Source organism: Metopolophium dirhodum, chromosome 3, assembly GCF_019925205.1.
Source record: "Metopolophium dirhodum isolate CAU chromosome 3, ASM1992520v1, whole genome shotgun sequence".
Classification (NCBI taxonomy): domain Eukaryota; kingdom Metazoa; phylum Arthropoda; class Insecta; order Hemiptera; family Aphididae; genus Metopolophium; species Metopolophium dirhodum.
This window is the reverse complement of record NC_083562.1, coordinates 13858393-13930481: the sequence shown is the minus strand read 5'-3', so window position 1 is coordinate 13930481 and position 72089 is coordinate 13858393. Positions and strand designations below refer to the sequence as shown.

General features: G+C 28.5%; 4 protein-coding genes and 1 long non-coding RNA gene across 6 annotated transcripts; 4 read left to right on the top strand and 1 right to left on the bottom strand.

The window, feature by feature from the left end:
- Positions 1 to 4085: 4085 nt before the first annotated feature.
- On the top strand, positions 4086 to 6601 carry LOC132941346 (uncharacterized). The gene is made up of 3 exons (XR_009664154.1): positions 4086 to 4642; positions 5556 to 5717; positions 6243 to 6601. It is a non-coding gene; the product is annotated as an uncharacterized LOC132941346 (long non-coding RNA).
- A 3708-nt stretch (positions 6602 to 10309) lies between these two features.
- LOC132940559 (uncharacterized protein K02A2.6-like) lies at positions 10310 to 14393 on the top strand. The gene has a single exon (XM_061008292.1). The coding sequence runs from the start codon at positions 10443 to 10445 to the stop codon at positions 14391 to 14393; it is 3951 nt and encodes a 1316-aa protein (XP_060864275.1). The 5' UTR covers positions 10310 to 10442.
- Positions 14394 to 29265: 14872 nt separating this feature from the next.
- LOC132940973 (23 kDa integral membrane protein-like) lies at positions 29266 to 31212 on the top strand. Its single transcript, XM_061008804.1, has 5 exons — positions 29266 to 29607; positions 29750 to 29938; positions 30016 to 30192; positions 30273 to 30485; positions 30565 to 31212. The coding sequence occupies exons 1-5, from the start codon at positions 29548 to 29550 to the stop codon at positions 30628 to 30630; spliced, it is 705 nt and encodes a 234-aa protein (XP_060864787.1). The 5' UTR covers positions 29266 to 29547; the 3' UTR covers positions 30631 to 31212.
- A 1489-nt stretch (positions 31213 to 32701) lies between these two features.
- Positions 32702 to 38611, top strand: LOC132940546 (ubiquitin-conjugating enzyme E2-24 kDa). Its single transcript, XM_061008265.1, has 6 exons — positions 32702 to 33211; positions 33283 to 33497; positions 35027 to 35077; positions 36311 to 36443; positions 36532 to 36679; positions 37033 to 38611. The coding sequence occupies exons 2-6, from the start codon at positions 33313 to 33315 to the stop codon at positions 37128 to 37130; spliced, it is 615 nt and encodes a 204-aa protein (XP_060864248.1). The 5' UTR covers positions 32702 to 33211; positions 33283 to 33312; the 3' UTR covers positions 37131 to 38611.
- A 49-nt stretch (positions 38612 to 38660) lies between these two features.
- Positions 38661 to 71483, bottom strand: LOC132940545 (cytoplasmic dynein 2 heavy chain 1). 2 transcript variants are annotated; one of them, XM_061008263.1, is made up of 68 exons: positions 71362 to 71483; positions 71151 to 71299; positions 70792 to 70959; positions 70527 to 70659; positions 70325 to 70451; positions 69864 to 70221; positions 69709 to 69808; positions 69443 to 69600; positions 69147 to 69365; positions 68865 to 69034; positions 67445 to 67637; positions 67135 to 67362; positions 66937 to 67035; positions 66725 to 66855; positions 66519 to 66662; positions 66236 to 66445; positions 65912 to 66149; positions 65498 to 65847; positions 65309 to 65424; positions 65086 to 65240; positions 64839 to 65006; positions 64621 to 64779; positions 64327 to 64466; positions 64022 to 64244; positions 63686 to 63913; positions 63194 to 63385; positions 62795 to 62973; positions 62579 to 62717; positions 62176 to 62478; positions 60617 to 60840; positions 60215 to 60533; positions 60038 to 60145; positions 59820 to 59973; positions 55652 to 55859; positions 55493 to 55590; positions 55238 to 55416; positions 54924 to 55168; positions 54753 to 54858; positions 54314 to 54454; positions 54026 to 54168; positions 53841 to 53949; positions 53623 to 53742; positions 53446 to 53569; positions 52884 to 52994; positions 52579 to 52808; positions 52292 to 52514; positions 52020 to 52185; positions 51778 to 51961; positions 51238 to 51452; positions 50523 to 50966; positions 50194 to 50407; positions 49036 to 49287; positions 48926 to 48946; positions 48714 to 48850; positions 48545 to 48630; positions 48304 to 48467; positions 48066 to 48224; positions 47744 to 47974; positions 47531 to 47674; positions 47333 to 47449; positions 46617 to 46809; positions 45908 to 46528; positions 44344 to 44531; positions 43650 to 43773; positions 42586 to 42893; positions 40787 to 40977; positions 39174 to 39375; positions 38661 to 39036 (listed from the first exon to the last, which is right to left on the bottom strand). In XM_061008263.1, exons 1-68 carry the CDS (start codon positions 71399 to 71401, stop codon positions 38878 to 38880), a joined length of 12579 nt encoding a protein of 4192 aa, XP_060864246.1. In that variant the 5' UTR covers positions 71402 to 71483; the 3' UTR covers positions 38661 to 38877. The 2 variants fall into 2 exon arrangements, with proteins under 2 accessions (XP_060864246.1, XP_060864247.1); XM_061008264.1 differs by having other exon boundaries at positions 69449 to 69600.
- Positions 71484 to 72089: the final 606 nt, after the last annotated feature.

Genomic DNA, 72089 nt, shown 5'->3' with positions numbered 1-72089 from the left:
AATTACGTAGGTAATTGTCCAATACTCGACTACCAGAATTCAATTTAAAGAATGTGATATACCTAGGTAACCTATCGATCGATTCTAAAACAGAAACTTAACCTAGGCACAAATAATATCACAATATAAAATAGTGAAATGTGAAAATTTGAAGAAAATTTCCCTTAGGTATATCCCGTAACCCCCCCCCCCCCAAAAAAAAAAAAAAAACGTACGTTTGAGGTGTTCTCTTAAAACCCAAATGTTTAATGCCCGTATCCCGTATGCATAGAAAATGCATGTTTCACATTTACGAAAACTAAAACTATCGTGACGGAACGGAATTACGAAGAACGTATAAGACAAAAATAATCGTCACCAAGTGGTAGGTATCTGCCAAGTGATCTGCTATGTACTTACAAATTATATTAAATAACATTAATCATTATGTATTTTCTTATTTTATTAGGTAGCTATAAAAACCTACCTTCCTACTTATAAAAGCATTGCCTAATCATTTATTTCAAATTTTAAAAATTATTCTACTATAACAATAAATTAACAGTTGTAGGCAAAGTATTATAATTTAAGGTATTTTTCATAATTTTTGCACACCTATAACAACTGGGTTTTAAAAATTACTCTACGTCTAGCGGTTATATAAGTTTGTCTGACAATAAATATTTACATTAGGTCTACTGCTTCAACAGAGTAGAAGGACAAAACTTACGTAATTATTTATTCTTCCAGCGAAACGCGTTCCCTTCGAGTGTATATAATATTGTCTAGTGTCAGAGCTGTGCATCTCCGCCAAGGAAAATGCAGCGCGCGTCTTCATATATCCGATCCAAAAGTTCAGTCTGGAAGTATTGAGATTAATGGCATTTATAAAAATAGCCAATAGGCGCCTAGTTCAAATAGTTCAATAACCAGAATGGAACGAAATATGTGAGTACGTATTGAAATCGCTGTTCGTCTCAGACGATTGTCATTTGCCATAGATTATTTATAATTATAACCTCACCGTCCTAATCATAGAAAATATATATAATATGGTCCTGACCGATGGATGATGGATATTTTTACATTGTCTTCAAAAAAACATTTATTTGTTTCTACTAGATGCAAATGCGGAAAATTGAATTCAAACTTATAATGTAGATAACGGTTTTTTTACTTGGTAACCATTCATTTATTACTTGGTTTATTAACAAATTCTAATTGATATAAAATAGTAATTGAATAAAAATAGTTTTATTGATCCCAATATTTAAAAATAATGTTTCGAATAAAATAATAAAAAAATTTTAAGAAATACCTATTAATTAATATGTATTACCTTAATAACAAAATAACTAAATAAATTCGTAGCTTAATAAAATGTCCAGAAAAATTAAAAGTCCAATTTAAACGAATATAAAATAGAATTTAGATAGGTGTATAGGTAGTGTATTCGTTATATTTTGAGTTTCATTATAGCACATCAGTCAATCAGATGCTATTTAATATTTTAAAATAAAAAACTTCGACAGTAATTCTATATTGGCAAGTGTTGTTTTCTATAACTGAAGACCGAAGTTATAGTATCGAGCATAATGGGTAAGTAAAAAAATAGAAATATAATTTAAAAATATCACCTTTATTTAATTCTATTTAATTTTTTTTTAATAAGTTTTTATAATATTGACTTCAACCCATATAAATGTTCTTATTTCATTTTTCAATTCGTTGATAATATATGAAACGAATTCTTTGCTTGGAAAGCAATGTTTAGAAAATTCAGAAAATGCAGTTTATATTTAAATCCGTGGCCTAATTATAAATAATAATTTCTGATGCATTGATGCTGAAGAGTGAGGGAGGTGCACAATCAGCCGAACCTGAAATCTAACGTCTTAAACACTTAATATAAACAATTTTTCACACACGCGTCATGGTATGAAAATAAAAAATATTTATAATTCATATTTATACCGATTTTCTACCGATTTATACCGATCTTCTATATTAATAATAATTATAAATATATAGCAATAACAAATCATTTTTGAGTAGCGGCCCACCGCGAAAGTTCCCAGTATCCCGCCGGCCCAGTCCGCCCCTGGTTCATATTGTAACCGAAAAATCTAAATAATAATAATCTATTATAAACACAGTTACTTTTTACAGATATTATAAGTTAAAATTTGGACGAAATTACATATTAAAACCAAAAATAACGATTTTAGTTATTTTGTTGTAATTTAAAAATAGTAAGTATTCGCGGATTTATGAAACTTTTAGAGTATATTATTATAATTTATAGACACGATGACACTTTCAAATGTTATTATTTGGGCAAAAATGACTTTAACCTACTATTGTAGGTGCTAATGTCTAATAGTAAAATAAATTACTTTAATCTCAATATTATTTATTAGTTAACGATGTCTTTGTTCAGAATCGTTTTTCCTTTGTTCGTTTTGTATTTTAATAATTTATACATAGATATATTATTATTACTAATAATTATAGTAGGTGTGTTTGTTTTATTTCATTAATTAATTTAATACTATACCAATAAATTATATATTAATTAATAATTTTTGAAACGATGTGTTCGAAAAAATAAAAATAAATGTGATTTTAAACAATGAAAAATGTATATGAAGTTTTTAAATTGAAATGCAACATTACAAACATGATTGTTTACTGGGACCGCTAGTTATATATATTTAGATATTTTACAGTATAATCTAGTACAGTTATTCTCAATTTTTTTTTGTCCAGAGGCTCCCTAAATTTAATGTAAAACTGTCAAGGCTTACTTAATCAAAATAATTAATGGTTTTTTCTAGATTAGATATATACTAAAATTACATGTACTTTTTCACACAGATAAATTATTATAATGTATAGTAAATTAATGTTTTAATATACTTTTGAAAAATATTAATAATAGTATTAAAATTTAAGCATTTAAACTTTTTCCATAAACGTCTAAAGAAAAAGAGCACTGATCTAGGATGACCATATAAATCTATCAACCATTTAGCATATAGATATGTTTCTATCCCCAGGATATCTGTTAATAATATATAATAATATATAGGTAATAGTAATACTATAAATACTATGAATATATTATAAAATCAATGGTGATAGGTACAACTGAGTCATAAATGCTTATAAAAAGGTATTCAAAATATATGCATTTTGGTAACACATAGGTAATATGAATACTAGTATTAACCTCAATATCAACATATTATGAATTGTATTTAAAATCCATATATTAATTAATAATCAATAATTATTATTTGTTAATTGTAACACTTTGAAAGCATTATGTATGATAATTTAGTGAATTAACTCTCACAGTTTTTATATATTTTTTTTTTTAATAGGAAATTTAAAAATGACAATATTTAATAATATTAATAATTGTTTTTCATTGCACCAAAACCAGGGATTTGCCGGCCAAGTGTGCCCTTTGCAAGGGAGACCATCCCGCGAATTACAAAGGTTGTCAAACATACAAAAGTCTCCAACAGCTTCGTAAACCCACCTAAAAAAAAAATAGTAACTATACAAATAATGTTAATTATGTTAATAACTCTAATATTGAAGCCACTCATCAGCATACTTCCAATACTAATACACCATCAAACTCTCCCAAATCATATGCACAGGCCGCCTCCCCAAATAATTCTTCCCAAACATCAAACAGCCTTATAAATGACAATACACTCCTCAACTTCCTCAACGAATTCAAATCGCTTATAAATCCATTACTCTCTCTCCTCACTACTGTTCTCGACGGTCTCTTAAAACCAAATGCAGTAAGTTTTTTTTTTCTGTTTAAATAAGAAATTATTTAGTAAAGGTAGCTGATATATAATTTTGGTTTATCTATTTAAAACAATAGAAAGTAACAACTTTTAAAATAATAAAAAAATAATAAGTCTTAAATATCTTAAATCGTGATAATATGCTTGTCTACTGTTATCAACAATGATAAACGGCAATACGGCGTAATGACGTCATGGACAGTGAGACATTTTTCCTGCTATGATCCATTCGTTGATCTGAAGTCTAAACCTAGGAAACGAGCTAGTAACCGACTTGATGTTATAACCTTGTTTACCCGTATTCGAAAACGGTACTGCCATATAGGCGGGGTACGAGACGCGAGGACGCGAGGTCGGCTACTCGGCTCGCTTACTTTAATAGTTTTCTGTCATGGCGTCATAGAACATTTTGTTGTTATAAACCTTAACGGCTTATTGCTCAACGTGTTTTCTTAACTCGCTTAGTTAATCGACGCTAGTGAATCACGGTTCAATATTATCACGTACCTACTCTATAAATTGTTATTCGTGTACTCACATTGTTAATTGTTTTAATAGTGCGTACTGATGTCGGTAATTTGGAATTCAATGCATCTAATTTTAATATAATCGTTTGATTGACATTTACTTTTGTTTACAATATTCAATATGACGTGGTCGGTTATTCACTTCTCTAAAGATAATGGAGTAGAGGTAGTACCTAGCACATGGTTTAAAGATGATACATGTGATTGGCCTAAGAAAAACACCACCGGGGCCATAGGGTTGAAGGGCAATGGGTTTTTTACATTAGACAATATAGAAGAAAAGATAAGAAATACCATGCATCATTGGTAAGTAATTTCATTTATAATTAGACTTCATAAAATATAGACAATTTTTTTCTTAAATTAATGGTTTTTGAAACAATGTTTCAAGTTCAATTATTTAGACTAAATCGATTACAAATGTATTTTAATGTTTACATAACGTATAACAACTATATACCTATTGTGAAACATATTTTCATTATGCATTCATGCCTAGTTTTAATTATGATAAATCATTTTTATGTAATTAAATACTCGTTAAATAAATCTGTACCACAGAAGTCATGTAACGCAAGTCACAAAAATGACATTTTTACTGGAGAGATAATACAAAAATGTTTGTATTGCAATGCACTTACAATTGTATATTTCAAAAATATTATTTCGCTTTACTTTTCTTATGTATCACTCTAGACATACGTTTCTATACTTCTATCATAGTTTAGGACTTAAGTTAGTATACTTCTTACTATCTATAAATTTATTGTTAATTGGACTTACGTTAAAATACAATTAAACAGATCACAGAAAGAATATTCCAACAATAGAACTGACTCAATATTTGAAAAAATGGACTTGCGTTAGTTGACTTCTGTGTTACAGAAATATGTATAGCTTTTATTTATTGAATGATTTTAAAGGTTAAAATTAAAAGTTTTTACTAAAGAATAAAATGATTTGACTTAGTAACATTAAATACATATTACATTAAATCTATATATTTTTTATCAAATTCAAATTATTAAATCGTTATTAATATCTTATTATTCCTATTCTACATTATTTTAGTAGGTCCTTAACTTAGGTAACATGTAAATATATTTTTACTATAGATATAATTACTGTATTATAATAATATACATACTTATAGTACTATATGGAAGGTTTAATATTTTATGACATTATACTTTATTTTATTTTGTTTATTACATTTTAGACTAAACAGTTAGCTGGACTTGGCGGAATAAGTATCAAAGTCATGGTCAAAAGAATCATGGGATATTTGTTCACTGACAACATCTTAGCCTTATATTCTTTTAATGGCAGAGCAAATAAAAAAAATGTTTTGCAAATCTATCCATTTCAAAAGTTATATTCAGTAAGTTATATATGTTGTAAATATATTATTTATTTTTACGTAATATGCAGTCATAAATTCTTCTATTACTTCTCTTTATCTATTATATTATAATATTATGAATAACTGGTAGTATATAATATAACTAAGAATTTGTTATACTCTTAAAGTCTTATATAACAGCTACCTTTTTAAATTAATAACTTTCATTATATATTTTAGTCAATAAGTTATTTATGGAAGTTAATAATTACTAATATTCACATACAAAATGTTTAATTCCAAAACAACTATTTTAATAATGCTATAACTATGATTTAATACTTTTTCTTTGATTCAAGCAATTTAATCCTATATATTTGATATATTATATTATCTAAAATAATAATTATACATATAAATGTAATATATGCCGGTCTATATGAGTTTAATGGATGGAATATGAATATGTGTTTAATATATTATAATAATATGCCTTCTACCATTAAAATGCAATTATTAATTTTTGTTTTTATAATTATTATTGTTATTTGTTTTATTGTCCAGGTGCTGTTATATCAATTAAACGATTGAATAATGAATCATCGACCGATGAAATTGAAAAATACATTAAGTATTATCTCATTCAAGCACCATTCTACATAAAAGAAGAAAAAAGAAATGTTTCATTGAATATGAATATCATTTAATTTTGTAATTATTATGTACAATATAATATAGCTAGGCTAGGTTTGCCTTTTAGTTATATCATGTTTCAACTATATATATACTATTATATTATATTCTAAATAAATGTATAGGTACATTATGTTTTTACTATTATTATATTGTTATAGGGCCTAACAATATATGTTGAATATGTAATACATTAATTATTTTGAATATTTTTGAAATAATAAAGATAAATTGTATGCAATTATTAAGTTTATATTTTAATTATTAAATATTCTATTAATTAATTGTATAAAAATTGCTGTAAATATACCTATATAATTATTTTTTAGAATATTTTAGTTAATAACCGACGATCTGCTCAATATTCGACAAACATTTATCAGAGGTTACAAAAGTTATATGAATGGTTGATTGGTGTTAAAAGAATATCTATTCAATATTAAACAATATTAAGGAATGTTTAAAGAGTACTTAACGAACCTTGACGATTAAAGGTTTTTTAAACCTTTAAGTATAATATATACTTATTTCATATTGAGTTCCATGTCATTTCATATTTATAGTGTGTTAAATTAACATTAATTTAGTTGATATCCAATTGGTTGGCAATACTTATTCAGGGTTAAACATTGACTTGCCTACTTTGATTTTATGTTAATTTAATATTTGCATGATATGTGGGAGCTATCTGTGATCATTTGACCTAAAGTTACACCAAAAACTAAAATCGATTTTGTTAAAACGTGATATTATTGGTAGGTTAAATTTCTATTTTATAATAGATCAATAGCCAATAGATTACCTATAAATCACATTTTTTTATTTAAATCCCGGTAGTCGAGTTTTGGACAAGTACCTACATAGGTAACTTATAATAATTCATATTGTAATTTAATTAGGTACCAAAAAAATATGACTTCTCAAACAGAGAAGTGTCTAGAGGAACTAGTGGGATAATGTATTTGAATAATACAATGTCTATAAACTTGCGGACCAGTTTCGCACAGTTAAATTTGGCATGCGAACTATAACTGAAATAGATAACCAGAATAGGTACATTGCTGATCACAAAGTACTTTCTGTAAAAGTACATACGATTTAATATTTATCAATAGACTGTATAGATAGGTACTTAGTATAATATAAAGTTCTATGGATTTATCATAGTAAATAATATATTTTATAATATCTATGGCAATCGTCAATTGTCGACATTCGTCGGCGACGATAAACAATTTTAATAATTTCAGTGAACAAATAAGTAATAAGCCATCGATATAGTCATATAGACCGACAGTTGTGAGCCGTATACATTATAATGTAAGTTTTAACACAAACTCACACATTTCGTTATGATCAGGTATTCAGGTTATTTTCATAACATATTTTGATACTTTCAAGTTTCAGTTCAGAGCGAGATGAAGATGGATAAAGATAGTTTCTTCGGCGACGGCAGCACTCTAGCTAGGTTTCACCGGAAGAGTCGATGCTTACGCGTAAGTTTGTTTTCATATTATTACTATTTTACATTTACTTTTTAGGCTTAAATTAAATATTTATTGCCACGGACAATCTGTTAACTGGGTTACGTAGAAGCATTTATAAGTTTAATCCCAAAAGCGCAATGTATAAAATACGCGAGACCGTCTTCGTTAGGTTAGTTAAGTTTAATACGCAACTTTTTGCATGTTATACTATACGCCGGGTATCAACTTAGGTTTGCGCGAAATATTTAAAACAATATAATGTTATTAATCTTTATATTTTATATTTTTATATTCATAAATACATTATACACCCCATATATTTTATTAGCATACTTACAGCTTTTTTAGTGTAGTTTATACCCTATAGATGGCTATAGATATAGGTATTAAATGTCTTGCAATTATATATTTACTATAATTATTAATTTCATTATAATATAATATAACAATACACTTTAAATTAAATTAGTTGTTATCAAGACAGACAGTCTTAAAACAAATTCTTTTCTGGACGTTTTCAAAACGAATTATGTTTAAAAAAAATTGCACAGTTATCGTAGCAGTAGTCAGTTGCTAGATCAACCCGTGTGGCCGCGTGACATAAAATAGGAATTATTCTTGTTTTTTTAAATAATTTTTTCGAAAAATATATGTACCATGTATAGCTCATGCAATTATGAATTTATAGTTAATAGAAATGCGGATGTTTATACTTCATAGATATTTTTTTAGTTAATAATCATGTAAATAATTTGATTAAACAATAAGGTACTTACCTACTCATCACTAGTATCAATTTTATTATATTACGTGTAAAATCACCAAATTTAAAAACATAAAATAAAATATAAAATAATGTTGTAGTAAAAGCTGGAAACTGTAGTTTATTCTAATTTATAATCCAATTAATGTAACCGAGAATGTAACTATTAAATTCATCATTGAATGATTATTCAGAGATCACTTTGGGATAAATGCCAAACGTATAAATGTAAATGTAAATTAAAAATAATTAAAAAACATTTTGTAAAAGGAACAAGATCACTGCTAATATTTAAGTTTTAATTATTATTAACAAATAAATACAAATAATAGATATTTTAATAGCTTTTTACTATTAACATGTTCAGTGTAAATATAGTTTCTGATCGACTTACCTATAAATAAGTACCTTCTATAAAATAATTGTTCATATCAAGTAATCAATGCAAGGATTCTCATAAATTGATCTGACAGCAGCCTTAAAACACCAAAAATATATTTACACAGACCACAAGAAAAAATAATTGAAAATATTAAAAAAATAAAGAACACATCATTATAAAATTAATACAGTCATCGATCCGCTCAGAATCTAAAATTATAGACTTAGAGTTTTAGAAATCTAGTTGGTATTATGGTATTTGATGAATTTACTGTATACGTTTATGGCTTTATGAACTCTAAAATCCAGGAATCACATTTTTATTTAATAATTCATAAAATACAATATACTCTTATAAAAAAATTCTTGTGCTTCTGATATCTATTCACCACCTTAATCAATAATTAAATTGATAAACTAAAATAATAATTTAAATAATACCTATATCATATTATTATAATTCAAATTCAAAATTATAAACTATTTTGGTTTTATTGTCATATCAAATTTCAATGAACAAATTGGTCCTTAACACGGAAGTCTTTGATATAAAAAGTTGCATTATATTATATCCGTGGATTCATCATATTGACGTACCTAGTATAATATCTATCGTCTATTTATTTAATCTATGGCAAATCTCAAAGTCGTTGCAGAAGACACAGTCGATTAAAAATTCTAAAATTTCAATAAGCAAAGAAAATATGAGCAAAAAACGTACTGCGTTTCGTATAATTTTATTTTTCATAAATTACAATATTCTAAGTTCTGATATCTGGAGCGTTTCTTCATGGGCGTCGCAGTTCACACACGTCACGGATTCCACCGAAAGAGTCGATAATTAAAGTAAGTTTGTTTTTATATTCTTTTGGGGCTTAAATTTACTTTTAAGACTTAAAATAAATATTTAATGTCACGAAAAATGTGCTATCCAAGTGTTGTATGCGCATATTTTAGTTCCGAACCAGAAATGTATAAAATACGCGAGAAATAAACGTCGTCGTCAGTTCAACAGTTATTATTAAATTTATTTATTTTAATTTTTGCGAACACAATGTTTCAAAAATTATTAATTAATATATAATTTATTGGTATAGTATTAAATAAATTAATGAAATAAAACAAACACAACTACTATAATTATTAGTAATAATAATATATCCACGTATAAATTATTAAAATACAAAACGAACAAATGAAAAACGATTCTGAGCAAAGACATCGTTAACTAATAAATAATATTGAGATTAAAGTAATTTATTTTACTATTAGGCATTAGTACCTACAATATAGTAGGTGTTATGTATGTACATTGTACGGTGTGTCCGATACTCCGATATGTTATCTGTAACGATAAATATATATATATACAACATTATGTGATTATTATGTGTGTCCGCCGTCGTGCGTAATGATAAATAAAGCAGTCGTACTTTGTCAATGCTCGTGTGTGTACCTTCGCCTATCTTATATATAAAATACGTAACATTTGGCGACGAAGATGAAAATTCGGTGAAAATATTATTTAATTTTCTTGTTGTGATTATAATGTCGAATATTTCGCAATACATACCGGGTTCGGAATCATTCAGTAATTATTTAGATCGATTAAACGCGCAGTTGACCGTTTTAAAAGTTAAAGAGGCTGATAAAAAGTCCTATTTAATCGCATACATTGGTTCGGAAGCATATAGTCAATTAAAAGATGCTTGTTTGCCGGAGGAACCACAATTAAAGTCATACGACGAGTTAGTGTCCAAATTGGAAGAAATATATTCACCACGTCGTCTTGTAGTGAGTGAAAGATTTATTTTTAACCAACGTACACAGAACCAGGGTGAGTCAACTCGGGAGTACATAACAGCATTAAAAAAATTATCAAGTTTTTGTGTATTTGGTTCGTTTTTAAACGATGCACTGCGAGATCGGCTTATTGTAGGGATAAGTGATGAATCGTGTCAACGAAAATTACTTGGTATAGAGTCCCTAACGTTTGAAGAAGCATGTAAAATTGCTTTGGATTCGGAGTTGGTTTGTAATCAAACACAACAAATGAACAATAAATCACAAGTAAATTTTATCAATAATGGGAAAAATGTGTCTCGTCAAACACATTCGTCATCGAAGTCGGAACTCAAGTGGAACGGAAATTCTGGTGGAAAACCGTGGTCTGGGAAGTCGTCAAAACCTGGTCAAAAAAATGGTCAGTCAATTCAGCACGGCAGTCAAAGTTCACGAAGTCTTAAGTTTGGTCAATGCTATAGATGTGGAAGGAAGCACGATGTCCGTACGTGTCCAGCCAGAGAGTGGGAATGTTTTTCATGTAAATTAAAAGGTCATACGTCGAAAATGTGTAAGACAAAAATTAAAAATAATTTAGAGTCTATTGATTTAGTAAATAATGTGTCTCAGAATAGTGGGGGAAATCCACTTGTGATTAAAATCAAAGTTAATAATAAGCTTATTCCGTTTGAAGTAGATAGTGGAGCGTCGGTTTCAGTTATGCCGATTAAATATTTTAATATGTATTTTAATAATTCATGTAAATTAGAAAAAAAACATATTCAATTAAGTTCTGTAAATTGTGAACCAGTCAAGGTTTTAGGTCAAACACTTGTAAATGTCGAGATGTCAAATCAAAAAAATATTAAACTATATTTAATTATAACGGAAAACTCTGTAAAAAAAGTTTTAGTAGGTCGATCTTGGTTAGATAAGTTATATTCAAACTGGAGATCGAATATGTGTCTAAATTGTATAAGTAGTAATGTAGATTGCAAAATCGGGAAAAATATTATGAATTCTGTAAATAATAATAATTGCGTTTTAAGTGAAATAGATGTAATTAACAATATTAAACTCAAGTTTCCCGGGGTGGTTAAATTAAATGATAAACCAGCTGATTATATAAAAGACCATGAGGTCAATTTATCTTTAAAAGAAAATAGCGTACCAGTTTTCCATAGAGCATATCAAGTACCATATGCACTAAAGTCTGCTGTAGAAATTGAGTTAAATAGATTAGAAGTTGAAGGAGTTATAAGTAAGGTTTCAATTAGTGACTGGGCATCGCCTATTGTAGTAGTACCAAAAAAAAATAATAAAATTAGAATATGTGTAGATTTAAAAACTACCTTAAATCCAAAATTACAAATTGAACAACACCCATTACCAAGAGTCGATGATGTGTTTAATGAGTTATCCGGGGGAAGTGTATTCACTGTTTTGGATTTAGCAGAAGCGTATTTACAATTACAGGTTGCACCTGAAAGTCGTAAGTTTCTTACAATTAATACTCATAAAGGGTTGTACTGTTTTAATCGTTTATGTTATGGGGTAGCGTCAGCGCCAAGTATATTTCAGTCAGTCATGGAAAATATTTTACGAGGTGTTTCTAAAGTACAAGTATATTTAGATGACATAATAATCTGCGGCTCGTCAAGGTCAGAGTGTGAAGAAAATGTTAATGCGGTGTTAGAACGTTTAAATGAGTATAGAGTTAAAGTAAATTTTGAGAAATGTCAGTTTTATTGTTCAAGTGTACAATTTCTAGGTCATAAAATAGATTGTCAAGGCGTACATCCCGATGGAAATAAAATGGATGCGATAAGAAACGCACCGTGCCCTAATGATGTAGTACAATTAAAATCATTTCTCGGTCTCATAAACTATTATCAACGTTTTATTCCAATGTCGTCATCTATATTAGCTCCCTTGTACAATTTAACAAAAAATAAAATACCTTGGAATTGGTCTGACGAATGTCGATCAGCGTTTGAAAATATAAAACAGGTATTAATAAAAAGTCAATTATTAGTCACGTATAATCCAGATTTACCTCTAGTAGTTACGTGTGACAGTTCTAGCTATGGTGTCGGTGCAGTTCTTAGTCATTTGATAGATGGGGAGGAGAAGCCAATTTTATTCGCGTCTAGCACCTTATCAGCGGCAGAAAAAAATTATGCACAAATTGAGCGTGAAGGGTTAGCAATAATCTTCGCAGTAAAAAAATTCCATAAATACTTGTTTGCACGCAAATTTATTTTAGTAACTGATCATTTGCCGTTAAAATCAATTTTTAATCCGTCAAAGAATATACCTGTTGTAGCTTCATCTAGATTACAAAGATGGGCAGTTATATTGTCTAGTTATCAGTACGAGATTCAACATAGGAAGGGGGTAGACATAAGTAACGCAGACGCGTTATCAAGATTACCTCAAAGTAGTAATACTGGGGAAAATGCTTGTTCAATTTTATTATTAGAAAATTTACCTTTAACGTATAAGGAAGTGAGCAAAAAAACGAGTACAGACGAAGTATTAAAAGAAATAAGTCAGTATACGAAAGAAGGTTGGCCGGGGGTAAAGTCGTTAAAATCAGATTGCCAACAATATTATAAAAGACGGGAAGAATTATCGTTAGTAAATGACTGTTTGATATTAGGTAATCGCGTAGTAATTCCAAAGTCATTAAGAGAAGACGTATTAATGTTATTACATAAAAACCATTCGGGTATTGTTCGTTCGAAAATGCTCGCAAGGTCGTATGTATGGTGGCCTAATATCGATATTGATATAGATAAGTTTATTAAGACGTGTACGGAATGCCAATGTAATCAAAACGATAAGAATGTTAGTGAGAAAGTGTATATTCCGTGGGAAAATCCATCAGATTCTTGGAAAAGAATACACATCGATTTTCTAGAAATAAATCAAGTTAAATTATTAATCATTGTTGACAGTTTTAGCAAATGGATTGAGTGTTTTGCAATGGGAAGTACAACGGCTTCAAAAGTAATCGAAGTTTTAGAAAATTGTTTTTGTCGTTTTGGTTCCCCAGAGATAATGGTAACCGATAATGGTCCACCTTTTGGCGCAAATGAATTTAAAGCATATTGTGAGAAAAATTGTATAAAACTAGTACATTCGCCGCCATACAATCCAGAGTCTAATGGGTTGGCAGAGCGAGGAGTGCAAACGATAAAAAAATTATTAATAAAGAGTTTGTGTGTAGAGAGAGATGTAAAAAGAATACAATCAAAAATTAATAATATTTTAGTATCATATCGTAACACACCAACAACAAGCACAGGTTGTAGTCCGTCAGATTTAATATATAATTTTAAACCAAAAAATCATTTGTCCATATTAAAACCACCAAATATTGTAGAAAAGAATAAAAATATTAATGTTACTAAGTACGAAATAAATGATAAAGTTCTTGTTCGAAATAATTCAAAAGGGCAGAAATGGTTAACTGGACGTATAATGAAAATGTTGGGAACGTGCAGTTATTTAGTCCGGGTTGGTGATAAAATCAGATTAATGCATGTAAACAAATTGAAAAAGAGTTATTTAAATGATGAGGTACATCCAAGGGAACTTGAATAATAATAAAAAAAAAAAAAAAAAAAAAAAAAATATATTGTTTATCTATTTAAATTTTTAAGTTATATTTATTATGTATTGTGTAAAATTGTAAATGTTAAATCATTATTATTATTTTCTAAATTGTATGAATTTTGTATAAGTTAATTTATTGTACTAAAATTATATAGAAGGGAAAGATGTTATGTATGTACATTGTACGGTGTGTCCGATACTCCGATATGTTATCTGTAACGATAAATATATATATATACAACATTATGTGATTATTATGTGTGTCCGCCGTCGTGCGTAATGATAAATAAAGCAGTCGTACTTTGTCAATGCTCGTGTGTGTACCTTCGCCTATCTTATATATAAAATACGTAACAGTAGGTTAAAGTCATTTTTGCCCAAAAAATTACATTTGAAATTGTCATCGTGTATATAAATTATAATAATATACTCTAAAAGTTTCATAAATCCGCGAATACCTACTATTTTTAAATTACAACAAAATAACTATAATCGTTCAGTTCGTTCTTCTTGGTTTTAATATGTAATTTCGTCCAAATTTTAACTTATAATATCGGTAAAAAGTAACTGTGTTTATAATAGATTTTTTGGTTACAATATGAACCAGGGGCGGATTGAGCCGGCGGGATACTGGGAACTTTCCCGGTGGGCCGCTATTCAAAAATGATTTGTTATTGCTATATATTTATAATTATTATTAATATAGAAGATCGGCATAAATCGGTAGAAAATCGGTATAAATATGAATTATAAATATTTTTTATTTTCATACCATGACGCGTGTGTGAAAAATTGTTTATATTAAGTGTTTAAGATGTTAGATTTCGGTTCGGCTGATTGTCCACCCCCTCACTCTTCAGCATCAATGCATCAGAAATTATTATTTATAATTAGGCCACGGATTTAAATATAAACTGCATTTTCTGAATTTTCTATGACATTGCTTTCCAAGCAAAGAATTCGTTTCATATATTATCAACGAATTGAAAAATGAAATTAGAACATTTATATGGGTTGAAGTCAAATATTTTAAGGCATTTTTCTTGTTTTTAATGCATTTAAATCCATGTCTTATTTATAACTTAACGTTATATTGTATTTACCAATCGATTAGTGTACACAATAAAAAATATAATATTATTGATGGGTTAATAGGTTGATAACTATTATGTAGGTAGGTACAGTTTTGTATGTTCAATGTAACGTTCTTAATTCAAAAAGTAGCTAAATGAGTCAAATGATTTTGTCAAGGGGGGGGGGGGGGAGGAGGATATGGCTGATTTTTTAACATGCACAATTTCAAGTGTTCTTAACCTGCTATGCTACTCTAAGGAAAAGTGACACAATTTCGTAAGAGAGGAGGCGTGAAAATGTTTAAAAAAAAACACGAATTTATTTAGTTATTTTGTTATTTAGGTAATACATATTAATTAATAGGTATTTCTTAAATTTTTTTTATTATTTTATTTGAAACATTATTTTTAAATATTGGGATACTATTTTTATATAATTACTATTTTATATCAATTAGAATTTGTTAATAAACCAAGTAATAAATAAATGGTTACCAAGTAAAAAAACCGTTATCTATATTGTAAATTTGAATTCAATTTACCGCATAGAAACAAATAAATGTTTTTTTGATGATAATGTAAAAATATCCATCATCCATCGGTTAGGACCATATATATATATTCTATGATTAGGACGGTAGACTTAATGTAAATATTTATTGTCAGACAAACTTATACTCGCTAGGCGTAGAGTAGTTTTTAAAATCCAGTTGTTATAGGTGTACACAAATTAAGATATTATGAAAAATACCTTAAATTATAATACTTTACCTACAACTGTTAATTTATTGTTATAGTAGAATAATTTTTAAAATTTGAAATCAATGATTAGGTAATGCTTTTATAAGTAGGAATAAGGTAGGTTTTTATACCTACCTAATAAAATAAGAAAATAGGTACATAATGTTTAATGTTATTTAATATGATTTGTAAGTACATAGCACATTATACCTACCACTTGGTGACGATTATTTTTGTCTTATACGTTCTTCGTAATTCCGTTCCGTCACGATAGTTTTAGTTTTCGTTAAATGTGAAACACATATTTTCTACGCATACGGGATACGGGTATTAAACATTTGGGTTTTAAGAGAACACCTCAAACGTACGTTTTATTTTGGGGGTTTTACGGGATATACCTATAGAAAATTTTCTTCAAATGTTCACATTTCACTATTTGATATTATGATATTATTTGTACCTAGGTTAAGTTTCTGTTTTAGTATCGATCGATAGGTTACCTATGTATATCACATTCTTTAATTTTAATTCTGGTATTCGAGTATTGGACAAGTACCTAGTCCGAACAATCCAAACGCTGTCTTACTCGTAGTCGAGTTCTAGTTGATAACTGACTTGTGAATAAATGTAATTTTTGTTAGGTATAAAAATAAAACTAATAAATCCTTGAATACAACATTTAAAAATACAAACTCTGTGTAATAAAAATTAATATTAGGTATTTATTGGTAGGTTTATATAATATCTGTAGACTGTAACGCATAGGTCATTAGAATATTGTAGAACATTTTACTGCATAAGATGCGTGTTATTTCAGAAATGGTATTCGTCCGTGAACATTTTCAAACTGGGAATCATATTATATCATAAGCAGATTGAAATGTGTGAACGTTTCAGTGCTTCGAAGACTAAGTTTCGTAGCAGATTTTGATTCCGTCACGGGGTATGTATTTTCTTATTTCTCAGTAGGTTTTTTTTTTATTATTGTTAATTGATCAAAGGATGTATTGCCCGAAATTGTTCAATATTTGTATTGTAATTTTACTGGTATAACACTATTCCGGCTATCAATAAAGTCGTGTTAAAAATTAGAAAATTGGGAGGTATGATATTTTTTTAAGTAATTCTTTCGAGTAAGGAATTCGCTCAATGATATTTAAATATTTTCACCGATAATCAAGTACGATGACTTGTAGGTAACTAGAGACTGGGTGAATAGGAATTAGGTAGTGTGTAATATGGCAAAGATAAGGAAATGGGTCAACAGGATTTCAGAATGTTTGGTGTATGAAAGGGAAAGATGAAAAAGAAATGTAAGGTTAGGGTAGGTAAGTGGAGTGAGGGTAGCAGATATGAGAATAATAAGTTAGGTGTTAAGGTACAAAAGAGGATAGAATAAGAAATTAAATAATTAAGGGTAGTGTAGGTTAGTGTACATATTGTAGTGAAAACAAAAGAGAATGGTGGGAAACGAGGGACGAGAAGACTGAAGAAGAGATGGATAGACAGAATACCGATCATATGGAGGTGTGGAATGAGAGTGGCTGAACCTGTATATAGCTGTGAGAGACGGGGGCAGAAAAAGTGTAAAGGTAGAATAGTTATGTTAACAATGCCGAATACGTAGGAAAAGATCTTGAATTGCAAAGGCCACTAGCTTCAACTAACTATAGGTTTACCTAACTAACCTTCTTATGACTCTTTAGGACACTTTGAATAATAAGATCCTGAGTTGCTGCAGGTTTCTGAACTTAAGTGTTTGATTATCAAGTTGATCCTCTCATTGTTGACACCATGGATAGTCCACGCCTATGTTAAATACATTTGAGGCCGCGTTCCCGGAGGGGAAGGCAATTGAGGCTCCTTTATATTGATAGTCGATACTCGATATGAGTATACTTTATTTGGCCTCAATTGTTCCCCTCGAAGGACGAAGACCGCTGATAAGACCATTATGTCCTATCCATATCTTTATTATCTATGATGGAGCCATACCCAGCTCACTCGTGTAAACTTGTTGCTGGTTGGGATGTCAGCGCACTATTTGTTTTCCATCTTTGACCCACGCGTAGCATACCAAATGTACGATTAAGAAAACACTAAAATGATTGTGCGTGGGTCGGAGAGAGAAATAAATGGTGCGCTAAAAATCTGACATCCTCTTAAGTGTTAAATATTTGCCTGCATGTATGCACTAAAAACAGGCAAATATATGCACTGAAATATTCAAAAATATTAAAAATAATAAAATATTCAAAAAAATACTGAATAAAAACGTTTTTATTAAAATTTTTTTAAATTAATAAATAATAATTCAAATTGGTTTACAAAAAAAATTCTTTATTTACACACTTGGTAGGTAGGTATGTAGGTAGGTAACGGATGAACCGAAAATATAAAAACATTTTAAGAAAATAAGCATAAATACGAAGAAATCATGAAAACATGCAATTATATTAACTAACTAGAAAAAAATGCATATTGGTAACGGTGTTGTAATAATAGGGATCTCCCCAAAAAAATACGTACTAATAGTTCAAACAAATCATAAAAGCCAACTGTAATAAATATTAATTTATGAAAAAGTATATTAAAAAGCATTATTATTATAAATGAAACAAAACTATCAACTATGGACCGTGACATAATATAGGTATTTCTATATTTTTAGCTCCACAATTTCTGTTAAAATATTAGGAAAATGTATTAAGTACCGTAAAAGTGCTAAATTTGAGTTATTACTTAAAATATTATATTCATAACAAATTATAATAGAAGGTTAGGTACTGTTATTCCACATACCTATATTATAGTTTAATTTAACTACAACATTCTAGTAGAGTCTGATAAAATTTGGTTCCACGACTTTGATCATACAAACTTTAAATACTAAACTATGGGTCTGAAATTTAGTTTATATAGATTTAAATAATCCAAAACATATACTATTGCTTCAAAATATAAAAATAAAGTGTCTTGTATTGTAGTAGGTAGGTAACTATCAAAAGAAAAACTAAAAAAAATCATACTTGAAATCTATGTATAATATACGTATATTGTAATAAACGTTCAAATGTTTACATTATAAAAAATTAACTTAAGTTCAATATAATACATTATAACAGGTGTTCAAATAAACATTTCATACCACAAATTTTGTTAATTCACACAGTCTCTCTTCAATTTTAAATTTTTCTTCAAATTATCTACAAAACATAAATGTTTGGTAAATTGGAAGACTTGATAAGGTATTTAATCATTTATATAAAAGAGATGTGCCGGGTCGCCACATTACTATATCGAGGGGCCATGGTGCAAGTGTCGTCCATAAATATCATAACATATATTATATTAGTTACAAACTCTTGAATTAAGAGTTATGTTTGAGAATTTAATTAATTTCCTAAAAGGAAATGCCTCAAGGTTGCCTTAGTAGATCGAGGGACCGTTGTTAAAGTGCCGTCCACCAATAAAGTACCGGGAAAAAAAACGAATAATTCAAATATAGAAGGTACTTATATCATATACTTTTATCAAAGTATGATTGTGTTAGTCACAGTCTTGTAAATGATATTGTCTTATGTTTTCCCAATCTAATTATACAAAATACTGAAAATTAATGAAATCAAAAATATTAGTACAATAGAGAGACTGTGCATTGATTTACAAATTTGTCTTAAATTTACTTTTTGCATAGAGAATATGAAGGTGGGCTGGGCTCTTAATATCAGGAATATGGGGGACAAGTCTGGGATTTCATATTATTATTAATAGAGACTCGTTAATCGCTTTTATGTGCTTCAAATTGTTTACACGAGTGAGCTGGGTATGGCTCCATCATAGATAATATAGATATAACATAATGGATAGGACATAATAGTCTTACCAGCGGTCTTCGAAGGGAACTAAGGTGTCAACAATCAAAGGATCAACTTGATAATCAATCACTTATAAGTTCGGCAACCTGCAACTCAGGAACTTTTTATTCAAAGTGTCCTAATGTAGTTAGTCATAAGAAGCTAGTTTGGTAAACCAAAGGTTAGTGGAAGCTATAGTAATGATAGACGACTACAATCACTGGTCGTGAACTTTGCGATGATCTTTTCCTACTAACTATAAAGGTATTCGATATTGTAAACATAACAATGAAAGAAAATATTTAAATATTATTAATTTGGTTATGTTAGGTTAGGTTAGGATAGGACAGTAAATTAGACGTTAACTAATTATTATAGTTTTTAACACGGTCTTAAAGACTGTCAGCTAGAGTTGTACCAGTAAAGTTATTAAAAACTTAAATACAGCCAACATTAAATAACACAACAAATTATAAAATGTATTTTAAAATATAACAAAATATAATTTTTTTAGGATTTTATAAGGTTTTCAATACATATGAGTTTGTTATTTAATATTGACTGTAGACCCAGCCAAACACAATATTATTTTAAATTAAACATTATTTTATGTCCTTCATAAATTACAATCACATAATAGAGTCCGTGCAGGACCTTTTTCTGATTTAATTTTTTTGCATCCTTTATAAATAAATTACATTCGTTTTTATACAGTTTCTAATACATATATTACGGTGTATCACCTCTGATCATAATAACTGTTCGTATTATCATAATGTAAACAATACCTAGTTATTGGATTGTAGTTAATATGTATTGCAGTATTTAGCTTCCAGCGTATTCTTTTGTTTAGTGTTATTTAGGAACCTAAAGTCAAATTTTTTCCAAATTTTTTTTTTGTTTTTTAAAATCTATTTGCCTGCGGGCGCCAACACCTCTATTCAATTTTTTTTTTGTTATGTGACTAGTTGAATTTTTTGTATAGACTTTGTAATGTGTATTCCTACAATAATATTTTTTTTTAAATGGTGCCCCATGAATCATTTATTATTGAACTAAATATTTTAAATAGTTTTTTCTGTTTAAGATTCTGGGCATTTTAGTTTGTACTATGTAATGTGTATTCTTACGTAAAATTTTTTGTATTGACTTGAAAATTGATAACTTGGTGCCCCATGAATAATAATTCTTTAATGAACTTAATATTTTGAATAGTTATTTTCTAAATTTTTTTCCAAATTTTTTTTTGTTTTCTAAAATCGATTTGCCTGCGGGCGCCAACACCTCCCTTCAATTTTTTTTTTTATTACTGTAACTCTAGTTGAATATTTTGTATTGACTTGAAAATTGATAACTTGGTGCCCCATGAATAATCATTCTTAAATGAACTAAATATTTTGATTAGTTTTTTCTGTTTAACATTTGGTTAGGACATTTTAGTTTGAACTTCGTAATGTGTGTTTCTAATGTAAATTTTTTTCAAATTTTTTTTTTTGTTTTCTAAAATCTATTTGCCTGCGGGCGCCAACCCCTCCCTTCAATTTTTTTTTTAGTACTGTAACTCTAGTTGAATATTTTGTATTGACTTGAAAATTGTTAACATGGTGCCCCATGAATAATCATTCTTTAATGAACTAAATATTTTGAATAGTTTTTTCTAAATTTTTTTGAAAATTTTTTTTTTGTTTTCTAAAATCGATTTGCCTGCGGGCGCTAACACCTCCCTTCATTTTTTTTTTTATGATTTTAACTCTAGCCAAATTTTTTAAACATGGACAATCTGTTACCCTTTGAATAATTCTTTAAGGAACTAAATATTTTGAATAGTTTTTTCTGTTCAAGATTTGGTAAGGACATTTTAGTTTGAACTTCGTAATGTGTGTTTCTAATGTAAATTTTTTTCCAAATTTTTTTTTGTTTTCTAAAATCGATTTGCCTGCGGGCGCCAACACCTCCCTTCAATTTTTTTTTTTAGTACTGTAACTCTAGTTGAAAGTTTTGTATTGACTTGAAAATTGATAACTTGGTGCCCCATGAATAATCATTCTTAAATGAACTAAATATTTTGATTAGTTTTTTCTGTTTAAGATTTGGTAAGGACATTTTAGTTTGAACTTCGTAATGTGTGTTTCTAATGTAAATTTTTTTCCATATTTTTTTTTGTTTTCTAAAATCTATTTGCCTGCGGGCGCCAACCCCTCCCTTCAATTTTTTTTTTTTAATACTGTAACTCTAGTTGAATATTTTGTATTGACTAGAAAATTGTAAACTTGGTGCCCCATGAATAATCATTCTTCAATGAACTAAATATTTTGAATAGTTTTTTCTAATTTTTTTTCCAAATTTAATTTTGTTTTCTAAAATCGATTTGCCTGCGGGCGCCAACACCTCCTTTCAATTTTTTTTTTGTTATGTGACTAGTTGAATTTTTTGTATAGACTTTGTAATGTGTATTCCTACAATAATATTTTTTTTTAAATGGTGCCCCATGAATCATTTATTATTGAACTAAATATTTTAAATAGTTTTTTCTGTTTAAGATTCTGGGCATTTTAGTTTGTACTATGTAATGTGTATTCTTACGTAAAATTTTTTGTATTGACTTGAAAATTGATAACTTGGTGCCCCATGAATAATAATTCTTTAATGAACTTAATATTTTGAATAGTTTTTTTCTAAATTTTTTTCCAAATTTTTTTTTGTTTTCTAAAATCGATTTGCCTGCGGGCGCCAACACCTCCCTTCAATTTTTTTTTTATTACTGTAACTCTAGTTGAATATTTTGTATTGACTTGAAAATTGATAACTTGGTGCCCCATGAATAATCATTCTTAAATGAACTAAATATTTTGATTAGTTTTTTCTGTTTAAGATTTGGTAAGGACATTTTAGTTTAAACTTCGTAATGTGTGTTTCTAATGTAAATTTTTTTCCATATTTTTTTTTGTTTTCTAAAATCTATTTGCCTGCGGGCGCCAACCCCTCCCTTCAATTTTTTTTTTTTTTAGTACTGTAACTCAAATTGAATATTTTGTATTGACTTGAAAATTGATAACTTGGTGCCCCATGAATAATAATTCTTTAATGAACTTAATATTTTGAATAGTTTTTTTCTAAATTTTTTTCCAAATTTTTTTTTGTTTTCTAAAATCGATTTGCCTGCGGGCGCCAACACCTCCCTTCATTTTTTTTATTATGATTTTAACTCTAGCCAAATTTTTTAAACATTGACAATCTGTTACCCTTTGAATAATTCTTTAATGAACTAAATATTTTGAATAGTTTTTTCTGTTTAAGATTTGGTTAGGACATTTTAGTTTGAACTTCGTAATGTGTGTTTCTGATGTAAATTTTTTTCCATATTTTTTTTTGTTTTCTAAAATCTATTTGCCTGCGGGCGTCAACCCCTCCCTTCAATTTTTTTTTTTTAGTACTGTAACTCTAATTGAATATTTTGTATTGACTTGAAAATTGATAACTTGGTGCCCCATGAATAATCATTTTTTAATGAACTAAATATTTTTTAGAATTCAAATTTAACACCATCCATTACAGTGACCCACTTGTAACCTACTGTACAGCAGAGCGACATCCACTTATCCACCTTTTTTGTATTGACTTGAAAATTGATAACTTGGTGCCCCATGAATAATCATTCTTCAATGAACTACATATTTTGAATAGTTTTTTCTAAATTTTTTTCCAAATTTTTTTTTTGTTTTCTAAAATCGATTTGCCTGCGGGCGCCAACCCCTCCCTTCAATTTTTTTTTTATTACTGTAACTCTAATTGAATATTTTGTATTGACTTGAAAATTGATAACTTGGTGCCCCATGAATAATAATTCTTTAATGAACTTAATATTTTGAATAGTTTTTTTCTAAATTTTTTTCTAAATTTTTTTTTTGTTTTCTAAAATCGATTTGCCTGCGGGCGCCAACACCTCCCTTCAATTTTTTTTTTTATTACTGTAACTCTAGTTGAATATTTTGTATTGACTTGAAAATTGATAACTTGGTGCCCCATGAATAATCATTCTTCAATGAACTACATATTTTGATTAGTTTTTTCTGTTTAAGATTTGGTAAGGACATTTTAGTTTGAACTTCGTAATGTGTGTTTCTAATGTAAATTTTTTTCCATATTTTTTTTTGTTTTCTAAAATCTATTTGCCTGCGGGCGCCAACCCCTCCCTTCAATTTTTTTTTTTTAGTACTGTAACTCAAATTGAATATTTTGTATTGACTTGAAAATTGATAACTTGGTGCCCCATGAATAATAATTCTTTAATAAACTTAATATTTTGAATAGTTTTTTTCTAAATTTTATTCCAAATTTTTTTTTGTTTTCTAAAATCGATTTGCCTGCGGGCGCCAACACCTCCCTTCATTTTTTTTATTATGATTTTAACTGTAGCCAAATTTTTTAAACATTGACAATCTGTTACCCTTTGAATAATTCTTTAATGAACTAAATATTTTGAATAGTTTTTTCTGTTTAAGATTTGGTTAGGACATTTTAGTTTGAACTTCGTAATGTGTGTTTCTGATGTAAATTTTTTTCCATATTTTTTTTTGTTTTCTAAAATCTATTTGCCTGCGGGCGTCAACCCCTCCCTTCAATTTTTTTTTTTTAGTACTGTAACTCTAGTTGAATATTTTGTATTGACTTGAAAATTGATAACTTGGTGCCCCATGAATAATCATTTTTTAATGAACTAAATATTTTTTAGAATTCAAATTTAACACCATCCATTACAGTGACCCACTTGTAACCTACTGTACAGCAGAGCGACATCCACTTATCCACCTTTTTTGTATTGACTTGAAAATTGATAACTTGGTGCCCCATGAATAATCATTCTTCAATGAACTACATATTTTGAATAGTTTTTTCTAAATTTTTTTCCAAATTTTTTTTTTGTTTTCTAAAATCGATTTGCCTGCGGGCGCCAACCCCTCCCTTCAATTTTTTTTTTATAACTGTAACTCTAATTGAATATTTTGTATTGACTTGAAAATTGATAACTTGGTGCCCCATGAATAATAATTCTTTAATGAACTTAATATTTTGAATAGTTTTTTTCTAAATTTTTTTCTAAATTTTTTTTTTGTTTTCTAAAATCGATTTGCCTGCGGGCGCCAACACCTCCCTTCAATTTTTTTTTTTATTACTGTAACTCTAGTTGAATATTTTGTATTGACTTGAAAATTGATAACTTAGTGCCCCATGAATAATCATTCTTCAATGAACTACATATTCTGAATAGTTTTTTCTAAATTTTTTTTTTGTTTTCTAAAATCGATTTGCCTGTTGGCGCCAACACCTTCCTTCAATTTTTTTTTTTTAGTACTGTAACTCTAATTGAATATTTTGTATTGACTTGAAAATTGATAACTTGGTGCCCCATGAATAATAATTCTTTAATGAACTTAATATTTTGAATAGTTTTTTTCTAAATTTTTTTCCAAATTTTTTTTTGTTTTCTAAAATCGATTTGCCTGCGGGCGCCAACACCTCCCTTCAATTTTTTTTTTTATTACTGTAACTCTAGTTGAATATTTTGTATTGACTTGAAAATTGATAACTTGGTGCCCCATGAATAATCATTTTTTAATGAACTAAATATTTTTTAGAATTCAAATTTAACACCATCCATTACAGTGACCCACTTGTAACCTACTGTACAGCAGATCGACATCCACTTATCCACCTTTTTTGTATTGACTTGAAAATTGATAACTTGGTGCCCCATGAATAATCATTCTTCAATGAACTACATATTTTCAATAGTTTTTTCTAAATTTTTTTCTAAATTTTTTTTTTGTTTTCTAAAATCGATTTGCCTGCGGGCGCCAACACCTCCCTTCAATTTTTTTTTTTATTACTGTAACTCTAGTTGAATATTTTGTATTGACTTGAAAATTGATAACTTGGTGCCCCATGAATAATCATTCTTCAATGAACTACATATTCTGAATAGTTTTTTCTAAATTTTTTTTTTTGTTTTCTAAAATCGATTTGCCTGCGGGCGCCAACACCTCCCTTCAATTTTTTTTTTTTAGTACTGTAACTCTAATTGAATATTTTGTATTGACTTGAAAATTGATAACTTGGTGCCCCATGAATAATAATTCTTTAATGAACTTAATATTTTGAATAGTTTTTTTCTAAATTTTTTTCCAAATTTTTTTTTGTTTTCTAAAATCGATTTGCCTGCGGGCGCCAACACCTCCCTTCAATTTTTTTTTTTATTACTGTAACTCTAGTTGAATATTTTGTATTGACTTGAAAATTGATAACTTGGTGCCCCATGAATAATCATTTTTTAATGAACTAAATATTTTTTAGAATTCAAATTTAACACCATCCATTACAGTGACCCACTTGTAACCTACTGTACAGCAGATCGACATCCACTTATCCACCTTTTTTGTATTGACTTGAAAATTGATAACTTGGTGCCCCATGAATAATCATTCTTCAATGAACTACATATTTTCAATAGTTTTTTCTAAATTTTTTTCTAAATTTTTTTTTTGTTTTCTAAAATCGATTTGCCTGCGGGCGCCAACACCTCCCTTCATTTTTTTTTTTAGTACTGTAACTCTAGTTGAATATTTTGTATTGACTTGAAAATTGATAACTTGGTGCCCCATGAATAATCATTTTTTAATGAACTAAATATTTTTTAGAATTCAAATTTAACACCATCCATTACAGTGACCCACTTGTAACCTACTGTACAGCAGATCGACATCCACTTATCCACCTTTTTTGTATTGACTTGAAAATTGATAACTTGGTGCCCCATGAATAATCATTCTTCAATGAACTACATATTTTCAATAGTTTTTTCTAAATTTTTTTCTAAATTTTTTTTTTGTTTTCTAAAATCGATTTGCCTGCGGGCGCCAACACCTCCCTTCATTTTTTTTTTTAGTACTGTAACTCTTGTTGAATATTTTGTATTGACTTGGAAATTGATAACTTGGTGCCCCATGAATAATCATTCTTCAATGAACTAAATATTTTGAATAGTTTTTGCTGTTTTAGATTCTGGGCATTTTAGTATGTACTTTGTAATGAGTATTCAATATTCATACAGTAAAATCTATTTTCCTGCGGGCGCCAAAACCTCCCTATAATTTTTTTTTTTTTTTTAACTCTAACCAAATTATTTAAACATTGTCAATCTGGTACCCTTTGAAGAATTCTTTAAGGAACTAAATATTTTGAATAGTTTTTTCTGTTTAAGATTTTGGGATTTTAGTTTGTACTATGTAATGTGTATTCATACGTTAAATATTTTGTATTGACTTGAAAATTGATAACTTGGTGCCCCATGAATAATCATTCTTAAATGAACTAAATATTTTGATTAGTTTTTTCTGTTTAAGATTTGGTAAGGACATTTTAGTTTGAACTTCGTAATGTGTGTTTCTAATGTAAATTTTTTTCCATATTTTTTTTGTTTTCTAAAATCTATTTGCCTGCGGGCGCCAACCCCTCCCTTCAATTTTTTTTTTTAGTACTGTAACTCTAATTGAATATTTTGTATTGACTTGAAAATTGATAACTTGGTGCCCCATGAATAATAATTCTTTAATGAACTTAATATTTTGAATAGTTTTTTTCTAAATTTTTTTCTAAATTTTTTTTTTGTTTTCTAAAATCGATTTGCCTGCGGGCGCCAACACCTCCCTTCAATTTTTTTTTTTATTACTGTAACTCTAGTTGAATATTTTGTATTGACTTTAAAATTGATAACTTGGTGCCCCATGAATAATCATTCTTCAATGAACTAAATATTTTGAATAGTTTTTTCTAAACTTTGAATTTCATACGTGTATGAACTGTTATTAAATAAGTTATATATTTTTATTGTCATTGATTAAACGTTTATCATCGGTGGGAGGAAAGTCAATAAAAATTATGGCAAAAAGAATAATGGCTATATTATTTATACCAGAAATATTATGTGAATATTCATAATATAGTGGTCGTGGTAACAAAAAACGACCATTTGAGAAATTGCTTCTAAATAAAATTATTTTTGGTAAGTTAAACTTAAATAACAATATAGTAATTTTGATTTTGTATTAATTAATTAATTTTTAGAATTTTAATCTTTTAGATTCTGTCCTTACAATCAAAAAATTTGACAATGCTGATAACGCAGCCAATGAAATTGAACAGGTTATTAAGTACGTTCTTGTTCAAACTCCATTTAAAATTAAAGATAAAGCGGGAAAATAATTTTCATAATAATCCTAAATATATTATTACAGTGTACAGAATTTCTTAATAATAATTTCTGTATACTTATTAATACTTATATTATAATTTTAAATGAAATTTTAAAAACAATAGGTATTAGGTAAACGTTATAAATAACAATCATAATATACACTATACCTATTTGAAAGATTAATTACTTAACAAATGTATAACATAAACGTTAAATTCTTTTTTATATTAATAACTACGCTAAGTATAAAATCATGTACATAACCAGTTATTTACATTCTATTTAATTTTTACACTAATAATTTGTTTAAATATAATGTGGTTTCATACATGATTTTTTTATGGTTATGAAGTTATATGATACACATTTATTTTGTTAATTTTATATTTTAATATTTTGAAATTTTTTTTAATATTGTATAATCACAAGATTTGTATTTCTTGCAATTTTTTTATTATTTACTTTGCTATTGTTTTAATCAATTGTAGATGTTATTCACTTTTCTATTTGTTACATTATGATAATTTAATAGTATTAATAATCATTTACATAACCAGTGAATTACATTCTATTTAATTTTTACACTTATAATATTTGTTTAAATATAATGTGGTTTCATATATTTTTTTATGGTTATGAAGTTATATGATACACATTTATTTTGTTTATTTTACATTTTAATATTTTGCAAGTTTTTTTTAATGAATTTGCTTCAAAAAGTATATTTTATAAGTCTTAACCACAGAATAGTCAGAATAACCGGTGAGTGGTGGCTATCTTAATTCGTGATTAAATATATTATGCTAATCAAGAAGTTCTTCTTAGTTTATGATGCTAATATTATAATATTATGCTACCAATTACCATTTCACAGATATGAGATAATAACTGATAACGTGAGTCGGAGTTATCAGCTGTGGGAGTGCGAAACAATGGTGCTATGGTACCTATCATGGTAGTTACTGGTTAGAATATTATGTTGGAACTTTGGAAGTTGGTCTATCGATCAGTGTGCTTCGCTTTGAGTTGATCGTTGTGCGCACTCTCAAGTTGTCACTACTCATCGTCTTTGTTATAATATCGTTGTGGTCACGATTCACGACGATATTCGCATCTCGCAATATAGACAAACGGTAATCGTGGAATAATATTGATATATTGTCATTTGCTCATCGCACTTCTGTCGTTGTTCCGTTTCTATCGACGTTACCGCCAAAATTATGTCCATCTGCACGTTTTTGGGCAAGTACATATTGTACTTGTTCAACCTGTTGTGTCTCGTAAGTATATTGATACAATCATTATGATTATGGGGATGTTGGTTAGGGAACTTGTGATTACTCACTTTTTTCTTATATGAATCATATTATATGATGTGAATCGTATTAATGTATTATCAAAAATATTCCACATGAATTTCAGATCTCCAGCGTTGGCATTCTGTCCATTGCGTTCATCATCAATCACAAACTGTACAAATGGTCGAATTTCATAAGCACGGAACTCATCACCACACCTCAAATACTTTTGGCCATTGGAATCGGACTTTTAATTATCTCCATCATCGGTCTGTGCGGTGTCCTTAGAGACGTTGGATGGCTTTTGACACTGGTATGCGTGTTCTTAAAACTGTATTGTTTAATATATTATTTTCTGCTCTAAAATAACATGCATTTCAATTCTTGTAGTTTTCCATACTGCTAACAATTGTCTTGATTGGCGAACTCATTTTATCCGGTTTCGTTTATTACATGGGCGGTGAAATCAAAGGGTATGCGTTGAATCAGATGAACAATACAATTTCTTCATACAATAAAACTGGTTATGAAGCCTCCACACAAACTTGGAATTTGATACAGTCAGACGTAAATGTTTTTTACCTATTAAACTCTGTCTAATCTTACCCAGCTTAATCAATATTTTATTGTATAATTCTCGTTTTCAGATTGAATGTTGTGGAATTTATGGACCAAAAGATTGGGAACCAGTTACACATAGCAATAAACTACCTACATCTTGTTGCTATGCCATACCGTTAGATGGATTTTGTACAGACATTGAATCATATAAAGACGGCTGCTTCAATAAGTTTGAAAGTATTCTAGAGGAAAACAGTGAAATAATAATATGGACAGCAATTGGATTTGCTTTAATTCAGGTATGTTGAAACAAAACCGTAATTTGATATTATATTAAAATAAACTCATGCAATTTGAATGTTTTTTTTTTTGTTTTAGCTTTTTGCTGTATTTTTAGCATGTTGTCGCAAGTGTTCTTTACACAAAGAATATGAAACAGTTTAAACATAATTATCATTAAAGTTTTTAGTTGTTAATAGAGCTACATAAAGAACATGTACTATTAATACCAGTTTATATAATTTCTCCCAATATTTTTATTTCTTTCATTTGTAAATGATCATGTATTTAGATAATCTGATATAGGCACTAGATATTATATTTAATAATTATTATTAATGTTTGGTGGTGTTTACAGTGATCTAGTGATCTATAATTTTCAGTTTCTACATTGATTTATTGACTAATTTTAATACAATTTGTTAAACATACTTGTTTATTTAAAACTTAAACTTTCATTTATTATTAATTGCAATTGTTCTTTACACATAAAGCAAACACTTTAAAACCAATTATTCAAATAATATCAGAGCATGTATGGTATATACAATTTTAACTAATATTTTGAATTTAATAATGAATCAAATTGTAATATTGTATACAAATAAACAATATTAAGTATTCATGGAATAATTTATTATTTCATATATTATTTGGTATAATTTTTACACTTTTTTTACGATTTTTTAAAAAATATTTTAAACTTAGCCTTACTACTTATACTTCTATATTGTATTATGTTAAGTTATTATCCATTTGTATTGAAATCTTGTTCTCATATAGTAATATATTATACTCTTATGATTTTAATATGACAGTTTTTTTTATATTATTTTAAAGATACTAAATATATTGTTGAAAAATATTTGTTCGTTGTATTACATCCTCTTATTTTTCTTATAACGTTTTAATAATATGTATAGATTATTGTAACTAATGTAACAAGTTCATAGTATAACAATATTGATAATACCTATAAAAATATTTTAATTATTCTACTCTTCTAAATTTGTTGTTATGAAAAATCAATTCTATAACTGTCATCTGTTGTATCACCAATTAATTTAGAAGTAGGCCATTATTCTGTGAAATAAATTATAGGAAGAAAAAGGTTTAGATTTGGAATAAAATATTCAAGTAACTTACTATATTTTTGAAAGTACTGGATACATGTGTTACGCAATAATATTCACAATATTTTTTTAAAATAGCCTTTTTCTTTATAAAAAATCATTGAAAGTAAATTGCTTTGAACAAACTAATGAATTATGATTTAGGTACTATAATATCCACTATAAATAATATGAAAGTCATAACCACATATTATATTAATATATTTTAGTTCTACCATGTTAATAGTCAAGTAAGAAACAAAAGTTACCTATTACTTATTAGGTAGGTATAAGGAACTATTCACCGGTTAGGTTAGGACGGTTAGGTGGATTAGTATCTCTGATTCATTTATCCCCAGGGTAATACAGCTAGGTAGTATAAAATATATTGAAATCTTCTATACATTATAAAAAAGCGAATGTATGTCCAATTGCGAAACGATTTGGGAAGTCGTTGAGTACACTCCCGCGAAGGTTTCTAGCGTATTATAATCTGAACTGGGTTACATCCACAGAACAAACTAATATACATCAATATAACGCCGTATTTTGCATTGATAATTTTTTCTAAGGTGAAATTAGGTTATACTGGCGTATAGCTATATCAAAAACCACTGGATGGCACATTGTATTCAATCCACCGTAAGTTGGATTAAGTAAAAACGACAAACTTGGTGTAACTTTGAAACTTTAGAGTTAGAAATTATACACTTACTTTTGTGTGGAACTACAGATTACAGAATATATTATAGTCTAATTTTTTTCTTGTGACATGTCTTATTCTTATGTGTCGTGATATAACCACTGACAAGGACAGTAAACTTTAAAGTAATAACACTAATAATTAATAAGTAGTTTGTAGGTATAGGTGTATAACTATTAACTGCTTAATGTTTTTTTAATGTAGTGGAATGAATGGCGGATAGCATTGATATTTGGTGTTGAGCGTAGAGCGCCTGAGGTATTAGTCGTGTTGTTGTTATTATTTTCGGTGTGGCACGACGACGGCGCGCGCATGCTCGATTCAGTTTATTTTAGTGATAACGACGACATGTTATTAAAAAAAAAAAATAAGCACTCACGCACGCACACGAACCGTCAATGAGTTTATGAGTCTGACAACCGTAATATTCGCCGGTACGCAGACACCATTTTTGGAACCACTATCGTTTTCGAAAACTCGATGCATGATTGTTATTTCGGTGTTTTCCTTTGTTCGCCCGTCGTGCCGCCACCGCTGTCGTGCATTTTTAACGCCGTGCGCTAACGTCTCACGGCCTTTTTGAGCGTTTTACGCGCCGCACCCGGGTAAAAAAGACCGCATTTCGCACCATAGCCGTGCGCCGTCAATCCCGGTACGTTTCGTAGGTGTTTGCCCGACCGCTGTTATTCTACGACGTTCAGTTTCCGCTTGCCGAAGACGCCGCCACCGCATGCAAAGGCTCTTTTTCATCCATTGCTCGCACGTCACTCACGTCCGTCCGTCGTTGTCTGCTAGCCGCCAACGCTGACGCCGCTTGCTGGCTGCTCCGACAGAGCCCCGCCATTGTCAGTTGTACCCAATGCCTTAAGACTGAACGAATTTACATCATTCCCTCCCCGAGTTTAGAGGTTGGCCCCCACAAGTATTCGAGGTATGCGACCGCCACAACTATTGACCGTTGAAATTACTGATTTCATGTTCAACTTTTTCTTGTTTCCGCAGGTTGCCAGTGGCCACTAGCCCTTGTTGATAATGTCTACTACCCCTACCCCCCGTAGTCCTAATAATTCTGGCCGCCGAGGTGTGACTGCGACGTTACCTGCAGTTGCAGCCGTTCAAGCGACTCCACCGTCATCGCCATCCATAGGTGGTGAAACTACCAAGGAAGTGAAACCAAATCCAAAGATGTCTAAATCTCTTAGCACTTCGACTAAGAGGTGAGTTTTTATTCTCTTAATATTGTTACACATGTACTTATCTGTCTCAGTGGCGTAACCAGTGCACCACTTGAGCTGTACCTATTGAGTAATTTATTAATGTAAAGTGTTACATTTTATCGATATTATTGTAAGTTATAATAGGTAACGTCATACAATTTAGGTATCAAACAATTTAAGTGGGAACAAGACAAGAATATGCCTATTATAAATATATACCCTGGTCTTAAACGACACCATGTCTCGAAATAGTAATTTTACATGAGATAAGTCCTCATGGTGTTCTTTACCACTAAAAAAGTGGACATGGTTTTATTTTTCAATGTTTTATTTCTGTTTCTAATGATAACTGGCCATATACCTTTACATAAAGCAAAAAATGTACAACAAGGACATAGAGATAACTCAATTTCATAAAAAATGGACATTGTGTCCTTTAACTTCGGTGTACAGAAATATATCTATATTATAGACCTTCCCTCAAGAAATATCTTGCTGTGCTGCTATTGTGTTTTGTTAAAAAAAATTTGCTCATTTATGTGTACCAGCTTACCATTTCTGTCTTATGTTCGTATGCATAGCCAATGTATGTGTCACATAAATTGTCTACGCATACGGGCATTATATTATTCATTTAAAACATTAGTATAGAATGTTATAAAGTATCATTTAAGTAGGTTATATTTAATTATTTTCTACCTACCAATCTGGTAAAAAAACTGTCATACCTAACAATTTAAAAAATATTATTGTTATTATTATTGTTTGTGTAATATTTATTCTTAAAAATAATCAACAACACTCAATAACCCATAGATAAATATTAAGTAAGCAAAACAGTTAAGTACTTTAATAATTAATGTTTAATACAAATAAAATAAATGAATAACACGTGAATGTATAATTTTACAAGCATAAAATATTAGGATTGGACAAAAAAACCTACCTACCTATTTATTTTTAGTTAATTTTAAATTTTTAAATCTCAATTTTTTTATATTAATAGGTATATAATAAATAAATGCACCATCAAATATTTTAATTATTATTGTTATTTGTTAATCTCCTTATTAGAACTTTTGTCTTAAATACATAGATAAAAAGTTGTCTACTACCCTTAAGAATAAGTATATAAATATGAACTTATTCAGACACTTGTGTTTCCTAGTATATTAGTCAATTTTATCTTGAAATATTTTTCTAGTTTCTTTTAGTTAGCTATTACTATGAATTAAAAATGTATGTATAAGTATTACATTTATATAATTGGATATCATAATATTACACACATTTAAGGATGGTGTTGTTGATATTTTATTTTAGAATAATGATTTTTTGGAGTGGTATAGAGTATTGAGTTGTACCTAATTTCATAATTTTTGGTTTGTATGTCTTCCGGAAGAATAATGTATATTTATGAGAGATTTGGATTGTGATATTACCTACATTGTTATTTACAGATTTTAAATATAATATAATTCAATTTGTACTTGATAAAATAATACATAGTACCTATTCATATTTTCTAGGATTCAAAAAGAACTAGCTGAAATTACATTGGATCCTCCACCCAATTGCAGGTAAAGTTAAAAAATTATTTTTATAAGTTCTTATGATAAAAATTAATGTTCCTAATGAAAAATAATACTATTTTTTATTAATATAATTGAACCTTTCATATAATTTACTTATATTTCATTTGTGTCAGGTATGGCTTACTTGAATTGGTAAATTTACTAATCCAATATAAATATATTGGTAAAAGCAAAAAATTTACTTTAGATTTTGTGCGGAGTGATGAATGCATTTATTTTACTTTACAATTACCTATGTATGATTTTTATTTTTTTTTGTGTCATCCATCGCCTCTTCGACCATTAAAAATGCTTAAATATTCAATTTCAAATGTAGTTTTCGGTAGCAAATAGGATTTTATTGATACTTTGGTATGTTCTAAAGCAAAATAAACAGGGAAACAAAGAAATAAATTATGGCAAATTGGGAATATTTATACAAAATGAGTTTTGCTATTTTATTGTTTTACTAATTACTATAGACATTTGAAATTTTTAACAAATACCTATAGCATTTTTCAGAAATATATTCTAGCCTTTTTAAACTGTTTAAAGACTAGTGTTTTTATATGAATGTTAAAAAAAATTTCAAACTAGATAAAAAAAATTATAAAATTGTAATAAAAAATTTAGTATTTGTGACAAGTTGTACTTACAGCAATTAAAAAATGTTGAAAATACATTATACAATTTACCAAAATTATGAGACTGACACTTCGTTTCTGCTCAGAATTGTGGTTTGGGTATTATACATAATTTAACACATACATTTGAATTCTGCTATATACTAGAACAACTTGCCTGTTTTTTATATACATAAATTATTTAATGTACCTTATTGGGTTTTTGATTATAGTTATTTTAAACAGGGAAATTTTACAAAAAAAATTAAAATTAACACTTACAATTTACACTAATTAATTCCAGCTATTAAAGTTAATTAAATATTTTTTTTCTAAACCACAGCTGTTTGTCGTTATGTTTGAAATGTTTAAAATTCTATGTTTCGATAATTTTATGAAAGTGGAGTGGCTTAGAATTCAATTATAGAAGAAAAAAATTAATTCTAAAAGACAGCAATATGGACAAAAAAATATGACTTCCACAAATTAGCTATCCTTGATCTGTATTCATAATTTACTCAACTTTATAAAAATTAAATTTATTCTTTATGTTAAATTATATTTATTTGTTCCTTTGATAGATTAATTAGAGTATAGTATTTCATTAATTTTTCAGTGCTGGACCAAAAGGAGATAATGTATTTGAATGGGTCAGCACAATTTTAGGTCCTCCAGGCTCTGTGTATGAAGGAGGAGTTTTCTTCTTAGACATTCATTTCACACCTGAGTATCCATTTAAGCCTCCTAAAGTATGCAACAAACAATTTTTATTTTTTTTACTTAGAATAATGATTTTAATTTTTGAGAAACTAATTATAACTGTTATGAATTTTTTAGGTAACATTTAGGACTCGCATATATCATTGCAATATTAACTCTCAGGGTGTAATTTGCTTGGATATACTTAAAGACAATTGGTCTCCTGCATTAACCATCTCTAAGGTGCTGTTATCAATTTGTTCCTTATTGACTGATTGTAATCCAGGTAAAGACATAATATATTTATACATCATTCTTTATTATATTTTAGAACTAACAAAGTAATATATCATTAAAATTAACAATGAATACCTATACTATAAAAGATACCTACTTATAGTATTGTAAAAATAAATTTGAAAACCAAATTTAATATAGTTGGATAACTAATAGATAGATTAAGATAGACATATTTTCAAAGGTCAATATTGAATGTCTTACCATATTGATTAATTATTTAAAGAATAATTTAATGTAAAAAATAAAAATAATATATTAACACTGTAATCTAGTTGCTATAAATAATTTGTGCAATATTTAATTCATAATAATTGAGATCATTTTTTATTTATTATATAGCGGACCCTCTAGTCGGTAGTATTGCTACACAGTATCTACAAAACCGTGAAGAACATGACAGAATTGCTAGGCTGTGGACAAAACGATATGCTACATGATTGATCCTCGGAGAAACTTAAAAATACATATATATATATAAATATACATGCAAAAAATCCTAATTCCGTATTTTATTAATGGGTGTTAGCATGATAAAATTTTAATCATTATTATTTTATAGTTGGCATATTTAAGACCTGAATATGAGTCAGTTCCTACATTTTTCATTTTTTCTTTTTTTTTTCTTGAAACAGTACTATTTTAAACATCAACAAGATTAAAAATGTTAAATTAATTTTATATATATGACTTAACTGCGCAACATGTTAGGCTACAATCCATAACACAATCTCAAATTAATATGTTTTATTTATTTAAGTTTTATAATAGAAAATGTATGCTTTTTTTACATGATTTTATTCTATAATTAATGAATTTGCTTCAATCATGTTTTAAATATTTGTTATTTACAAACAAGTTAAGGTTACATTTTTAAATTGGAATTTTTACTTTATTTTATAAATAACAATGTTACAAGTTGTGTACTATTTATACACAACTAAGTATTTAAAGTCTAGACTGCTAATTATATTTAATTAACGAAATTATGAACATTTTGTAAACGAATTTCATCTTAATGACTTAATGTAAATGTGTATTGACATAGTATACATATTTTTGTATGTAAAATATTATTTAACTAAATTAAAAATATGGATCAATTTGTTTTGTATAACTTAATTTGTATCTCAAATATATTTAATAACATTAAATAAAGCCTATGGGTATTATAGTGAAAATATTTGTTTAAATTAATGATTTATAATATATCGAATATTAGGCAATACAAAATTATGTTTTCCATATTGAATTACATGTTACTACATTCTAAGGTTTTTATTGAATACCCTTAGGCTATTTAACTTCTATTATTAAAATGTTGATATAGAAATATAGTATTATAGCTTATTCTTGTCTGTCATGCATATTACCAATGTATAATTTTTATAATTTATATCAAATATTTATGAATGGTTTAGTGTAAGTTTAAAGTCAGACTGATTGATCAGTACTATCTATTTATACTCTTTATTTTCATTCTCAATGCATACGTTATAATTCTGGTTTACAATGGTGTTGCGCAGTAACGTTTTGTATAAACATTGAACTTTAATTGTACACTACTTTAAACTGTTTTAGAGAAAAAAGTAAAAAAATAAAAAATGGGTGAGAATTTTTATCTTTTTTTTAAAAATGCTTTGAATACAAATTGAATGTATATTTTTTTAGCCAACTTATTGGAATTCAAAGTCATCTTATTTAAGTTGATGTGTAATTTATCTCATTCTTGTTGGTCTGAATATGAGGATATTTTGAATTTACTATTTACTGTGTAATGTATTACACATTTACAAACATTTTAGCATATCTATATATTTATAAGTTATATATTATATATTAATAATTAAATTAATATTAATATTGTAATATTTAGAGTAAATAATGAATAAAAAATATTGTTGTGAAATATTAAATTGAATATTTTGTGTGTATTTGTGTTGTGTACCCTACTTGTACAACAAATAATTGATAAAGAATATATTTTACATTTTCTTCAAGTTGATGCTTATACAATATTAAAGTATATTATAACAATTTGAACGGCAGTATCAACTAACAGTTGCATAGTCTTATTGTAGGTTGTTATCTATGTTACCAATATATTTATACAAATAAATACTTTGATCTAATTAACTCATAAATTTGTTTCAAAATATAAGTATTAAATTAGTAGACTTCTTAAAATTAATGTGTTCTCAGAAATAACGTCACTCCAGCTAAAATCCACTTTTTTTGTTCATTTAATGGTATTCCCATTGGTAGCAACGATATTAAATTATCTCTGAATTGTGTCTCATATAACGCTATTGGTAAATCAGAATTCTTCGTATACTTTGTATGTTCCTATAAAACGAAAAATGTATAATTCTATCAACCAAACAGCTATAGTTTGTTAAATTTGGTTGAATACACATGGTGTTAAAACTATAAATGATTGCACAAATATTTTTGGAATCTTATTTATATACTTCTTCACAAACCTGTGGAATCCATGCAAGTTTAATGTCGTCAATGATAGTGACTGATGGTGAATCAGCTGTATTTTCAACGAGTGTGTTGTGATTAAGCCTAGCCCCTTCTATAACCAAATTTGATATTGTTGTGTGGATTTTGGAACCTTTCAATCCATTAGTTGACAGAGAACAATCAAGTATGAGACTATCCATTGGGATTTCATATTGTCTACATTAAAAATAGAAGATTTTCATTAAAGTTTTGTTACTGAAGTTAGCCGCCTCAAGAAATATACGAGAAATGTATTATATATTTATATATAATCAAACGTATCCTGAGTGACTGATCAACGCAGAGCCTAAACCATGATAACTACTTAGATAACTGTTATAACTAGGTACTAGATACTTTAAATTTGCATGGTGCCTTCGTACCAATATGTAGGGGTACGCTATCGAAGATTATCCAAAATTCTCATTTTAATGTAGTGCCCACATTCTCACATGGAAATCAAAATTGTCTTTTGTTTATAAATGGTTGCCACTGGCTACAAATTATCATTGGAATAATAGACATAAGCAGAATATTTTTGTTTTTGTATATAGGTAAATGGTTGCCATTGCACATTGGTTGATTAGGTAGATGAAGTAAAAGCATCCATCGCATCGTAAATATTAGTTGTCAACAAAAATGAAACTGATAGGAATTAAGTTTTAATTTATGATATTTATAAATCATAATAATTTTTCAACAAAATCGATTTTGTTTTACTTTTTTAGTTGTACCTAATTCTGAAAGAAATAACCGGTAAGACTTGAAATTTTCGCCAAGTTTTTGAGCTATTTATTGACTTAAATTTTAAATTTTTCAGCATAGTTTAGTTTAATGTTTGTCTCTTGGTAAAAAAGCTTGACAATTTCATACTAACGTAAGTTTTACAATTTTAAATGGTTAATTATACATATTTTTTAAAATTATGTATAGTCATGTACTCGTGTGACGTGCATTGTACACAAGTCACAAGTAACAATTCATTTTTATAAACTCGCCAACTTTATCTTATTGTTATCGCTTATGGATTAATAGGTATCAATTTATTGATTCATTCTTAATTTTTCGTATTATGAACAATTTTTAGTTTTTACTTAATTTTTGAAATTTCTTTGGAGGAATGTGCGTAAAGAAATATTTTTCAGAAAGTGCTGAGCTCCGGTGCCCCCCCCCCCCTAATCCGATCTTGCGCGAGGTTTTGAATAATCGCATTACACTTTATAGTAAAAATATCTAAAATTGAAATTCGGAATATTAACAGTTAATCGCAAAATCGAAGTCAGGAATATTTCGATAGATCTTCAGAGCAACTTTAAACACATCTTTACGATACGTTGCATTTTATAATATACCTAGGTACTTTGTAGTTTGAAGTTTGTACTATTGTAATTATCATTGGTGCAGATAGGGGGGGAGGACTTAGTCACCCAAAATGCCGGTCAAGTCCCCCCAGTTCAAAATCTAGTAATTAGTACTAATTTTTATATTCTGTGGTAATAAGCAATATGGCCTATGGTGGTGGGGGGGAGCTTGATTCCCCCAAAAAATTTAGTCAATTTCCGCCTATATGGTAATTATATATACATACTTGGCTGTTTGTTGTTTTAGCGCGATCAGGAACGTTCTGGGGTGAAATAACTCGTCAAGGTCGATTTTCTGAGACAATTTGTCAGATGAAACGCCAATTTTTTTCACGCACATTGTTCTGGCCACGACCGTTCTGACGTACGCTACCGAAACATTCGGACCATTCCATTGGTCCATCCACGTTTTGGGCGTCTAAAAAAATAATTCAGTAGCATATATTATAATATAAAGTATCACCATAATTATTACTTATTAGTATTATTATTGTCTTTATTACGAATCGTAACGGTAGGTATTACAAGTTATAACCGGCGAGGTTGACAAGCCACGGATCCAGTGTTACTTATTTTTTTTTTTGTAGGTAGTTCAAAAATAAATAGCCATAAAATACTTAAAATGTTCCCCAAATATAATTTTCTAAACATCTTATGATTTTGCATATGATACAATATTTGTTTATAAGTAAAAAGTTTAGAATTTTAATACCTAGATGCAACGTTCCTAATTATTTTTTCTTACAGCAGATAATAAGTATCCGAAATACATATTTAAATTTTTTTTTTAAGCGTTTAAAGTTTAAATTTTCAATAAATTCTTTCATAAATATTTTAATTTTAACTTAAAGCTTGAAAATGTAATACAAGATTCCTTATAAGTATATTTATCAGTTAATGTTCTCATATGCATTGAAAAAACCTATAAAAACACTATAAATCCTGAAAATGCACTAAAATCTAAAAAAATCAGTATAAAGTGCACTGTAAATATAAATAACGTTGATAATTTGAAAAATATATAATCTCAATTTTCAAGTGTAAAAAAATTTACATTTAATGTGATATTATAAATTAAACACGACATGCGTACAGATAATAACGTAAAATAATTATAAGACGAAAATGAAAACATAATTCATACAAATATACAATGTGCGGCAAATCTTAACAATTTACTCAATTATTTACCTATAAATTATACGAAATATACCCGGGCCGCAATTTACATCAAATATTTAAAATGGGACACAATTTTGAATTTACGGAGATATCCCGAGTGCGTCCCGTTTTCAAATATTATTTGCGGTGTAAGCTAGTTTATCTCCTCGTGCACAATAGTTAACTCTAAATTAACTCGGGCTAAGTAAAAAATATGACTGTTTTCCTTGGAACGTACTCGGGTGATACATTATTCCGGACGCAATTGGGAAATTAAATAAGGGTTATTTTGGATAGAAATCGGGAAACTCCTTAATTTCCAGTGACCCAATTTATGTACCTCATGTAGTCATGTGCCTCTCCTAGATCGTCAAGTCTTCCTTGGTTATTGTTTTAAATTTATAGCCTATTTTATTTATTGATATTTTCAGGGTGATTTCCAGTTTATTAAATTACAAAACCATGCCTTGTTTAAAAGTTTTATATTTACAAAGCTATCACCCAATTGTAGTTTTAATTATTAAGTCAATCATTTTTCAATATATGTTTGTGGATTTCCTCGTTCGTCTATCAAAGACAAATTTTTGTCGTCCAAGTCTATAAAAACGAATAACTGTGCCTGCCGACTGGGAGGTTATAAGCGATCTATACATAGGCGCAAATGGCGTTTGAGATTGGGGGGGGGGAAGGGTTAAAGCCTTTCTTTAATAATATTGAATAAGCTTGAAACAACATTTAGGAATGGTTTGGTGGGGGGGGGGGCTATGTACATTCCCCCTATTGGCTATTTGCACCTATGGATCTATCCAACTATTTTCCTACCCTTTAGATCCGACCCTTTGGGCAAGACGATATTATATCATACTTGTAGTCTGATAAGATGTAACACTGTGTCTGACACTGTGGTCGAGGGCCTCGTGTTGCTGCGAATCGTCTGGTTTACAGCGGCTAAGGTCTTGTGCACGTTTCTAATCAGCCGGACCGCGAAGTTAAGTTCTTGGCTGAAAAACGCGTCCACCGGCCGCGGGTTACTGTCGCCACTTTTGCTCGTCGGCAACTCAGATAGGTTGACGCCCCTGTTCAAAGCCTTCCACAGGTCCAGAATGGGTTGGACATCCAAATGCCAGTCGCCCCTTATGTGCAGTTTCGTTCCGATGCGGCCAATGCTGACGCCTTTATACAGTACATACGTCATTATATTATTGTATTTGTAGACTGTAGTACTAACCAAGTAGGTATTATACAGACAGGGTGTTTTATAAGCATTATAATCACTACCCCGTTTTTATGCTTAGACTAATATTATACATTATTATATGAATACTCGTTTGTTTGAATTCGTTTTTATGGAATTTATGCAAATAATAAATAAACCTACTTGTATTTTATTTTATTTTTTTGATTTTGATATCTGATCGAAAATTTAAAACGAGTAGGTAGTTTTTAAGTTAATATTTGATTTAATTAGAGGAAAAAGCGAAGTATTATACAACTATTGAACTATGGTCTTTAAAGTTTAAGCACAGTTCATTATTCCGTAAGACAGAATTTAAAAAAGTTGCATAATGTAGGCTTCCTTAAAAAAACAAAGTAGGTACCTATATCAATTATTGGATTCATGTGAACGACGGTAAATTTTAAATTATTATAATAATATGTATCTGTATAGTTTTTTTATAGGTGCCAATGTGTCATAGTCATTATTGTGCCAATCACATAAGTACATCGGGGTTCACTACTTAATCTTAAAGTAGGTAGTAAATAATAATAATAATTAAAAAAAAAATGTATTCCTCCTCGTGAGCCTGAGATAAAGCCATTATAGCCATTATAGTACATCGCTATTGAATTGTTTATGTGAATATTAATTTAAACATCATATAATAATTATTTATTTCCACTCTTATAGTTTTAAAAATGTTTGCTTACGTCGCAACTGTGATATTGTTTCGGTACTCTGTTTCTTTTGCCATGACCTGTCTACGTTCTCCGGCAAATCTAACAGTTTTGGAGTATCTTGCTCCGGGATGCTTCTCAATGCATTCTCGACATCCTATTCGTGGAAACAAACAATAATAATTATTAATTTACCATCACATTTACCAGTATACATGTTTCACATTTTAATATTATAAATTAATTCTAAAATATTATTTACACAATATGTGTGCTTTTATTACTCGAAAGAATATTATTTCAGTTTTTATGATATGGTATGAAAAAATCTAAAATTACAGAAGATAAATATTTTTGTGTATACATATTATACAATATTTTTGTATATACATTCGTATATGACATGTAATAATGTATGGGTATAAAGTAAATATTTTTGTGTGAATGACAAATAATTATTAACGGCCAGCCTGTATGATATCCTTGTAATGTGCATACGGTAAAATTGGTGTGGACATTTCCACTTGAAAGTTGAAAGTGTAATTACAGTGGTGAAAATGAAAATGGGCTGTGAAGAAACAAATATATTATAATGCTAATTCACTACTAAGGATCATTTAATTTTTTTAAATATCAATAAATACATGCAACTTTTGATTAAATCAATTAATTTTTTGTTTTAACTGCTGCAGGTACCAGCATCGCCTCACATATACTATTTATATACCTTTGCGTCACCAGAATTTAAATCAACGATTCCAGGTATACCATCCTTCCAATTGACATTGTCCGATGTGAACACACTTCGCAAATATGTTGTGAGAATAGCTATGTCTTGTACATTCGTGATCCGGCCGCCGTAAATAGCCTTTTCACATAGTCCGTGAATATATGCCCATCTTGTCGAGCTGTGCTCTATCAATTTAAAACAAAAGTAACACGTAGGTTTAAAAAATAAAAATAAATTCAATATTGTAGGTACACCTTGTACGTTATTTATATCTACAGTGGCTAGTGAAAGACGCTTCTGGTTCGTAAAAAGGATAATATAGTGGGGGGAGGGTACTTAAAATTGAATTTCATTTTATTGTTGCCATTTTAAAATAATTGTAATTTTACGTTATTAGAATAAAATAATAATTCTAATATAACGTCTATTTTGTGTATACAAAGAGGAGTAAAGGGGGGTTCACACGACATGGTGTATTTTAAGGATGTAAATAAAAACATTTAATTAAAATATATTTTGTTTTAATCATTAATTATACATAGGATTAATTACTGTATACCTAAACGCAAAAAATATTATAATGTTGCACCAGTTATTTCGTAATATACCCAAGTTATAACTGAGCTAATTTTAATCGAAATTCTTATTAAAAAAGGAGTATTTTCAAAATTTACTATTTTATATAATTTAGAACAAGACATATTTTATATGATACTACTGCATGTACAGTTTAGTCTATGTATATAGGTACTATATATAATATATATTATATATACAGTAAAACTTCCGTTAACGGTCCTTTTCGGTCACCTCTATGTAACGGTCAATTTTTTTGGTCCCCTCGAGTGTTATCCTACCTCTGCAGTAGGACGGGCACCTCTAAATAGTGGTCATTATTTACAATCCCTTCGGTGACCGTTATATGGAAGTTCTACTGTATTATATTTATTTATTCATTAGGATTAAACTCGCTGAGCCTTTTGTTACAATTACACTACACATTTACATAATATTATATAACAAATAGATTTACAAGATAGTGCCTTACATTACACTTTTATAATATACAGAATTTAATTTAAAACGTGAAGGAGGAGTCCACATTGGCAATGGACATAAAACGCTTTATGAGTTCATTTGATAATTTGATATATTATAGTTTGTGGTTGATAGTAAAATGGTAAAAGGGTATAATGTCGAACAGTTGTTGAGGAACTTTAAAATTAACTAAGAACAAGAGTGTGAATAATGAGTTGATTTTTCCAGATAGGATGTTCATTAGGTACACTGGAGATTGAGTGCATGTCTGCGATTAGCCAAGAATGTAAATTCTAGTCTGGTAGCTATTATCATTTAATGCTGTGAATAAATATGTCACGCTTACGAGTTAAAAGTTGTGCAATGGTGCGCATGCGTTTGAATATTCTATACAACTCAATTACCTATTATTGGTGCATACAATTATAAAAGTACACAATGCCATTCATGAAGTACATCAAAGTAATCAATATATAAAGTAATCAATGGGGATACGTGATTAGTCAAATGTGTTAGTATTTACCGCGATGTATCGATTTCTGTAAGACTTTCAGGGTCGCTGTTAAATCCGAATCGTTGAACTCGTAATATTGCGACCACCCCTGAGGTATGTATGTCCTGCGTTCCAACACTATGGAATGGAACCAGGCCAAAGCATAAACAGATCGCATTTCGTCCGAAGATTTCCACACCACGTGCTCGTGCTTCCAGATGTCGTAGGCCCGTCTCATGTTCCTCTTGACGCCGTGAGGAGCTTCGTACGCGACTTTAACGCACGACACAACTAACGAATGTTGAATTTTTTCGTTAGGCTCTGCGGTCATCCACACCGCGAACTTATCGTGCACGTTCTCCAACGACTTTAACCGTTTTTCCAACTCCGTTAGAAGGGACTCCGAACTCAGGTGTATGTTTTTCAAGACGACCCATTTCGGCTGTTTACACAGTTCCTGCAGTGACTCGACTTCCCTCCGGTCTTCGCCTACAGCAATTTCTATACAATTTTCGTGAGTCATCTGTTTAGCCAACATCCTCAACTCGTCAGATGGGTCAGATCCGATGGACGTTATTATCATCACCGGTTCTGTGTTTTCTCCGACCAATTTAGATAGGCTCAACGTAGACGGTGACAAGTCGGTTAGTTCTAAAACGACAATAATAGGTAGGTACATAATATTATAAAAAATTTCAATTGTAAAATACTAAAATCAAAACGATCTGTCGTAACGTACTTAGTTGATTGAGTGAAAATTCTGTCAACGATTTATGCAATCTATCGGGCTTCAGTGCTTGTGTTATTAAAACTTGTTGAAAATTCGACACGTTTACTAAATTTGGAATACTAGAATTTGTTGTTCCGACAAAGTCCTTCCAAATGTTTTGATTATCAAGTTGAAGCTTTTCGTAAAGTTCTGGTACCGATTCCTGATGTGAAATTATCGTACATTTTATTTTTAATTTAAAAATAGAGATATAATTATACAATAGTTATTTTATAATATTTTAACTAATCATAAAATATAATAATGTAAAACTAGAAACCGTCCTTGAGTGGCTGGACTTTGGTTGTAGTAAGTAGTGACGGGGAGGAGGGGGGGGGGAAATATATGAAATAATTATATTTGATAGTACAAAAAATAGTTATGTAAATAATATTATTTAATAATTAATTAATAACAATTTAAAAAAAAATAATAAATCAACAATGGATAGATATAAAATATTATAGGTATATTATAATACAACATTTTTTTTTTAAATTAATCTTATATTGTTTTATTTTAAATTTTTATATAAATTAAAATTCACTATTTAACTAAAAACATTTAATATATCATACAATTTACTAACAAAACATTATCTTTATCTATAAAAAAGCCAATGTTATATTGCGTGGTGGAGAGCCAGGGGTTATCGTGCTAGTACATACATTATAAATAATATTTACTTTTAACATGTAGACATCAAAAGCTCTGTTGTCGTCAATCCATTTTGGAATATTATCTTTATAATTCAACCCTTCGTCAATATTTGTTGTTTTTTTTCCTATGAACAACTCCCATTCCTGTATTTTACAAATTAATCGATCTGGTTAGAGTTAAATAACCCAATTATGAATATCGTAAATATAATTATAAATACTAACATTAGAACCAAATTCCTTAGGATTCAATTTATATGACAAGTATGTTGCGAATGTCAATCGTTGATCTTTGAAAAGCGATCTTGAAACATAGTAATAAACCGTGTGCAATAGTCGTTTCTCTTGGTTCGTACCTCCGGTGGATTCCTAATACGTATAAACAGTAAAAGTAATTTTCTCGTATAACTAAAATCGTTTTACAGTTAGTTATTATACTTTTAGTGTAGACTGAAACAATTTGACAAATGTTGCCATCGAGATTTGACAAAAACGGTTGAAGACAAACAAATCTTTCAACGCAAAATATATTTTTGAAGCGTAACTGGAAAACGGCTTGTATACTTGACATTCAAACTCTAATTTGCTCTGCACTTTTAACGACTCATCGAGTGATTTTGATATCTCAGTGCTGTTGGTTTTTATACTGTCTAGCGAATTAAGAAGTTCCTAAATAATTGCATAATTAGGTACCGTAGGTACAAAAATGTTAGAACGTCATCACGTCTATGATTTTTAAATTAAAAAAAAATAATTTTACTTGATTTTCGAGTATATTCCCTTGTGCGCTAGCCAAGTCTTTCAGCACGTTCTCTTGTAGTACATGAAGTTTCGATTTCAATTCTTCTTCTGTGTGCAACAGTTCCAAATGCATGGAGTCTAATCTAGGATTTTGCACTTTAAGTGCGTGTCTTAAAAGCTATAGAAAGTGAATGAAGTTTCAAAATTAAAAATGATTAGTATAATTAAAAAAATATGTTCATTTATTAGGCAGGTACTTGTTCAGTGAGTCCAATATGATTTAGAGTAAAGTTAACAATTGTTAACAGTACTGATTGGTCTGAGGACAAGGTTAAGTCAGAGGTATTGCTGAATAGGTATAATTGGAAGTTCTCGTTATAATCTACCAGGCGGTCTGCAATTTGGACCATTTTTCTGCTCCCTAAATATACATATTAATTTGTTTGTATATAATGAGTTATGACGATATTGCGATCGTCGAGTATTGTATAAAATTACCTTCAATTTTAAAGTCACTTCTCAATACTGGCACGAGTATAGGATCTATTTTGCTCACGTTATATATTACTATCGTTTTACCAAAACTTAAAACAAAATGTAATGCATTTTTATATTATTATTAGATAATACGTAAAAGTATGTATCAAATATAATTTATAACGCTTACCGAACAGCTAATTCTAAACTTGAGTATAATTTTGGGTTTTCAAATGACGTAAATTCTGTTGAATTTACCGGTAATCTTAATTTTAACCACTCCATGATGTTGTTATTAGGGTCAATGATCAACGGGTAAAATTTAGCCTATACGAATACAATTATCACATTAGTATATATTATAGTCAGTTCTTAGTATAAAAACACATTTTATCAACTTACCGAAATTTGAAGTGTCTTAATCTATAAAAACATGTTTTTAAATAAATATTTTATTATAAATAAGTAATAACAAAATATAGGTAATTAATGTAGGTAAGCATATTATTTACCTGTTTTAGTATTATGGCATTTTGATGCGATGTCTCGTCAGATGGCAAACCTTCAGTAATCCACTGCAGTATCTGACATTCAGATTCCATGAATTTAGAAAACGTAAATTCGTTTGATTTTAGTTCATATTTCCATTTTTCAATTTTTTCATTGCGAATACTATCTGAACATTCCGATAAATATGTCACAAACGCTGACGCAAGCAGTGTGCTCAGCAACAGGTTTTCTAAACTTAACGACAATTCATTTACCTATGACAAATACTTAAAACTATTAGTTTACTTTGAATTTTAATTTAATGTATTTAAACATTTGCTGATATTTATACATAATTTATATATATAGTATTAAAGTGTGTGAAGAATATTCTTCATATATTTTCATATATTACATCATATTATACTAAGTTTTTTTGTATTTTATTTGTAGGTGCCTTCATAAAGTATGCAATAGAACAATGTGTTTGTATTACTCAATAATTATCAGTACATAATAATTATCTAAGGTCAAAACTCAAATGTTTGATTATAATATTCTTAAAGTTCAAAAGTGAAAAAATTTCCGGAATTTGATAACGGTCTGTAAAGAAAATGAAAAGTTGTTTTATCGTTGTGAATAATGAGACAAAATATAAAAATAATAACATTGTTAGGCTAATTAATAATTATTATAGATACAATAATTGAAACAGTTGATTCTCGGTTATATTGAAATAGTTTATGATTCTTAATCATTTAATAGTCAGACAAATACAAATTATAGGTTTATGTAGGTAGTAAATTATATTAAATTTAATATCTATAACTTTATAAGACATTTTCTTTTGTATATTATTTTATGCATGCATAATAAATTATGAAACTAAGTATTAAGTATTTGAGTATTTGAGTATTTGATAGAAATTAGATAAAATTATATTAATTTAATTCGGACGATGTACAATAATAAACTAAAATAATGACACCTGCACGTGTACCATCTATAATAAAAATATATAATTAAGTATTTTCTTGTACAACAATGTGCATAGGTGATATAATATTCAAATTTACTAAAACTATAGACTATAGTGCATATTTCAAGCTTTATTTATGTATTTACTAATAATCTTAATTTTATAGTAGGTATAATTCTTTATAATTCATACAAATATCTACCTGTAAGCCCCATCTCGAAAATTCGTCATCCAACTTTTCTACAAGTTTTTGGGCTGCTTCTATTGTTTTTTTCTCTTTGTTAATGTTTAATTCGATTTCTGCCGCCTCTTTAGTATTGACAGTTAACTGCTCTCTTAATTCTGACACATTTTTATCGACACTGTCCAACCCATCACTTAAGAGTTCTATTTGCTCTTCGGCTTTTTGCAATTTTCTGTATCAAACAAAATAAACGTTTTGCATGACCGTACATGGACGTTTAAACTTCGAGCCAACTGCAAAACGTGACTCAAAAATACATAATATTATTATATAAATTAAATAATTACGATTTCAACGAAGCGTGTTCGGTTTCCAATGGTCTTATTTTGTGAAGTATGTGAGAGTACTCGACATTGGCTACTACCCACGAAGCCAGTGGGGCCGCCGCCGCCGACGCCCTCTTTGCGTTTTTTGAGTCGAACGAATCGCGTTTGGACTTTAAAAGCTTCTCCACCGAGTCCCTGTTGGCCTCCGAAATCCTACGCGCATCGAAAAATCTTATATCCTCCTTGACGCCCCTCTTTGCCAGGAACGTTTTCATGCTGTTCCATGACGTGTCCTGTATACCCATAAGCCGGAGCACTCCCTCCAGTATGTCCCTTATCACTTCTGGCGGTGCTCGAAGTGATCGGATCTCCGTCAGAGCTTCCGATTTTATGTTGCTCACGGCTGCCTGAGACTCTTCAATCAATGGTTCGACTTGCGCTAGCTCTTGATCGATTTCTTTTTTCCTAAAATGTTTATTTGATCACAGTTCACGACATCAATCGTGGTCCTTACGTATACAATACATTAAAAAAATTATGACAATTTAAATTACGATTGACACTTAATGCGTTATATTTTTTCGTATACCTACCTATTTATTCTATCGCTACAAAATTACCTAATATTTTCATTAAATTTGTTTTATATCAAGTAATTTCGATAATTTATATTTTTAAACCTTCAATACGAATCATTGAAGTTTCTTATATTTATTTATAATATTATAAAGGTTACCTTTGATTTAAAACATCGTTTTTTATTTGAAATTCTTTTCTAAGACTTTCCATTTGTTCTTTTTTTGTATTAGCTCCTTGCATGGTTCTAGATATCATATTCAGGGCTTGATTGGCCTTTTCTTGTTTTTCTGCTAGTTTCGTTTCTTGAGCTCCGGCGTCAGATTTCAATTTTGCCACAATGTTTCTGGCATCAATTAACTTAGATAATCCAGCCTTTGAAACATTTAATAATAATACTTATAGTTTATTAACGCCCATATAAAGCAATTGAGTTTACAGACCAGTTTTCACAAAATTATAAATATAAGGTAGCTAAAGTAATAACGATATAGTATACGAATAGTATTTAGTTTATAATGATAATTTTGTTTTATATATATTATAATATATAATTAAAAAAACATATTATATCACTTGTATAGTTATATTAATTCATATTGTTTCTATTGTACATATACTACTGAACAATATAAAGTACTTAGAATTGAATTATATTAAACATAAAAACAATTTTAAAATATACTATAATTTACATTACTTTTAAATGGGCCATTCTTTTATTAATTGATTCTTGTTTGTTCATTAATAAGACACTAAATGTTTGTAAAAATGATAAGTAGCGTCTTGGACAAGTATTCATCCAGGCTTCAGCTTCTTGATGAATACTGGCAAAGTACGAAATATGTTCTTTTATATTTGGAAATTCATTCATTATTTTATTTCTGAAATTTATGTTTGAATAATAAATATTTATATTTATTCTACAGTTTCAGAAACAACTTTTTGAACATCAGCTCCGGTATTATTTCCATAGTTTTTTCATCCCATCTATCAAGCCATATGACGTGACTATGATCTAGCACTGCCGGGCTGTTTTCTAAACAATTGTTGAAGAATTCACTTTCTGAATCCAAAATCATCACTACGTGTAAATTATTTTTTACTCCTGAAATCAAGCAAATACATTACAATTGGCATTTGACAATGATGTGCTTTATTAACACATTCTATGGGAGGTTAATTATTTTATTATACTATTAATATTGACATACTTTGTGTAAAAAAATTGGTCGATGTTCCGTCAAAATTCTGTTGAGACATTTGATCTTTGAGAGGTGCACATAACGATTCTAATTCTTCATTTTGATAGAGCCCCATCACTTCACCAGACACTATTAAGCAACTTACGATATCCAATACTTCATTGTTTACAATGTGATATTCCTCGACAACATAATAAACCTCTTCGTTGTCTATCCCACATGTTTGCATTATCTAATTTGAAAATAAAATATTTTTATATAAGCTATAATCGTGTTATAAAATCTATATGAAATACCGTTTTGATGTCATTTTTAAATGCATTTAAATTAAAAACTGGTCGTATTTTAGGTGATACTACTGTTGCGTTATGTCTGGATGCTACGATTCTTACGGCCAAGTTTCGTCCTATTCCCGAACGCCCTACCAATAACAGACACCCTCTAGGATTTGTCAACACCCTTTCACAATAGGCTGTAATAAGGTATAGTAATTCTGTGTTCAACTCAACTTCCTGATTCGTAGTCTCTAAATGAAATTTAAAAACGTAAAAAATATTTAATGAAAACTGAATGATAAACAAATTATATAGATTTGGAATACCATTTGTGACAATACATTTTTCAATTTTTTTTTTCCATTCTTCCACGTTAACTTTTGATAGTAAACCAATATTTTTTGGATCAATTTTTCTTTGGCATATATAAACAACATCTAAAACATATTTTTATATTATATTTGGGAGACGACGGAATAGTGATTTCACAACCATTTAACATTTTCATTAATTTATATACAATATACTATATTTCTTATAATTTTAATCATAAAATAGTTTGTAAATAATCGCGAGTTGTACAATTTTTGTCGAAATTTGAACTTTAAACGCTTATGAAAATAATGTTAATACTTAAAATAATATAGGTACATTTTAAAGTGGTAACCAGAGATTTTTAAACGTATTGTTCTTTATCCTATTATTTATTAGTTTACAAATAACCTTTTTAACTATTTATTTTATAATTATAATGAGGTTAATATTACAAAACTTCATTGAACCAATTGCCTTATTTAAAGTAATGAAAATAAATTTAAATTAAAACTTGTCAAATAATATTATTATAATTAAATGTTAATACCTACGTGTGTAATATTATATAATCACCTTCATAATTGAAATTCAAACGAAGATCTGCATAAATCTTGTGAATTATTCCTTCGAATTTTGACTTATCTTCATACGTCACTAGTCGATCATTAAAAATACGATTTGCTTCGAAAAATAAAACCTGAAATATGGTTTTATTAATATTGAACGGGGTAAATATTATTTTTCTATTACTCGAGCTGCATTATTTCCATCATTAAATTTGTATCGGCTTAGATTCTGACATAACTCTACTAAAATATGATTTGTAAATGTGTAATGAGGTGTATGTACTGATGTCAGCGTTTCTCTAGTCTAGAAAGATTATTAATATAACTATTTGTTATATTTAAATATTTAATGAACTTTATTGTTACAGGTATCGATTACCCGATAACCGCAATAATAAATACCTTCACTAATAGATCTACTATTGCATTAGTAATTGTTTCTGAATTGTCTTCTATCATTGTGCTTACGTATTCTAAACAAATCTTTTGAAGTTCATGTTTTTGTGGTGTTCTATAAAATATGTCAACGTTTGAAAATATATTATCATTTTAATAAAATATAATAGTTTTGAAATTTTTTTATTTACTCAATATGTAAAATATTACTAGCTGATACAAGCCTTGGGTTAATGCCGTCTATTGAAGTTAAACTATTAATTATTACAATATTAGAGTCAATTCCCATCCATTCCAAAGTAGTAGGGTCATAAAATCCTCCAAAAAAAATTAACTAAAACATATTTAATTTTCATATATAACGAATGTCTTAACGTCATAACTCATAAAAGTCATAACTAATTATTTTTCCTTTTCAAACACTAAAATGTTTACAATAATTATTGTAATTACTTAGGTATTGATAATGTTACTCTTACCTGTTGTATAAATGCGGCTAGATGAATAGAACCCCATTTATCTGGTTTGACGTGATTTAAATTTTTGAGATGCAAAATTAATCGTTCTGAATTTCTTGGCCGATAAATTCGTCCTTTGTTGTTAGAAACTACCACACATACCTCGAAAACAATATGGTAGGTAAGCACATCAAATAAATATTAATTATTATATGCGAACTTTGGCTGTTAAAATTAACTAAAACAAATAGTTAAATTTGCCTTTTAAATATTTTAGAAAAAGAATATATTTTTATAAACAATTTCAAATTTTAATATTTTCTTATGGAAATATAGACAATTTATAATATAAATACCGTTTATAATAACATATTTAATTGATATGGGGAGGGTCAAGAGTAAGTTTATCTATATGACGTATGAGTCCAATTCATTAACATATGTAATTTTATTTTAATACCTGTGACATTTTTAATAAAATCTGTTCTGGTGAAGTATGAGCACTACAATGGATTGTTACGCATTCGATTCCTCTTAAAAGATTGGTAGATTTATAAATAATTTTGCTGAAAAAAAATAAAAAGTTTATGTCCTAAGTACCTAGTAATAACATTTTAACGAACCATTATACCTTTTACCCGATGCCGATGGCCCAACAACAAAAATCGATGTGCTATGTTGTATCCATTTGACTAAAATATCTGAAGCGTTTGCTATTCTAGGTGTTTCAATTAAATCACCGATTTTGTTCCCAAATAAATTTGAATTTTCTGTGTCGAGTGAATTGTAAGCTTCTATATTATCTCTTATTTCATTATAACAATAATATTTTGTGTCATTTATTTCTGGCACATACTCTCCAAACATTTCAAAAACCTTTTATAAACACCATATTATAAAGTGATTGGATTGATATTACTGTGTTTTTTATAATATATTTTTTACCATTTCTGTAAATTTATCTCTATGCGATGAATTTAAATTTGCTCCTAATCCATTAATTAGACAAATGGTGAAATGGGATTTCGATTTAACGTCGGTTGATAGATGTAAGACATTTTTTACTGTTGATATTGTCGAACATTGACAAACGAGTTGTCCGTTGATTTCCAGCCATTTCAGAGCTTTAAAATATTCAATATAATATAACTATAATAACTTCAATATAGGTAATATAACTATTTAAGTTTATATTTTTACCTTTATAAAATTGAATTTCGTAATCTTTTACAATATTATTGTTGGAAAATTTATTAATCCAAGAATCAATTACATTTTTTGTACTAGTGTCTTCTTCGCTGCAATATACATAACATTATTTTTGGTATAGGAATGTCAATCATATTTTAATTTAATTACCTGAGAAGAATTATACCCATTCTCGATACAGTCGCAGGAGACGCATGCGTAAGAGAGTGAGTTTCAAAAATAAAATTTATATTGTTTCCAAATTGGATTCTCCAACCAGATGGTAATGTCAATAATCTATTATCATCTAAAACTGAATTAAGCGATTCTATCCATTCGGGGTCCACATCTCCATCAAATATTATCCAAGAAATGATATCTATAAAATATAACTTAGAACAATAACTATCAAACATATTATAAACATATTGTAATGTTTAAAAAATAATTTTAATTTGTGTGAAAAAACCCATTGATTAAATTGCAATCGTAAACCGTAGTTATTATTTGTGTCTTTGCCAGTAAAACAAAATTGTATTTAGGTCTACACCTATTACATTTTTTAATTGTCTATTATTGACAATATTGAAACATATTTTTTTATTGATACAAAAATGTTTCGATTGTCAATAGATGAGTCCAGCGGTGGCATCTGGGGGGGGGGGGGGGGGAAAGTATCATTTTGCACCCACAGACAGACAACCACAATAGTGATAAATATATTATTTTTATTGCCAACAATTTCTACTAATATCACAGAATATCATATAATATGTGCTAATATAATGTAATTTTGATAGAAAATATTAAATAATAATCATGGATCACTTCATGGAACATTTTATATCTGATTACTCAATTAAATAATGCAGTAAGCTAATTCGTCACTAGATACATAGGCGCAATTTGGATAACTGATTTGGAGGGGCTAAATTTATAAAATCAATACAGGCCAGCAGGGGCTCTGCCCCCGCAACCCTCACAACTTATTATAATTTTTACGGTAATAATATATTACAAAAACATTTAGTTTGGTACTCAGTGGTAAAAATAAAATACTTGATAAATTAAATACAATAATATACACCTCAAGTACTCAACAACTCAATGCTAATAAATTATTTATTTGTAATTAAAAATAAAATAACATAGTTACGCAGTGTTAAATCTTATAATTTTAAATGGTGATTAGATATATAGCGAATTAATTTAATATTCTTAATTGTAATACTACCAGAAATGTCTTTTTCTATATATATATATATCACAGAAGCATTTGAAAATCGATCTTGAATCTTGATGCATAGATGTGCGTACCAATTTTTTATTTTCCTCATAGCTGAAAAAGACCCCTTATTATCCCCTTTAGGGGTTGAATTTCCAAAAATCCTTTTTTAACGGACGCATACAACATAATAGCTATCTGTATGCCAAATTTCAGCCCGATCCGTCCAATGGATTGAGCTGTGCGTTGATAGATCATAGTCAGTCAGTTTACTGTTTTATATAATATACAGCTAGATGACATAAATTACATATTCTAAAAATAGCTAATAGGCAATAATAATATTTATACCCGTGTTACTACTATGATAACAGGTTATCTATACTCATAGAACCATACTATACTCATTACTCAAGCTGTTGTACAACACGATTATAAAGAACTTATATAAAGTTCTTTATAATCGTGCGTACAACGATGTACCATATTATATTCATATCATTAAAACTAACATTAATAATAACAATTGATTATATATTCTATAAATTGATATTAATTATTACTTATTACTTATCACCAGGCCTCGGAACTTTATGCGCTAAAAACAATGAAATATGTTCATACGTATGCACTAAAAAAACGCAAATATGCAGAATAATATGCGTATATTATTTTATAAAAAATATATATTTTAAGGTATAATTATAAAATTGTTAGGTATTAATTAGTATTTATCCAACATATTTACAACATCACAAATGTTTTCATAGTATTAACAAAAATAAATTACTGCATTGATGCAGGTAGGTACCACAACGAGAGTTATGATTGGTTCTGGAAGTAAAGGGATCTCCGGTGCGTAATTTTTGAAAATTTGTATACGTGTTGGTGCTTTTTTAAATATTTTTTTTACGTTGGCTACGATTTTATGAACAGTACCAAACTGATTTCGTACTTCTAGTTACTTCCGTACTATTAGTTGTATTAAAGAATGAATATATTTAAAAACTTAGGGGAGCTTAAATAAAACTAGAGGGGGCTACGCCTCCCTTAGACCCCCTCCCAAATTGAGCCTATGACTAGATATCGATATGGTTCAAAGGAATTCACTGTCTTCATGATTATAATATTATCATAGCAAAACTGCCAAAACGATTAATGATGTATGTATTTTAATTTTTTTTTTGTGTCTGTATACACGATTAGTAGTCAAAATAATGAATTGATTTTCAACTTCAGTATCTTGTTAGATGGGAGAGTGAATCTAGTTGGTACTCTCGGGAGGTCAAAATTTAAAATTCCCAAAAGTTTTCATAAGCGCCCGGAAAAACAAAATAAAAATTAAGGGAAAACGGGAATTTTTACGCAAAATTGGTTTTTGACAAAATCCATTTTGGCTTTTGGTGTAACTATAAAACAAATGATCGTAAGTACATGACATTTTCACTGAATGTTTATATTAGCCTTTTCTATACATGAAAAAATTTTCAAAATATTTTGACTTATTTTGAAATATTTACGGATATACTCAGTTTCCAACTTTTTTAAATTTTTTTCTATGAATGTCAATAAAACTTTATTTGTTGGGACAAGATTACTCATAAGTCATAAGTTTGTCTAACTTTATCAACAAAAAAATGTCTACAAGCAAATCAAATTAAATTTTTATGAGCGTTTGTAGGTCATATTTTTACAAGATTGGATATCCACTCGATTTCTCATGTAGTGATTTTGTTATTTTGTTGTAATTCAAAAACGAATAACTGTAGATACTTGAAAATTTCAATGAATGTTTATATTTTCAATTTATATACACCATATTTTTAAATTATTTTGACTCTTTTTGAGCCGTTTACAGACATTGTCAGTTTTCAATTTTTTTAATTTTTTTTTCTATAAATATCAATAAAATTTTATTTGTTGAGTAAGAAAGCGTGAAAATTTTATACAAGGCTCCTGATATATTGTTACAATATCAGTTGAAAATATTAAAAATACATAGGCACAGCATTTAAATTTCGAATTTTGGCAAAATTTATCAAATTTAAAATTTAATAATTATTTTGTAGTTAAAAATCTATGAAATGTTCAACTTTTATAGATATGGATTGAAAATTTAAAATAAGGTTCCACGTAAATAGGTTATATATAAATTACTTTATTCACAATAATATCATCAAATATACTTATTAATACCATAGGCGTATATACCGTTTTCGCTCAGAATCGTTTTTCTTATACAATGATATTGTATCATTGAATTCAAATTTAACACCATACATTACAGTGATCAACTTGTAACCTACTACACAGCAGAGCGACACCCACTTGCCCACCCTTTTTATTATTTTTATGTAAAAAAAAATAGTTGCTTTGTTATAATACTTTTATATATTACCTATGTAATTGAAATACAGAGATACAGTTATTCATAAAGAAATTTGATTTACGACTTTTATTGTAGCAACTAGCAATAGTTATATATTAGGGATGGTGGGGGGGGGGGGGGGCAACTCCCCTTACGGATTTGTGAATCTTATTACCAGAAACGTTTGCACACACATGAGTTTCTACCAAGTGCCGCTTATGGATAAGTCTTAGAGTTTAGGCATTAGCACCCATTGTTATCTTAAAATTAGAGTAGGTTACACATTTCCTTATAATTTTATTAATCACACTATCGTTTGTTTTTTTTTTTTAATGTGGTCTGTAACTGTAAGTTTTATACATTTTTTATCATTTTAACTTTAGTAATGTTATTTTAGATTATGAGCTGAACAATGAATGTATTGATTTTACAACGATGTGTATGTATGTGTAAACTACTTATTAGTCATAACTCATCACCTAGTTAGTTAATGACTAGTAGTAAAATAAATTAGTTTAATCTCAATAATATCATAAAATATACTTGGTAGTTAGTAATATTATTGGCTGACCGCCTTTGCTCAGAATTGTTTTTCATATACAATGATTTTAGATTATACAATGATTAGATTCAAATTTAATACATCTATTACAGTGACTTCTCTAGGCAGCTAATGTACAGCAGAGCGTTATCCACTTGCCCGCTTTTATTATTATTATTATTGCGTATGGATAAATAGTTTTTACCGGGATTCTCTGAATATGCTTGTTGAGCAGCTTTGCTGATTATGCCATCGATCCACTGACGCGTATCCAAATCTACTTTTCCTAATAACTGCGATCGTGATTGAGCTTTTGGGTTTATTTTATGTATTTTTATATTATTGTTAGTAGTTAAGGCCTGAAAAATACAAAAACTTATTTACGACTATTCGAAAAACAACAATGTTTTTAAACGTCATTACGCGTGATAATAATTGAATTATTGTTGTTTTTCCGGTCGACGGTGGACCCATTACCACTACTCCCATGCGTTGTTGTAATTGTTCGTAAAGTTCAATACATTTTTGTTCCTTAATAAATTATAATATACATTTAACGTACTTAGATCGATTTAAATGGTTTTAAATTCAAAGATTTACTTGTCTTGGATTAATTTGCAATTCCATATCCTCGGCTGCTTTCCTTATTTTCTGAACCAATGTATCATATATTTTAGTGCTGTTATTAACTTTTACTTCAGGAAATATATTTGAAATAAGCGATTTGAACAGTACGCTATCGTCAAACGTTAGTTTTGAAATCGTGTTCAATTCTAACGCCTGTACGGCCACCGAACATTCTTCTGAAAGCGATTTTAAAGTCACCGCTGAAGCCTTTAAGATTGTACCGCAAAAACCAATAACCGTTTTCAAAGCTCGAAGACCCCAGTCGTAATGTTGTTGATCACTCAACAATTGCCTAACGGAATTTATTTTATCATTAATTATATTATACCTTATAGCTAACTTAAGCTATTATATATTAATTTAACAAAATTTTACTTGGCAGAATCAAAGGTTTCTACGAGTTTTTTAGCTATCGTTTGCGGGTGTTTAAATCCTTCGGCGTGAAGTGTTACGTTAGCTATTAAAGTTTGGTCTGGTTTACTCATAATTACAGGTCTGAAAAGTTGCTTAAGATTGTCGGGTAATTTATTTCTACCACCATAACCTTGTCCTGCTGGATTTAATGTTACAAATATTCCCGTGTTCAAATTCAAATCAATCTGAAATATATTATTTTTAAATCATTTGGCAAAATATATGACCTACTGCTTAATTTTTTGCTTAAATTTGTAAACTAATCATCACTGGGTTTACTATAATATGTATCTATTCTTTGTTCATAAACTGATAATATATATTATTATATTATTGTGATGGTTGTAAAACTAAGTTGTATAGATAATAGTTTAAAATATTGTGATAAATAGGATTGGGATGTTTATGATCTTAAACACTCTAAAAACCACATGTAAATGTGCCCAAACAATATCAAAATATGTCAATAGAACAACCAAAACTATGAAATAATAAATTATCTTATCAGAAAGTACAGGTAATTAAAGTAATTGTTATAATTTATTCACGTTTTTTAAATTTTATTACTTATATATTACGCTTTATATATATTATATATTATATGATTATATGAATAGGTATCATTTTTAAAAAAAATTGCTTAATACGTAAATATTGTTAATTAGGGTCCACCCATTACTGAATAAATGTGCAAAATACGCATAGGACAAAACCGCACACAGATTTTAAAATACTGGATATCACAGTAAGTCAATATCGCGCACAAATTTAGTAGTATATTTTTCACATAACAAAAAAAGTCATAACTTGGAACTTGGACACTTGAAAGTTGAAGACATTCTTTAAAACTGTTGGAACATTTTTTTATGCTTATGAATTAATTTTTTGGTAGCGGTCATTAGTGTGGGCCATCTGGTTTTACTGTAGTCCAGTAATTTCTGATACACAGTTCCAACAATCTCACCATTTTTTTTTTTTTTGTTAATTCTTGGTCATCCTTTGGGGAAACGGGACATTTTAGTGTCCCGAAGATTCCTCAGGAAACAACAGGACAGAAGTACAAAAACAGGACGTATATGGTCACCTTATTATAAAAATATCTACTATATAAATCCTATATAAATAATTTTGATGTAACGCAGACATTTTTGATTTTTTAATTTGCATTATGTATTTTGATTTTATAGTATTTGAATTTTAATGCTATGTAAAATTTGTATACTTCAATTTACATTGGTTTTTATAAATTTATTTGGTACCTATATCGTACTATTTTTGTGTGCAGAACTAGGCTATATAATTTTATAAATCTGTGCGTTATCATACTATTTTTGTGTGCGGTATTGGGTTATGTTTGTGCGATAATGAAAAGCACTGTATTAATTGTAATATTTTAAATATTTAAAAATAGTCACAACCATACTTTACCACTGACAATCGTAATTATACAATTCAAAGGAACCCAGATTAAATCATCTTTTAGATAAATAAATTATACTTCGAAAACTTAAACTTCGAACCTTTTGATTTTCTAAAATGAAGCTAGTTTCTTTGTTTTTAATCGCTTCTTGTATTGGGTGTATTCTTGTTGAGATCATTGACAGTGTGGAATCTTCTAGGCGGTTAAATTCGTCAAAACATCCCCAAGCTCCACATCTCGCCAAACCGATTAATATTCGTGTTAAAGATCTGATATCTATACCTTCATCGCAGTTAAAAACCAACACTTGTCGGCCAAATAGGTATCCGAGCGCTTTGATCGATTCTGTTTTTCCGGTTCCAGCGGGTCCGTATGGATTTCCTCCAAATCCCATACTCATTGCCTAGTGATAATAAAAAGAACATTGTCATTCATGAGATCAATAACAGGCCATAGCTTCAAAGGCACTCTTTAACGCTTAATATATAATATAAATAATATACTTGTGTGAGTGTTAGATAACAGTTATCTGTGAGTGGCGTGTGAACCAGTTTAGGCGATATCCCTTGGTATTCGTACGAATACGTAAATTCAGAATCCACCATTCTAATGATTATTTCACCACCAGAATGTGAGTAAAACCTTTGGCACAAATGTATTGATTAATTCGTTTTATTTCATAAATTAGTATAAAATATTACAACGCATTAGATTCAAACCTTATTCTTTTTTGCCATTCCCAATCGTGGATAGATGACACTCGCAAATTTATAAGTTCGTCTACTACACTAATATGATGTATTGTGTCTAAAATTAGACCCTTTATTTTTAAGTGTAGCACATTTTCTCCACTTACAGTACTTTCGACATTTAATGCTGTATAAGTATCTAGTTGATTCTGAAATCGTTTAACATTTTTATTTTCGATTTCATTTAAGACAATTTGAAATATAATATAAATGAAGAAATACAATTTATTAAAAATTGTAATTCTTATAAATTGTGATTATACTGATTAAAGTTCGTATATAGATTATACTATTGATTTTTCCTACTTATGTCAAAATAAAAGTATTAATTAACTTATAATTATTATGTTTAAAATATAATTCGGTTACTTTTAGAGACTTTTGTAATTGCTGTAATTGTTGTTTTTTTATTGCGTCTTCACATCTTGAACTGAAGAGGACTTCATTTACCATACATAAAATCTGTGACGGATATTTTAAAGGGTCTAGTTCTTTTAGACAATTCATAAAACATGTTTTCAACGTATTAGTTATTTCTTGTACAAGCAATTTAAGCCATTCCTGGGAACAATTAATTTTATTAAGACATTTTTAACTTAATTAGGTACGCCAATTAAGTTTTAAAAAATCATTTTATATTAAATAAATTAAGTTAAATTTTTTTTTAGTTGGACACATGTTATAAAGCTGACAAATTAAATAAACATTTTAAACCAAAATAATTACATTAAGTTTAAAAAGCAGCATTTTACAGTTTTTATTTTTTAATAAACACCTACCTAGTTCAAATAATAAAGTATTTATCTATTTAAAAATGGTAATAAACGTCCAATAAAAAAATATATATATATTTTATAATACCTCAATTTGACTGGAAACTTGAACCGGCTTGTCAAGGTTTACTATTTCATTTTGAGGTGATTCTATTGCTATTATATTTCCAGACGAGTTGAACTGTACGTTTCGTACGCCACTAAATAGTTTTTTAAGATGGGTTTGTACTACAGATACTTTTTTTGTTTGTCCAATCATTTCTAATAGATCTTCATCACTGAGAAAGTAAAATCTCGGAAAACTCTTTCTTTTATCCTTTATATAATAAGATCAAATAACAATTTATTACCATTGAATAGTAGTATACACAATTCTGAACATTTATAACTATTTAAACAAATAAGTAAGTACACATTTATTTACCTCTAGAAAATCGTTTAAACTCTTTTTCGTTGTTGCTAATAAATTAAGCATGGATTCTAACAAATGTTTTATGTTATTTATTTTCAAAAACTGTAAGACTTTTGAATCTATAGATTGCTGTAAAATATATTTAAAATCTCTATCCACTCTATCAAATCTCAATTTTACTTCTTTGTCAATTTTCAATGCACCACTACCGAATATTGGGTCTAAGTATAGCCATCTGCCAAAATTAACGACGTATATTAATATTTATTTACTACTTTATGAATAATGTATTAAGCTAAATCTATCAAATTACTTACTTTCTTTGTATATGGGAAAATTGTCTTAGGTATGCGTCGAGTTCCATTAATTTACCTTCCCACACATTAGACTTGTCTAGAAATTGTTCGTCGTTTGAAGTATTTTTAATTGACTGTAATAAACATAGTTTCTCTCCAATCTATCCAAACATGAAAAAATAATATTTCGGTATAGCAAGATAACTATTTTATAAAAATATATATATTGTACTTCTTCATCATGTTTATACTATAGAAAAATGCGTGTTTAAGACTACGAATCGAATTTTTTTTATGTAGAAACATTTGTCTTACCGAGCTGAATATAGTTTTAAAATCGTTAATGATCCGAATAGTGTGGCCTTTAGAGTCGACATAGTTTATAGTAGAGAAATGCGTTTCGAATTCCCATACATCTAATTCTGACAGTGCTTGTCTGATTGTAATTTCATTAGTTGCTTTAGTATTTAATTCCTTCAAACATACATCTAAATTATTTAGAAATCTTTAATTTACGTATTTTTATTTTTTACCTGTAAACTAGTTAGTTTTTCTTTGATTTTATCTTTTACTAAAATAAAATCCTCAAATTTTAATTGTTCAATATGCTTATACGGAATGCCAATTAATGAAAACATTTCGATCCAATGTTTTTCTGTAAAGGTTTCTCCCTGGACATATTTAATGCAAAGCGAAAAGGCCTAAAATCAACATAATTTTACAACACAGTTAACAATTTCAATTCAAATATTAAATTAATAACGTGATCAATAAAACTACTTTTAATGTTTCTAATTCGTTGTGTATTTTAATTGTTAACGGAGATGTAGTCGTGTCTTTAAGTTTCTCTTGCCATTTTAAAATAAAATCCATACATTTTTTATAAGCTTTTCCACGAAATACAATCCATTCTTCTTGTCCGATGCTTTGCAAATCTGAAATTAATTTTATCATTATTTTTCAATATACATAATCCATTTTTTATCATAGACATTTTTTTAACCTGAATTAAACTCATCATAAAGGCCCCATATGTTTTCAGAATGTAGCAAATCGTTTTCGATTAAATCATATGAACTGAAATCCGGTATATCAATGTAAGCATCTTTGCAGTCATTTCTATATAACAACAAAAAAAAGGTTTTCTAGAAATTACATGGATTTTGTATGAAAAATTATTTGAAAATCATACACTATTTTTTCTTTCTGTTCTTTTAGCGTATTCCATTCGGCACGACTATCTTTTAAAAATTCAACAATTTTTTTCAATTTTGAACTATTTTCGTCTTCGAAACTTTTTGGTCTATATTGTTGCCACTTTGAATGAAATGTATCGAACATATTTAAGACGCTTTGCATTTCCGCAGTTAAATTACTTTTCATTGCATCTATCTGCTGTTTCATAACCATTTGATGATTTTCTAGCATATTTTTAAAGTTTTCCCAACTGGATAAGGCCTGATTCATTTTATCAACTTTTTCATTTGTCCAATTCGATAAAACCTTTTGTTTTTTTATAATTTCCAAGACTATAAGATTCATCTAAAAAGAAAAAAAAAGTTAATAATTTCCATTTTATGATAAATTTTTTTTATAAATCTGTTACTTCGTATGACTCGTCAACTATTTTTTTATGATTATTGTTCACTTGTTTTGTGGATGAAGTTTGTTGTTGAAGCATATTGATAGATTCTTCAATAAATTTGTTTAACCTAGCAATGTCGAATAAAATCGATGAATGCAGTAAAGTAGACATTGTATCCCAATAACGACGATTGTGCGTCTCCAATTCTAATCGCACTGCTGCAGTGCTAACAATAAAGCACTCAACATTCAACTCAGCGCTACAATATTAAATAGTTAAATAAAAATTAATTTGAATACTTATTATACAAGTAATTCTTTATAATACATTAAATATAAAATTCACCAGTTAAATTTAGCAATCTGTTGACCCCACGATTTTGAGGATCTAAAATTGTTTTCCCATTCGTGGGCCGTCTTAATATTTTCTTGAACCATTTTCTCAATGTCTATTGACCCAAGTGAAACTCTATTTTCCCATTCTTTTAAAATATTTTCTAATCTCTCAAATAACTGTTCGGCTCTTAAGAACAACTTAGTAAATTTGAGAGCATTACTTATAAAAATAGGAATCATATATTATTAAAATGGTTAAATATTATAAAAATATAGTTGTTATTTTTACATACCGGTCTACAATAGATGCAAATATTGAAACAGACGAATCCACTATGCCGCGAAAACCAATTGGTACTGATATAAATTTTTTCAGTAGAGAAAAATACTTCATTCTTATCTCTTCTATTGGAGGGTTAAACTTTAACTGTCTTTGCCTAGTAGAAAAATAAAAATGTATTTAAAAATGACCATATATCCTTAATATAATAAATTATACCTGTACACAATTTCTATTCTAAAATCTGGCAAATGTTGATTTAGAGCTTCTAGTCCTATTTGATATCTATAGTTTAATGCTTTGTATATTTGAAAATCTAAGTGTGTTTTCCACGCTTCGCAGTTGGAGAACTTTTGTAAAAACGATTGTTATCACTCATATATATGTTTTATTACATACAATATAAATTATAAATGTATGCTTTATATTACTTTTTCCTCGACTTGTCTCACAATGTCTCTGATGCTTTTTAATCCGACCTTCCATTGTTGTTGTTCTTGCAAGATATCTATGCTCATAAGATTTATAATCTAACACATGTTAGTGACACAAAATACATTTTATTTTATATGATTATGATGGTAAAGGGTTAATGAGACGTTTTATTAACATTTTATTATTTAGCTTACCTTATTGGAAATGGATTGGTGGTAATTAGCTAACGTTTGATTTTCAAGTGATATTTTCTCCATTAGTTTTCTCATTTCGAGTATATAAATATCAACAGAATGGATATCGGTCCATGTGACACGTTGTTGCTGTTTAACAAGATTTAACAACTCAATTGCTGACGACAACATCATAGGCCTTTGAGAAGAGATCATTCGATCTCCTATTGTATTATGAAACGAAGCGATCTAATGTATGGAACATATTTTTATCGTTCTTATGAACCAATCATACACCAAATATTGTTGAATAAATATTTTAGTTACATACTTGTTCGAGAGATTTTGCTTGCCGTATAAATTTGCTTCCCATATCCGACACATTTACTATCTCCGACGGAATATTGTAGCCAAGAATTTTTAACATTTTTACCTCTCTAATTAGTAATTCTATATCTGGATTAAAATTGACTTTCATCAGTTTATTGGATTGAAAGTAAATCACAGGCTCGTCAGAATTTAACCTTTAAATATAAGCTAATTTTAGAATTATATTCACCCATAACTATTAGATATTATAATAATTATTGTTCAGTTCCATATTGGCATAATATTGTAGTCAATAGTCATATAGACCACCTTAGCATAAATGTACAAATTAAATTATTTTCTACCTATCGAATATATTGTCTATATATTTTTATTTTAAATATAGTTTTCAAGCACATACATAGTATATATATACTTTTTAATAATAAAATAAAGAATAATTTATATGTTCATAAAATGCAATCATGCAATCAGAGTAAATCGGCAAATATGTGTAAAATAAATTACAATCTGTATTCGGGTTATTGGTTATCGCGACTACTACTAACGGTTCTCCGGTAAACTCAATTCTATCTATTTTATTATCAAAATAATTTACTATTTATTATAATAATATAATGGTAGCCAAACATTACTCTTGTTTCTATTAATTAGAATAAAAGAGAAATATACTATTCAATTGTATTCATTTAATGTGGTGTAGGAAATTTTTTAAATCTTACAATATTGCTGCTTAAGTGTACAAGGGAAACGCTTGACCAAAGTTTTCATATTTATTTCTTGTTTTCGTAGGAGTCAACTATAAATAACTGTTAAACTCAATATTATCAATACAAGGTAAAAATACTCATTTTTTATTTGAGACAATATTTAGAAGTATCTTATCTTTATTTCTTATATTTATAGACTATCAAATTAATGTCATAGGACATCAGTGAATAATACATACCTACAACTACCTATTCAATATTCATGCGACGTTTATTAATTAATATCGTTTTTCGCTTTTAAAAGAAAGGACGTGTCATACATTTAAACCTATTCATATATTCTTCATATAATTTATATTTTATCTGTATGTTTTCAAGTAATTACAAATAAAAAAAAAACATTGTGAATAAAATTCTCATGTGCGATTATAGAGTCATCGGCGCAGACCCATGGTTGTTAATTGTTATATGAAACATACCTACACAGACACATAGTATATCTTAATGCTAACTTAGTGCGAACTTAGCACTACTAAAAAAGCATATTATAATTAGTAAAGCTATAATCAGACTCAAATTTAGTAAAATAGAATGGTTTTCTTGTTTCTTCATTGAAATATGTGTATTTTTTTTTAGATATTTTTTTAGAAGCCTATAATTATGAAACTATTTACATAGGTGTAACTTTTAAATAGCTGAAATTTTTTGTACCTAAAACTTTTGTTAATGACCGCAGATCTTCTATCTTTTATCCAATTACCATAGGTCTCTGTAACCATATTATTAATCATTTTCTTTTGAACCATTAATGCGTCTTTCAGTTTTTGATAATCATTTAAATTAGTTAGTATGCGATCGCTTACTTTTTCGATATCATTTAACTGAAATTAATATATTGTTAGCGTTAATAAACGAAATAAAAAAATTATTTATCAGATTGCAAAGAATTTTTCAATATGAGTTTCAAAAGTTAGTGAGTAATTAGAGTTATACCTTAGCTTCTTGTTGTTTCAACGAATATAAATTTCGTACAATCGGTTCTAAGCCTGCTAGTTCTAGAACATTCATTTTTTGTTCTCCATCAATATTATCTCCTATTACACTGATAATTTGTTTTAGACAGTTCAGAAAATTTTCCAATTCTCCTTTGAGTTGAACATACATTTTTGGCCTTTCTATTATTTCTTGGTAATGAATAAATTCATGAATAAGCTATTTTAAAGTTAATAATAACGTTTTGACAGTTAAAATATACCATTAAAAAAATTTAATAATACTATTATTATTACTTTTACCTCTACGGTGTTTGATTTTTTACTATTAATCAAATTTCGAAGTTTCCCAGCAATTAAATCTTCAGCTGGTTGCAATTTTTGTTCAAATTTTTCTACAGCAGCTTCCCATTTCTCTTTTGTGTAAGTATTTAACTGACTTACGTCATTGAATTCTATACATTCAATAATAATTATTGTTTTAGTGTAAACGTTATCAGTTAGTGTAGTATAGTCAATAACGTTAATTAAAACACATTGAATTAGATTTTTTTAATTTTTACCGATAAATGATTTCAAATTGTCCGATGTTCTTAATTTTTCTTGCTCGTAGGCAGTCAATAATTTTATCATTTGGTTATTTACGCATAATATTGATATTATCTAAAATAAATATTTAATTAAAACTGGGTCACTCATATTTTTGTTTAAGGCTAACTTCTTTAATATGATTGGAAAATGTGATTAAGTTTTTCGGCAAAAATGTTGGACCAATCCATTTATGATAAGTGTAATTAGGCCAATACAACATAGTCAGTTGTTCACACGTTTTAATCCATTTGTTACAGGTTTTCATACACATTTTCAACACATCGATATTTTCATTATGATCTCCAGTCCATATATTCATATCACTTGTTGTTCGTTGAATTAGTTTTATCATACCGTTTCCGATAACTTCAAATAAATGTTCCATTCTGGTTTGAGGATATTTAATTTCTTCGATTTTCCATATGTCATCGAGACAATTGTGTACGTTTTCTAAGCATTCCTCCATGTCCTGGATGGACGATTCTCTAAAACAAAGGTTATAGTGAGATTATGTAATATAAAAAAATATTATTATGTATTTAAAATATAATCTAAATAATACAAAAAATACAAAAAATTCATAGATACTTTAATTGTTTTGTTACAGGTAAAAATAAAGAACATATTTTTCCAGCTGCGATTGATTCTTCTTTATTTTTTGTATGTTTTTGTACAACACACCAATAGTCACCTTCATCCTCAATGTCTAGAATAGCTACGAACAAAATATAAAATTGTTTCAATATTTCTCGTTAAAATTTACAAAATTTACATATTTGTATAAAATTACCTCCTAAATGAGGTTCTATTGAATTATTTGACTGATGAAGCGATGACTTTAAAATAGTAGTTTTTAATCCCATTTCGAGGTCTGAAATCAGACATTGTAATGTCGGGTCGAGTTTTATATCTGATTCAGTATCCTATGAATTATTATAACAAATAATAATTGTATTTCTATTCATATTTATAAGAATTTCCAGCCAAATTCACGTTACACATATATTACCTAACATACGTACATATAATTTATACATATTTATTTTATTAATTACTTTTAAAAGTGAAGGTGTGTATATATAATGCAAACTATGATAGAGTGCTTCTGTTGGAGAATCTAACATGGAATACACGCATATAATAGAGTGTAAATTATCTTCTGTTATACTTTCAGATCGTATTTTATAAAATACTATTACTTTGTTCTGATCTTTTTGAAAAGCCTATAAATAATAAATAAAATATTGATCAATAAATATTACAGTTGTATAAATATTGTATACCTAATATTGTATAATATTGTCATTAAAATTGAGAACAATTAAATAATTATATATAATGTTGTATACTATTAAACCTATAGTCTATACTGTATGTTATTATTACAACTGTTGAATATTATTTTTTTACTTACGATTTTGTCATTTGCTTCAAGTGTTTCAGGATCTGTATTTTTTATGTATAATGTGCAACAGTTAGAAGAGTTCAAGAAAGCGTTTAAGTGTTCGGTACCAGATTTTAAAATAATATTTTCATCAAATGCATCAAGCCCAAAGTAATTTCCTGTAAATTAACAACTTTTAATATGTATCTATCTATTTATTTATACACTGATATAAATATACCTGCTGTTTTCATAATAAAGATTTTCCGAACGTCTGACATATTAAAAAAAATTTATTTAAATTTGATACTTGCTAATGGTTTAATAATTTTTAAGACATTATATAGGTTTATGATCAAAAACATATGTTATATACTAACTACTGTGAGTACTTTCTTACTTGAATAGCATGGATTAAGTTTGTTGTTGATGTAGTTACCATAGCAACAAAACAATAACACATAATATCACATGTGAATTCGTGGACATTACATTAGGGTGAATAATGAGACAATTATTTCATTATGAATAGATACTAGATAGAGCTAACTATATTATATTTTTACAAGGGCGGATACAGAGATCCTAAACGGGGGGGGGGCAACCTGGCTATATATATATATGAATACATGAATACAATTAATTAATAGGAATAGTGAGGCATAGGAATTGTCTAATTATTAGTAGACATTAGTTGTGTACAGAAATCAGTCATACTGGTGATTATGACGGGACTTACTGTTTTATAATACACTTACTTTTAATTTTAATTTTTAACTAGGTAGGTACTTAATGTACTTACATACATTTAAATATACGAAACATTCAGTATATATGAAAAAAGTTTATTTTATATATTTATACAAATTAATAAAATGTTTTAAATTACAAAATCTTTTTTTCTGTTATTTTTTGAAAAAAAACGTTTATGACTTCATCTATGTCAACATGTTCATCTCTATGACAATA

Coding starts and splice junctions, on each gene's coding strand:
- LOC132940559 (XM_061008292.1), top strand. CDS start 10,443: ATGCTCGTGTGTGTACCTTCGCCTATCTTATATATAAAATACGTAACA.
- LOC132940973 (XM_061008804.1), top strand. CDS start 29,548: ATGTCCATCTGCACGTTTTTGGGCAAGTACATATTGTACTTGTTCAAC. Junction 29,608..29,749: donor TGTTCAACCTGTTGTGTCTC/GTAAGTATATTG, acceptor CATGAATTTCAG/ATCTCCAGCGTTGGCATTCT. Junction 30,193..30,272: donor GGAATTTGATACAGTCAGAC/GTAAATGTTTTT, acceptor TCTCGTTTTCAG/ATTGAATGTTGTGGAATTTA.
- LOC132940546 (XM_061008265.1), top strand. CDS start 33,313: ATGTCTACTACCCCTACCCCCCGTAGTCCTAATAATTCTGGCCGCCGA. Junction 33,498..35,026: donor CTTAGCACTTCGACTAAGAG/GTGAGTTTTTAT, acceptor CATATTTTCTAG/GATTCAAAAAGAACTAGCTG. Junction 36,680..37,032: donor ATTGACTGATTGTAATCCAG/GTAAAGACATAA, acceptor TTTATTATATAG/CGGACCCTCTAGTCGGTAGT.
- LOC132940545 (XM_061008263.1), bottom strand. CDS start 71,401: ATGTCAGACGTTCGGAAAATCTTTATTATGAAAACAGCAG. Junction 48,225..48,303: donor ATATTGGACTCACTGAACAA/GTACCTGCCTAA, acceptor CACTTTCTATAG/CTTTTAAGACACGCACTTAA. Junction 47,450..47,530: donor CTAAGGAATTTGGTTCTAAT/GTTAGTATTTAT, acceptor TGTAAAATACAG/GAATGGGAGTTGTTCATAGG.